The sequence below is a fragment of the Sus scrofa genome, chromosome 4 (assembly GCF_000003025.6).
Source record: "Sus scrofa isolate TJ Tabasco breed Duroc chromosome 4, Sscrofa11.1, whole genome shotgun sequence".
NCBI lineage: Eukaryota > Metazoa > Chordata > Mammalia > Artiodactyla > Suidae > Sus > Sus scrofa.
The window spans coordinates 110090855-110162943 of NC_010446.5; the positions used below are offsets into that span (position 1 = coordinate 110090855).

The 72089-nt window shown below is 43.1% G+C and overlaps 1 protein-coding gene across 3 annotated transcripts; it reads right to left on the reverse strand.

Annotated features, from left to right (window-relative positions):
* Positions 2122-41972, reverse strand: AHCYL1 (adenosylhomocysteinase like 1). Of its 3 annotated transcripts, none has more exons than XM_021088652.1 (17): positions 21647-21940; positions 16272-16383; positions 13722-13865; positions 12620-12720; positions 12085-12187; positions 10858-10952; positions 10168-10274; positions 9213-9329; positions 8895-8958; positions 8022-8110; positions 7582-7652; positions 7123-7217; positions 6935-7033; positions 6464-6532; positions 5946-6024; positions 4712-4832; positions 2122-4205 (listed from the first exon to the last, which is right to left on the reverse strand). In XM_021088652.1, exons 2-17 carry the CDS (start codon positions 16360-16362, stop codon positions 4199-4201), a joined length of 1452 nt encoding a protein of 483 aa, XP_020944311.1. In that variant the 5' UTR covers positions 16363-16383; positions 21647-21940; the 3' UTR covers positions 2122-4198.

Sequence of the window (72089 nt, forward strand, 5' to 3'; positions counted from 1 at the left end):
CTAACAGAGATTGAAAAAACTTTCCAAGCTGGTAAAGCCAGCCATCTGATTGTTTTTTTGACCTTGGAGAGGTCATTAAAACAAAAAAAATAACAACTTTGCAATTGGGGGTTCTTTTGTGGCACAGTGGGTTAAGGATCTGGTGTTGTCACTGCCGTGGTTTGGGTCACAACCTAGAACTGCCACTTGCCCAGGGCACGGCCAGAACAAACCCCACAGACTTTGCAATAATCAAACTTACAAAAACATAGCAAACACATTATAAATAATCTCCTGACCCATCTGAGAATGAGTCCGTTGACCTGATGACCCATCAATCTCTAATACTTTTACCTTTTTCCTATAAACAAACTTTTTTTTTTCTTCTTTAATGGCTGCATGTGCAGTATATGTAAGTTTCTTGGCCAGGGCTTGAATCAGAGCCACAGTGGAGACCTATGCTACAGCCGTGCCAACGTCAGATCCTTAACCCACTGTTTGGGGCTGGGGATCGAAACTATGTCCCAGTGTTCCAGAGACACCACCAATCTCGTTAAGCCACAGCATTTGGATTCTTAACCCAATGCACCACAGTAGAAACTTTTTTTAAAAAAAGCACATCTTATATAACTGTGTTTAGCCATTAACATCAGAAAATTAACACTGAAGTTACCACCACCTAGTCCTCAGACCCACTTCACCAACTGTTCTAATTATGTTCTTGACAGCAAAATGATTCAGTTCCGTTCATTTAGTTACTGTATTAGTTTCTTCAGTTCTTTGGCCATTCTTTGACACTGGCAACCTTGGTACTTTTGAAGACTCTAGGCTGGTTATTTTGTAAAATGTCTTTGGATTTATCTTATGCCTTATAATCACATTCAGGTTTTGCATCTTTGGCAGAAACACTGCAGAAGGGATGTTTTGTTCTTCTCAATACAGCCTACCAAGTAATGGGAGAGTAAGATTTCTCCCATTTTATTTTTTATTTTTTTTTAGGGCCACACTTGAGGGAAATTTAAGTTCCCAGGCTAGGGATCAAATAGGAGCTACATCACAAGCCATAGCAATGCGGGATCCAAGCCGTGTCTGCGAATACACAGCTCATGGTGACGCCAGATCCCGATCCACTGAGGGAGCCCAGGGATCGAACCCGCATCCTCATGGACACTAGTCAGATCAAAGTCTGCTGCGCCACAATGGGAACTCCCCCTCCCATTACTGATGTTTATTTTGAAATCACCTGGTTAAGGTGAGCTCTGCCAGGCTTTTCCACTTCAAAATGACTTGTTTTCCCATTACTTAAGAAAAACCTCATGGAGAGGTACTTTGAAATTACTTACATAGCCCATTCTTCATTAAACCATTCATCATTCATTATCAGTATAGACTCAAGAGATTCCTATTTAATTCAATGATTTATAAGCCATTATTTTGATGCTCAGATTATTCCAGATTTGCCCAGTGTAAATCTCTTAAATTTACCTTCTGTGTCCTTTGGACCGTAATCATTTTTTGAGTACTTCCTTGTTTTCTTGCTCACCTTGTGTTTTTCCTGCCGAGTCATGGAATCAGCCATTTCTCCAAAGAGTCCTGGCTCCTTTAAGTGACGAGTTTAGTGGATAAAACCTCACAGAATTCAAAACACTCATTTTACCAGTCTGCACTGAAAACATCAACATTGTTTTGGACCATTTTAATAGAAGAGAAAAGGTCTTACTTTTGAACAATATTAACAGATACATTTTAAAATCTGAAAATGTGGAGACAACTTCAGAGATGGATACAGGTGTGGGAAGGGGCTGAAGCTTACATAACTTTGGAGGCATTTTTTTAAGGAAAAAAATTAGGCAGAGGGTCTTATAAGGGGCCTGTGTAAGTGAGGAGCCCCGAATTTTAGGCAGCAAGTTTGCTCTTCAACTTGAAGGAAGTTAGAGTGAAACTGCCGAGGCCCAATGCTCGGCACAGAGCAGGCCTGCAAAATTTAAGATAATACTGAAGAACGCTGCAGCCAGCCTGTTCCCCTCCATACTAGGTACTGAGCAAATCTCTGCTATGTACTGCTGAATGTCCCATGACTTGTCTGTCTTAGAAAACAGGTTCTAATGAAAGTTTTGCTGTTCAACCAAGAATGACACAGGCTTCCAGGAAGGTCTTATCATTTTAATTGACTTTAATGATTATTGCTCATCTGCAAGGATTAATATTGCATTCATTAAAAATCATTCAATACAAAATAAACTTGTTCCTCCCAAGTTGCTCTCCACACGCTCCCTCTGATGCCAGACATTTTCCCACAATGTCCTTCATTACATGGCTGACAGAGACGGAGCCCTTACCTAGTATTCCTACGGACACAGTAATAGATATGGGAGCAGGGAGCAGGCCAAGGGCAGCAGGACCTGGGCCCCTTCCCTCCAGCAGAACTGACGTGATGGATACCACTCTCAGCCAGGTTACCTCTCCTAAAGGATGTGCTGTTGTGATTGGCTGGTTAAATGCCCTGGGAAAGGGGGCTTGAACCGTTAGCATCTACAGAGAAGAAAAGCATGGTCACACTGGCAAGGAGTGGGAAGGGGCTGGGTGGAGAGAAATGGGAGAGGGAAGGGGAAAAAGTTTTGGCAAGATCACTGTCCCCAGTTAGGAAGTCACAGGGTGAAAGCTTTCCTTTTCATATTTCTGGTTTTTAATTATTTGTCTCTGATCAATGGCGATAGGGAAATGAACATTTCTAGTACCTAGAACTAACGCCTGATCCAACTCTGAAGGATCACAAGCTAGAACAAGTTGAGGGTTTACAATCCTGGGTAATTATACAGTTAAAGCTCATGAGCATAAAGCTCGTCTGACCATGCAGAAATGCTGGTGAGCAGGGTGCATGGCTTGGGAACACACCTTTCTGATCTCTGAGAGAACCTCTCTGCAGATTCTTTCCGAGCATGAGCCAGGACACTGATTACTTTCTCTATGTACAAACTGCCCTTAAGACTCAGTTCATAAACTCTCTGTGACGTCTGTCAATTAAAAGTGGTACCGCTTCTGTAAAACTAATGTTGTATGGGGCCTGAAGTCCCAGACAAGTTACACGGAATTAATTTCTCTCACCCTGGCCCAACTACCCATCCTCCTTCCATCCACATCTACCTCCCTTTAAATATTTTAAATTGCAGAAGCACAGCTAACCAGAAATTTGCTCTTAAAGGATAAATCCTAAAGAGAGAGCTCAGTGCCTTATACTGAGTAATGGCTCAAGAAATTTGCTTTCAGCACAAGCTGATGGGGCAGAGCTGATAAAATTTGCTGTTACGGCCCCAGTTCATTGATGCTATAAACTATGGGCTAAAACAGAGGGATTATCAGAGTTTGAGATCAGCATTTCTCTAGATTCAACTCTGCACTTTTAGCTCCAAAGGTTCAAAAGATAAACTGATAACAACTAACCACTCAAGCAGCTCCTCTGTATTAAGACTAAACATTTTTCTTACTTATATATATATATATAAAAAAAACCCCAAAACAAAAAACAAAACAAAAGAAATAAATGCTAGGGGACAAAACAGAGTAAAGTCTGGTTAAAAACCTGAAAAATGAGAGGGTCTGGTGGGAGTGGAGGAAGAGCTGTACTAAATCCAAGTGGGCCTAGTGGATCTTAACAAGCAACATTCACTAGTACGTATCTCTGAGCCAAACATACCACCTTTCCATCGGAAACAGGGCTTGGAACACCTAGGGGAAATTAACATGCACCACCTACAACTCACCTACCTGCCTGGTAGGTACCATCCCTGCTCCTCTGAAGAAGTGAAAGAGCACTGATTTCAGCAGCTAAGAAATGGGCTCTTTTAAGGCAATTTAGACATTGCAGATTGTTCCACATAGAAGGTACCTTAGCATTTCCTGTTAATAAGGTACCCAATTAAGACTATAAAGTCCCCAGAAACGGTAAAGAAAGAATCACCTTTCTGGGCTGGGAGAGTAAAATCTTTCTTTAGTCACTAGGGTGAGAAACCTTGAATCTCAGTTTCATCTAAAGAGTCATGAAGCAAGTTCCTGTGTGGTCTGCAAGAACTTGGACAATGAGATGAAAAAACAAGAAAGAAATTACAGGAAAAAAAAAAAATCAAGAGGAAAAGATTAAGGAGAAAATAAAAGTTATCTTAAAAATATTTCTTTTAGAGTCGTGTGGTTCAGGTGGACTGGTCCTTGGTAATCTGGTCCGTTAGTATCTGTAAAGAAGAGATTGGTTAGCGCTTGTGGCTTCCACCTGAGAATTCCAAGAGAAGACTCAGAAGCAGAGAACACCCTCCAGGGTCCTCCCTGCCTGGGCTGGGATTCCTGCAGTCGTTCCCCAGGGAATACTCCTCCCTGTGCTTCCACAGTTGCCAACAATGGCATCTCTAGTTTTATCTCCTGCTCCCAAATAAGGTTATCAGGTCATGGTTTTCAACCCTGACAACACATCAGAATAATTTGGGGAAGTTTTACAAGATAGACCTGGGCCCCGTTCTAGACTATCTCTATCAGGATCTCTAGGAGTGAGGCTCAAGCTCCAAAATCTTAGAAAATGCTTACCTCTTTACGTCTATTACTAGATATACAACTTCTCTGTCTACCTCGTAGTTTGGGACAGACTTCTCTGCAAAACCAGCTACAACCCTATTTAAGAAAGCTGGCTAGTCTGCTTGGCTTAACACTGGAGAAAAGAGTTTTCATTTGCTTTCCCCCATGTTACCTGTAATAATTGGGTTTGAATGGCCCATTTTTGTTGAGTCCCAGATACTTTGCTTGGTCATCTGTCAGCTCGGTCAGGTGGGCATCAAATGATGGCAGGTGCAAGCTGGCCACGTACTCATCTAGAACAAAGCAGCAGGGAAGCAGGCTCCATTTCAAATATGGCTCTCAGGGCATAACCCGCCCCTGTTTTCACTGGAAGCTTTTTGAGAGAGAGGACAAGGGCTGCGATAACTTTTAAAGAAGCTACAATTCAGAACAACAGTGTAATTTAAAAGACCCTCAAAGCCGCCTTTGACGTACTTCTCTCAGTATAGCCAGAGTGCACTCAGAAAGCCATTTGCTGAGGTAACAAGATGGGGTGACTTATACCTCCCCATTCTTCTCTGGCAAGGCTTCTGGGTTCATCTCAATGGCCAACATACCAGGTACTACTTCTCACCTTCCTGCAGCAACTTCCTTTGCTGGATCAGAGTCAAATGATGGATCGAAGTGGACATCAGTTAGCTCAGAAGAGCTGTCACCAACATTTACTTAAGACCTGTAAAGGCCTCAAATCTTAGCATCATGGATTTCTAAGACACCTGGCACAACTGTATTACTTTTCTGTAGATAAGCTTTCTGGGTTTTTATCCTTATGATACAAATTAACAAATAACCGCCACCCCCCTCCCCCCAAACCAAAAAACAATCTGAGGTAAGCCGCTTGAGGGGACAAGAGCAAGATGTTTTTCAGCTTTAAGAGCCAGGGATTTGGGCTGAGGAGGTTGGCACTACTCAGAAAGGCAAATAACTAAAAATTATGCATTATGTCACATAAACACAACACAGCTGACCCCGGAAATGACAGGAGACTGTGTATCTCACAGAAGATGGGCAGTAAAACCTATATTTGTTCCTGTTTCTCTCATTTTGGTCTCAGGCTGTAATCAGTGGTTTACTAAACTTTATAAAGCTACTCAGATAAAGAGCATCTACCCTAAACCACTGTGCTAAACCACCTTTACTCATTAGCTGCACTTCTTACTATAATTCTGCAATGTACGTAGTATTGTTCTCACTTTACTGAGAGAGGAACTGAGGCTCATGGAGATTAGAACTTGTGTTGAGGTCCAGAAAGTGCTAGAACAGGGATTAGAACTCCGACTCTAAATTCACTGCTTTTCATGATATTCATTTTACCAAACAATGTAACAGTCTGAGGATTAATGCATGTTTCTCCTGTATCCACTCACCCATTTTCTTAGGAAGCAAGTACACGTCTTGTTTGTATCGTCCCTCAGGCGCATTATAGAGCTCTATCAGTGCCAAAGCCTACGGTGGGGAAAGAGGGTCAGAAACCACAAAAACACTTTTCAGGGCCATTTAAAAATCAAACTAGATTTAACAGGGTCTTGGGGTAATCAGTGATCTGCCACAGCGACAGCACTCAGGACGTGGATTGTAATAAATGCCAGCACACATCCTAAGAGGATTTGTTGGTGCTGTTGATTGGTTGCTAATGAAAGGATAGACTAACTACAACTAAGCTGGAACACCTCATTTTCAGTTAAAACAGCCACCTCGAAGGGACACAAACACTGACTCTACCTGGTGATTGTTCTATCCTTGAGGAGGCATTAACTCCTGACAATCTGTGACCTGAAGAAAACAGGCTGCTAAGAACAGAGGAGGGCACACTCTCGCTGGAACTCTAATCTAGGCCCAGCTCCAGTCACCTCAGGGCAGGCTGAGCCGGCATTTGGTCACATACCTGTGTCGTAGCTGTGATGGACAGAACAAAGGTGGGAACTGTGGAGCAGCTCAGATTGAGCAGACGACCCTGAGAAGTAGAAACAGAGTCCAGGGATGAGCTATGTGATCCCTCTGTCACATCACGCGAATCAGGCAAATGTAGGAAAGGCTTAATGCCCCTCTAGACTAAGTTGGCAGAAGAAGAATTAAGACTTTCAAACCAGGACTCTAGGTTTTATCGTACTTTCCACAAGTCCACCTGAGTCTCGACAAGCTGAAGAATCACTTGTGGTCAGGAAGTAGTACGTTACATAGCAAAGAGATTTTCTGAGGGATTCTACTTTGGGAACCAGACTATGTGAGAAACATTCCTCTGTCCACAGACAAAATTCAGGGACGCACAGGTGGAGTATTCTTCCCCGCCGCCCCTCTCCCGACAGTGCTAACCACACTGTTTGGCTGCACTGCCCGAACCCTTCTGCGTGTGCACCTCTGCCAGAAGGACGACGCGCTTGCCGTCTGGCCAGATGACATGATCCACCTGAGAACGAACTCGCTCCCACGTCAGCTCCGGAGTTCGAAGGCTGGTCTGAAAGGAAGATCGCACAGAAAGGAAGAGGCTATGATAGAAGGAAGAGAAAAAAAGGCCCAGCAACAAAGCAATGAGAGAAGGCTCACCACATCAATTTCCGTGTTTGAGTGGCCCATATTGCACACGATACAACTGTTTTTCATGCGATCCAAATGCTCCCGTGTCACCACATTCTTATTTCCTGAAAGTCAAAGAGAGCGACTGAGGAAAGAGATCCCAGGGGTCAAAGGCACTGACTGGCTCTTAGTTAGAACAGGGGAGAGAGGTGGTCTGCTGGCACAAAAGAGCACGTACACACTGTGAGGGAAGACGTGTGAGCTCTTAGGTTCAGGCATTTGGTTTTAAGATCAAGCACGATAAAAAGTCAAGGAGGCAAAAGGCACTTTGTTCTGGCAAATATGTTCAACTTCTGATAGCTTAGTGTAGTTCTCAGCCTGGGACCCAGAACACAGGTCTTACCTACTTTGTAGGACAGTCGATTAGACCACTTTCAAGATTTAACCCCAGAATTAACACTCCTCCATGTACACCAAAGTACTACTTACCCGTGCAAGTTATTACGACATCAACTTGCCGGATAACTTCATTTAGCTTTACCACTCTGAAACCATCCATGCTGGAAGAGAAGGAAGGAACGCTATAAGCAAAGGCAAGAAGGCAGTGGGACAGAAGCTGGTCACAAAACGAGGCAGGCAAAGTCCTTTGTAAAGTTAGATCCAGGGCTATCTCACTGGAATAATAAGTGACAAGCTGGGCTAAACTCTACACACTGGCCTCTTCAGGCTCCCCAAGATTCTATCCAGGAAGAGAAAATACCAAGAAGCTGTAGGAGTGCCTGTCCTACGATTACGTGGAAGGAACAGTGCAATCCTAGGCTTCTCCGCTGAGAGATTTCTGCAAGGAATAGTTCATACAATCAATCACAAACTCTCAGAAACATAAAGTACCTGGAGTGAATCTAATGGTATTTCTGCTCTGTTCTTACCAGGCCTGCAGAGCACAGATGGGGTCAATTTCTGTGATATAGACAATTGCTCCAAGGGCCTTGAGAGCAGCACAGCAGCCCTTTCCCACCTGCAGGGAGTAAGAAAGAAGTCAGGTCCGTTAAGGCATGGGTATTTGGGCAGGCAGGCTCTCTGGGAGACAGGAATTAGCCTTCCTGAAACCACCCATCATCTAGCAAGTGACTGGATGCTCCAATCCAAGCAAAAGAGAAACAGATCGTAATTATGTCGTGATCCTTAGTCAGAAGTGATTTAGCAGACATTTCGTAGCAAGGGCTGGAGTTTGGGAAAGTAGAAGAGATAAAGGAAATAAAAGTATCACATTAGGGAAACAAGACCAAGGAAGAACAACTGGAACCTCTAGTTTCTCATTTGAGGAAAACCTGCTGTCACTTGAGAAGCATCTAACTAACTCAAGGACAGCCTAGCAGCTTAGGGACTTCTGTGGGTCATTGTTTATGACAATAAATAAAATCCCTGTCACCTATTTTAAAGATAATTGACTGTCCATCACTTCAGGTGCTACCCTTCACTCTACTTGAAGTCATCTGTGGGGCCAAAATGCTACATATTCACTTAAATTAAGTCTCATAAAAGGTTACTATTGTAACTGGAGGGAAATTATGCCAACTTTCCATTCCATAAGACAAAGTGGTAAAATCTGAAGACAATTCGTTCTGTACGTCTCTATTCAGAAATCTGAAGAAAGGACTTTTGCTATTATTTTGAGATACTTTATCTATGAGCGTTTTTAAACTCTGCAGCAGGGACTCTACACTGACAGCACGAGTCTCCTTCACTCGACATTTGCACCAAGTCTGGGGAGAGGCAGACACCCAGGCCCAGCTACTTACCTCGCCGTAGCCACACACCACCACTTGTTTCCCACCAAACATCACATCTGTGGTCCTCTTCAGGCTGCGGAAACAGACAAGAGCTCAACTCAAACACCACGGGCTCAAACACAGTCCCTCTGAAAAGTAAGAGCGTGGGACAAGGCTCCAGAAGAACTCCAGCTGGAAGTTGGCTGGGCTCAGTATGAGACGGAACCCCTCAAACTTCTAAAGCCAAAGGAAGACCAGGGGACAAAACTGGACTGAGATCAGACCAACATTACGACCCAAACCTAATTTACTCCCTACAAATTTGAATAACTATATGTTGCAACCTACCCATCCAAAATGGATTCTCGGCAGCAGTACAAGTTATCAAACTTCTGTTTGGTAACAGAATCGTTGACGTTCATGGCTGGAACACAGAGCTTCCCAGCTTTGGAGAGCTGATACAGCCTAAAAGGAGAAGAAGCCAAAAAAACAAACAAAAACCAAATTAGCTGGTAAGACAAAGGAGCTGGCAAAGGCTGCCTAATTCTCTTCAAGCTCCATGTTGCCCTCCCCAGTCTTACTTATAGTCCATGAGTATTAGTAAATAAGATGCTTCTGCGTTATCCCTCCTCACTTCCTTTCATTTTCTCCTCCCCACCCCCCTTTTTATGGAAGGGAAAAAAAAAAAAACAAACAACCCTTTCAACTGAAGAAATTTACTTCTCTTCCATAAAGGGGGATACAGTTGATTAGACCAGCATTTTCTCAATTGTTAAAAAATACTCATGTCTATTTCTGATAAACGAATATTATCAATGTTTCTGATATGGTTTCATGTGGCATGTGCCGGGGTGTATGTGTTTTTGTTTGCTTAAGCGTGTGCAAGGTGCCCCAAACGAGAAACACTCTCTCAGCTATCTTTTAGGTATTCCAACAATACTTTACCCAGTTCTATAATGTGTATATAACATATGGTTTTACAATAGATTTTTTTCATATTCAAATATAAAATTAAAATACATAATTGAATACAGTTTTTCAAGATATACTCACTCCCTACCTCCCAACACTGATTGAGACTCACAGTGGAATAAATGGGAGAGAAAAATGGGTGAACGAGAATTTGAAATAATTTCCCTTTAGGGTTTCCTTGATTTTTGCAAAGGTAATAACTCAGAAGTTTTATCTAATGACAACACTCCCATTTAGTTACAAATCTGAAACACAGCCCTACAGCCTAGGAGAGACCAGAGGAATCTGCTGCGGCAAGGACACGAGGGGCAGCTACTCCAGAATCTGTTACCTGTGAACACCAGTCACGCTCTCTTCCACAATGCCTCGGATCTTCTTAAACACGTTTGGATACTTCTTATAAACCCAGTGGGTTAAGTCTCCCCCATCATCCAGGATCTACAGAACAGCCAGAAGACTTCTATGGGCATTCAGGCTGCTAGAGCTGGGGGGAACTTTGAACCCACTTTCTGCACTAGTAAGAGAGCCCTGTTATGTTTTGGAAGAGCAATTCTCAGTGCTCCTTAGAGCAGGTTCGGACAGCGGAAACACAGTCAAATTTGTTGGTGTAAATGGTTAAAAGGGTTCCTAAGTTTGTTCTAGGCTAAAAGTGAAGAGTAGTAGGCTAATCACAGACTCATTTTTTAGTCTAGAGGACTGAAATACAGGCCCTTTGAATGCAAAAGGAGAGCTGGGGCAGGAAGGAAAGAAACCAGAATTTGATTCCAGAGAGGTACCATATCATTTTCTTCAATTGCATTCTGCTGTGTTTGAGCCACATGTGTTCAGTTGGTCTGACCCTTCCCCCGCCTCTCCATTCTGTACTCAGACCCATTCTGAAGAGCTATCAAGGTAAACATTACGGCAACAAAGTGAGTGCATAAGACCAAATATCCAAAACATATTTAGGGAACCATGCTTTGAGGGAAAAAAAAATGAAAGAAATCCATCGTCAAAGTGTAGGATGAATATGCATTATTACCATGTTGGCTTGCCACCCATCCATGTTCACACAGCGGTCAATACACCACCAGAAGTCATCTTCCGACTCGCCCTTCCAAGCAAACACGGCAACTCCTGTGGTACAGATGGAAAGAGATCAGCTGATTCCTCCTTTGAAGAGTGTCCTATACCAATATCACTGTCTGAGATCAGACGAAGAGAAAAAGGCTGTAGAAATTACCCTGGAAAGGAAACAACTGATGAAGGGCAAAAAGTTAAAAGAGCATCTTTAGTTCAGAAATTAGTTAAGAATTTTAGGGATTTTTGTTTTTTAAAGTAGTTTAGAACCTTAAAATGTTATTCTCTTTGGCCAATTTTATGCCTGAAACTCTATCTTAAGGAGATAAAGTGGGAATCACCACAAAGTTGTTCATTACAACATTACTTATATTAGCAAGTACCCTACAGTTTCAACAGTAGGACAACAGTGAAGTGGAATCACACGGCCATAAATGATGTTGTCGAGGTCTGCAGTGACATGGAAACTACTTCTGAAAATGTTCTATTAGGTTATACAACTACATATATTACTGAGATTTGTTTCATCTCTGTAAAAAGTAAATAGAAGAAAGGAAAAATATGTCAAATATTATCTCTGTGTAGCAGGATTATGGGGTTTTTTGGGGATCCTCTTACATTTTCTGCAATAAACATCAGAAAAGAGTAAATAAGAAAAACAAAAGTATTATAGAGTTGCTTTCTGAGGATCATAGGAAAAGGGGAGAACCTTCCTAGTGATTTTCCTTTGAACATTTGAATAATAAAAACTGTTTTATGTTTAATTGAACTCGTAAGTAGTTCATATATTTTTAATGCAGTACTGAATACCAAATTTTATAATGAATGAGGAAACAGAAGATACTTCTTGGGTTCTCTCAAAAGTGATGAGATTTTTGTGAAAAGACACCAACTGAGCGCACACTTACATAACTCACTCAGCTTAAAGTTCTTTCTCATTCATTTAACATTAGAATTGGGCATTTTCCTATGTATCAGATTCTTTTCAAAGATCATTTTAAATGACTATATAATCTTTCACTATGGATATAGACCTTTATTATCCATTTCCTTCCTGCTGACATTTTTATTATCCTCCACATTTTATAGCCCCTAGACATATATGACACTGTGAAGATAATCTTGATATGTAAAAATTATGTTTAGATAATAATTCTGAGGCAAAATTGGTGAAATAAACTGAACTTACCAGCCTCAGCCAGTGCTGCAGCCACTTCATTCTGAGTGGAGTAGATGTTGCAAGCAGACCAGCGGCACTGAGCCCCCAGGGCACAGAGTGTCTCAATCAACACCTATGTAGTGGTATAGGAGGACAGGGTGAGAAAGAGAAGGGCCAGAGAAGAGTCGTAATTGAGAGACTAATACCCAGCAACTCGGCAGCAACACAAGTTGCTACACTGGAAGTTACAAAAGGGTATAACCCACTAGTTAGCACAGTGGAATCTAACTTTACCCAAAAGATGTGACCCCCAAAGTCTTAATAACATTTTTATAACAATCATATTTTTGCAAATCTCCCTAAGGTTTGTTAAAAGGTTACACCTATACAAACAAAGTAGGAAACCTCAGTACTGTGTAATTGAGAGGTTCTCTCTAGTAGTTAGCATTTGGAGGTTAGGTAAATAGGGAAGCAAAAACAAGTTAGAAGAAAGAAAAAAGAAAAAAGAAAAGGTCCCTCTTCCTTGCCAATCAGAAGTCCATCACTTTTCTCCCAAAAAACTCACCGCTGTCTGGGCTGTGATGTGTGTACAGCCCACTATTTTAGCACCAGCCAAGGGCTTCTCCCCCTGAGCACGTTTCCTGAGTGAAATCAGAGCAGACATGTCTGTGAAAGAACAGAGGATTTGAGCTAGGTCTGCACTAGCAATATCATTAATTCCTGCCCCAGCAACATCTAGGGCTGGTCTGGATCTGTTGAGATACGGAGGAAAAACTCTAAGCATATTTATTTGATGCCTGGTAGCTTCAACTGCCGAACAGTGGGGAGTTGTCATCTAAGCACTTGAAATTTCTCTCATCCTCACTATTCTAGCCTTATATGTAGAGGGCTTATATGGAGTCAAATTCTCAGGTGATCACAATGGAGGGTGAGAGTTACTCTTCATTTGGGAGAAGAGGGAAGTAGTTATTGGCTAATGGACTCCCACGTATTACAATCTTCAGAGCAGGAGCAGAGACTTTACTTCAGCAGAAACCACTTGCTTCTGTTTTTCCATGCTCTCTAATCCTATTCTGTCAGTCTGTCTGATTTCTACACATCCTGCCAGTAGAGAAGGTGCCTTCAGTGTGAAAGCGACAAAAGAGTAAAGAGACCTTATTGGGACGGGGGCTGGGTAAAGAAATCAAGATTTAACTGTCAGTCATTTTCACTCTTGCTCCAGCAGAGGGTGCTCAGGATCAAAGACCAAATAAGACCCTAGGTCACCACTTCCTTAGCTGAAAACCCTCCCCAGTTTGCTGCTTCTGGGAAATCTGGGTCTCTACCATTGGCAGCTATGGCAAGATCCTGCAGAACTAACCACCATGTGGCATCTAGGACTTGCTGACTCCGCACGTAGATCTGTGAATATGGAGTCGGGGGAAAGGAAAAGAGAAACTACTCTGTAATTATTACACGCCGAGAACGGGAAGCAGGGAGAACAAGAATAAGAACAGGAACAAGAATCCTGAGGCTCAAGCTCCATACAGGGAGAGCTGTTTATATAAAAGCCCAGGATACTTTCAAACTCAAAAGTTCCCCAGGAGACTTTCAAGCCTTAAGTTTTCATGGATCCTGATGACCAGCAAGTGGGTTGCTTCTGGTCCCTACCCAGTCCCTTTCTTTACCTTGTTCTGCAATCTCAATCTCCCGGCGTCCAAATTCTGCCTGCTTGATGTTCTTCACACAGAAATTGCTGCTGCCCTTGGAGTTGGTTTGCTGCTTTTCTCGGGGGGAAACCTCATCATCAGAGCTATCTGTGTAGGATGCAGCTAGAGCCAGGAAAGAAAGAAATGAGGAAAGAAAAACTTGAATGGCCCCAACTCCACAGGGTGCAGTCCCTAAGGGACTGTCATTTAAGTTAGGTGACACTCAGTTGGAGCCACCTTTTAAGTCACGCTCCATTCTACTCCTCCAGGGTCTTCTAAGAGATGGTATGAATGAAACTATTGTAGATCTTTCAGTGTTGTGGCCCTTTTATCCACCCTGATGACACCTTGCCATGAGTGCCTGTGATAGGGAGCTACTGATTCCAAACCTGCATCAGCTCAAGTGAATCCCTCAAAATAGGGACACTTAGTCTCAACCTGGGTTGGAACCAGACATGGCAAAAATGGAAGAGTAATTTAGGGCATATAAGGAATGCTATTTATATCAATGGTTCTCAAACTTAAAATTCTAAAGCATTCATGAGAATCACATGGAAGGTGTGTCGAACCATAGATGGCTAGGCCCCACTGCCAGAAAGTCCCATTCGGCAGGGCTCAGGTAGGACCCAAGATTGAGCATTTCTAACAAGTTCCTACGTGTTGCCGACGCTGCTGTTGAGAGGACCGTACTTTGAGAACATTAATAGAAAAGGATAAAAGCAATGAAATAATCTCATAAAATCTTATAAAGGGATTTTATACTGGTTGTGCTAAGAAACATAAAGAGAATGACACAAAAAGTGAGCAGTTCTGGTTATACTGCCGACTTTGAGAACACACAAGATATTCAACTTAAAAAAGCAGCTTCACAAAAAGTTAAAAATGTCCTTTCAGATGGATATACAGGAAAATACACAACAATCAGCCCTTACCTCTCAAATAACCTCTTTTCTAGCAGAATATTTTTCTGATTGCCGTCTCTGCCAGTGTGTCAGATCTCTGGCTGACTTCTATGTACACGTCCTCTTTCTTTCCAACTACCACAAATACTCCTGAAGGTTATCGACCCCATGAGGACAATTTAACTTTATTGTCCTTTAACTTTTCAAGCTTTTAAAAATTCTCTGATAGGTCCCCATAAAACATGGTCATGAAAATCTCTGAAGACTTCCTTGGAATATTCTTGTGGTGCAGTGGGTTAAGAATCCAGTATTGTCATGGCAGTGGCTTGGGTCACTGCTGTGGGATGGGTTTGATCCCTGGCCCAGGAACTTCCACATGCCATGGATTCAGCCAAATAGAAAAACAAACAAATAAACAAACAAACAAACAAAACTGAGCAATTCCTTAAAGCTTTCTTCACTCATCCCAACTTTCTCTTATAACTCAATCTTTCAAAATTCTTTCTAATTAGCCTGTTTGTCACCTACCACTTTTTGTATCTGTCTCACTCCAAGACACCTTTTCCCTTATGATAGTGTTATATCTGGAACCTTTTCTTGCACACATGCCCACAGTGAGCCTGCACATTCATTTATTTCAGTACCTAACCCTGTATACCACCATCTGTACTTGTCTGCCTATCTTGTCTATACTGGGTTATCAGTGGCACAGGGCAGAGAATAAGTCTTTGGAAATGTTTATTTACTTTTTAAAAATACAGTCCTTGTACCTCAAAGCCCAGTCCTTAATATTAATAATACAATGCAAACAAGATTCTGGCAGAAGAAAATAAATAGCTTTTGGTACAAATCTCTTTCCTGACACTCACAGCCATCTATGACCTTGGCTAAGCCTTTTAATCTTTTAACAATGTTTCCTCAATTGAACAATGAGGGGGTTGGATTAGATGTCCAGTTTTTTCCAGTCCTCAAACTAGGATTTTATATCCTTTTACATGTTAATTTTCTAATACCCCCTTAAAGTTGAGAAGGGCACAATTCAAAGCAGAAAAAAAGGCTACTTATACAGGGTTAGGGTACGAGAGGAGAACCCTAAGCAAACAGCTGAGCCACACTACTTTGGCTTTTTCCCACTCCAGAGGAGGATATTTCAATGCAAAGTTAACCTAGTAAATAAAAAGAGCCCAAAGCAAAAAAGAAAAATAGGTGACAGGGTCTATCTTAAACAAACAGATCAGAAATTATGATTCCAAAGTACACCCCTTTTCCAAGGCCAGTTCTGTCAGCCAAAATACCACTGACTCTCTCTCTTGGCGATGTGGATGGATAAACGTGGGAATGGGTCCTGGCCCAGCACTACCAACCAGGCACCAGCCACAGTCCGCCCACAGAGACCATCGGGGAGGGAAGTTCCAAGATGACAAAAGCTTCTCCAGCTACAAGCCCGACTGGGAACATTCCCATTGCCCAACCGCTAGTTAGGAGCTTTCAGCACAAATACTTGAGGTAGTCCTGACTTGAGGTATTTTCAGATGCTAGCTGAGTGAAGAGAACTGGGTAGAGAACTAGCTCAAGGCTCTGGAACAAGGAAGAGAGGCCAGAGAGAGAACCTGAAGTTCACACCTACCTGAACTGTAGCTGTCAGTGGAGGACTGAGAGATAGAGCGAGACAAAGATCGTCGGCCAGTCTTCGTGGGGAATTTGGTAAACTCCTGCATGTCATCAGCAAACTGGATTTGCTATAAGAGGAAGACAAAAAGTCGAAACTTATAACAAGAATTCTGTGAAATGTTTCCTTTTTAAAGGCCATACATTGTCTCTCCTAAAAGCTAATGTTATCATGTGGCTCCCACTAAGCCAGCAATTCTTCCACCAGAAACGAGGGCAGCAGAGGCTGTTCTGACTCCTCCCCAAATGCCAATTACCATCTCTTCCCAACAGTTTCAGCAGCATTTTGGGGGGAAAGCAGGGAGGAGAGAGAGAAAGCTTAAGACCCAACTTCGTTTAGCATTTGTCTAGTTTCACAGGCCTTCTTTCCCACATTCCATCAAGTATTCTTTCCTCTCACAACCTTGACACATGAACGTAAACTCTCCATCCTTCCTCCCAACTCCATCAAAAAGAAGGCATAATCTCTGAGTGGTTCTGCTTGTTTTTTCCTTTATTTCGGAATATTCTCTTGTAGCACATTCTTATCCTGAAGTTAGCAATGGTCTTGTTTTTTGAAAGAATTATAAAGAGATGCCTTACATTGTGCTGGGCACTGGGGTGTCAACAGAGTGCAACCATATCCTTCACGAAGCCAATGGGATAGCGCCAGAACTTTCTATACCCAGTAAAACACCAGAATATTCTAATAAAAAATTTAAAAATACACATACCATAGTAAATTCCAACTAACCAGGACTAATTTGAAGGGAAGGAAAAAATAATGACTTGGCTAAACTCTGTATTAAAAATTTTCTTAAATGAAATAAAACAGAATTAGGTAACTGTTGAAAGATACTTAGAAGACTGGCTTTAATAAATAGCAAATAGCTTACAAGTAAAATTATTATTACTTCCTTTTTTGGCTGTGGAGTTCCTTGGCTAGAGATCAGGTCTGAGCCGCAGTTTTCACCTATGCCACAGCTGAGGCAGCACCAGATTCTAACCCACTGTGCCAGGTGGGGATCAAACCTGCATCCCAGCGCTCCAGAGATGCTGCTGACCTGACTGTGCCACAGTAGGAGCTCCTAATTAACATTATGTATAGATAATTAATGCTTCTTTCTAAAGTGGAGGAAAACATTTTTGTCTGTTGAGTGGTTTAAATCTTCTTCCTCAACTCCTGTTTAAACCTGAAAAATCCTTTCTTTGAAATATAAAATAAACCTCAACCTCCCCTGAAAAACAGAGTGGTTTGAGAATCTGAATCGAGCTTCTCCTCACAATCTGACTAAATCTGAGATGGAGAATCCGTTAAGTTTTTAGCAAAATTTCTCTAGAAATATAAGCTAAAACCGATGAAGATCCACTCACTGTGATGGTTACAGGCATTTTGACCCCAGGAACAGTAAACTGTGCATTAGTTACAGCTATAAAGCATTCCTTGCCTCTGTTACATGTACCCTCAAGCTAGGGCAGCATATGCTGGCAGCACAAGCCTCAGGCTTAAATGTGCAGCCTAGGCACAGGTAGCTAATATGAACCAGGCAATTACTGAGTTAACAAGACTCTAAAGGCAGTGACGCAGTAAAGGGAACACACTTGGGGTTTTACACCAACAGTCAGAGCAGAGATACTACTCTTGGGCAGCAGGCCCAAAAGAAACATTTCAGTGTACTTCCTTTTTTATTGTTATTTATTTTTTTTAACGGCTGCTTCTGTGGCATATGGAAGTTCTGGTCAAACTGGAGCTGCTGTGGCAGGCCTATGTTATAGCTACAGCCAGCACCAGATCTGAGCCACAGCAGGAGGCAAGGACCTATCCTTAACCTGCTGAGGGAGGCTAGGGATCGAACCTGCATCCTCACGGAGATTATGTCTGGTTCTTAACGCCTGTACTTCCATTTTAAACCTACCCTGGCTCGATATTCAATTGGGCAGTTTTTCTTTAGTTTACTTTGTGAAACAGAGAGGAGGCAGAGCCCACAGCCAATTTTATTAAGACTAAGGACAAATCCTAAAGGCATGGAAGGGAAAGGGAGTGCCATATCCTGGCATCTAGACCAGGGCCTTGCACATATAAAGGGTTCAATAGTTACCTACAGAATGAATGAACCTTTCAAATGTTTTTCTTCAAGATCAAATTTCAAAAACAAGTAAGCAGATAATAAAGACGCAAGCTAAACCACATATTCAGCACCAGAACTTGATTAACAAGTATCTTCATATGTCTGAAGCAGCTTTTTTAGGTGCTAAAACTCTAACTCTGAGTAGCTTAAATGTCAAAAATACAACTGCTTTTCAAAACCAAACCAAACCAAACCACTTACTGAGGTAGCCACAGGTCAGCATCTGCCCTTCTAGATAGGATTTCCCACTGTTCACATGACTTCTGCAGTCAGCAAAGCTAGTTTTACTGAAAGGATTAATCCAGGACCAAGGTAATGACTTTCAACCTAATATACAGTTATTTTTGTGGCAGAAAAAATACGCAGTTGAGAGACCATCAACACCTTTTTACACTCTCCGGAGGCTGCCCTTCCTCCATCAGCCTCTTTGCTCCTGGCAGAGGCAGCTTATTCTGAAGCTGCTCTCCTTTAATGGCTTTTATGATTCCCTCCCCTGTTCCTCTTTTTCCAAACGGTTCTGAGTATATTCCCAGTCACCACCCACCTGGGGGTGGAAGGATCGGGGAGGGAACTGCAATAACATTTGCACTTTTTAAAATAAAAAATATAGACAGGCTGCTTCATCAAGACAGAAATGTATTTCATGCAACCTAAGAACAATAGTCATAATCCCACCTTGTATTAATACAGCTCATCAGTAGCCTAAAGCTTAGCAAAATCTTTCCCATCTAAAAATATGAGACTGTTGCCAGCAGCTTACTAATCACTGCAGTACCTAATCTCTCAAATAAGGAATATGGTCTATATTTGAAGTGGGCAGAAAGTTAACTCAGGCCGTGACACGAATGGGTTGCTGTCTATTCTTGCAGGATATTGATAATTTCAATGCTTATAAATAAGATGATCTAGTCTTACAAAGATGCATGATAACCTTGTCTTCTCTCCCACTCCAAACTACTGGAGGAGAACCTGTATCAATGACTGCTGCTGAGAAATGTGGCTTCTCTACCGGTCTCCACCAGGCCTGATAGTTCCACTGGCTGTCCTCAGAGCTGGTAGCTCTCTGTCTTGTCCTTGAAGTACCTCCTGGACTGCTGTTCACCTTCACATTGTAAATAAAGTCAGTGTTGCCAAAAGCAATTTATAGATATCACAAATGCTCTCTCTCTAGTGAAACCAGATCTCAGTAATAGCCTTCTAATTGGGTTGTACTCACTACACTTAAGCTAAACATGGTCATTCAGATGAAAACAAAATACAGAGAATGACTACAAAGTTGTTCTGTTTACATTACTTCCTATTTATCATGGTTTCTTCCAGTCATTATTAAGTGTTTTTAGAATTTTTTGGGGGTCTTTTTTTTCATTATGAAATCTTAATTGGTATGCTTTCATGTTTCTTCAAGTCTAGATCTCTAAGGAATGGCAGGTCTAAATATGACGTAGGATGGGAATGAGGGGGACAGAAAAGATGATAAGATAGCTGAGATCCTAAATGGATCAGAAAATCAAAAAGTCCTAGGTTAAAGAACTATTCTGTGTTTGGATACTCACCACTCCATAAACAGCCTTACCCACAACAAGTACACCAGTGTTCTATTCTTGAACAACTATCAATCACATCTGAGAAAGGCTAGAAGGTCAGATTGACCCATTCTCCAAATAGCACAACCAAATTCAGAAGTCAGTACTTGCTTTGCCTTAATAACTAAAAACATCAGGCCAACTTTACATGGTAACTATTTTAGAACACCGTTCTATTTTTTTATTTTATTTCTGGGGCCACCCCGCAGCATATGGAGTTCCCAGTCCAGGGATCAGATCCGAGCCACAGACCTGACCTAAGCCGCAGTTGCAGCAACAGTGGATCCTTAACCCACTGTGCCAAACTGGGGATCAAACCTGTGTCCCAGTGCTCCCAAGACACCACCGATCCTGTTGTGCCACAGCAGGAACTCTTAGAACACCTTTTTAGGCAGCTTAGTGGGCACAAAGTTGACTCTTCTATGTGATACTGAAAATGGTAAAGAAAAGCCCTACTGAAGAAACAATCTGGGGTACAGTAAATCCACCACCTAGTGGTAAGTCTAGTGAAAACTGAAAGAACTGCCCTACAGAACTTTGCAAGAACAAGGAATCACAGGCACTAAAAAACAATTATGACTTCAGAGAAGAAAAATAGTTGTATACTACTTGATCCTAATTGATATTTTTACCATCAGAAGCTGAGAAGTTTACTTCCACAAACACGATCTATTTTCTCAGAAGTTAAATAACTGAGTTGCACTTCCTTCTCAGGTCCCACCCACTTCTGCCTGCTAGCTCCTAAATCAGGGAATTAAAAGGCACCAGAATTCCACTATGACACTGTGGCTAATGGATGGTGATCAGAATATACTCAGAGTGTTTTATTCTCCTACTCAACATATCTGGTTGGCACCAACTAAGTAGTCACTGCTACTCCAGGGAGGATCCATGAAAGGAAATACGGTCCCTTATACTCTGTAGATGTGTTTTTGACTCATGGTGTAATGGCAACACGCATGGCTTTGTCACAGAATTTTACTGCTTCTTTAGGAACATGCTAGATCACTGTAGCCTTCATAGCCTTATCTGGATTTAACTTAGGCCCCCAGAAATCAGAAGTTAGGCTAGACATCTAATTAAACCTGTTATTTCACATGCCTATCTAAAAGCTTTTAATTTCCTCAGAAAGGTTTTCTCCTAAGGGTGAAGAACTAGCTCAAAGGTAAACAGCAATTATTAGGAAAACAAATCATTAAGAAAGCGTAGCTTGGAAGTGAGTGGAGGGATCGGTGTCCCTTACTACTGAGGATTAGCTGAAGGGCCAATATCCCGGTTCTGGTACACTATTGATTTTCTGAGATAGTCTCGAATTTATATAATGCCCCACTGTCTACAGCATATTGTATGTGCAATCTTTTCTTTTTAGAAATTATGGTTAGTACATCTCTTAGATAACACTTAGCAATGGAACAAAAGAGTGACTATTGGAAGTTAGAAATTTTCACAAAGTCTATTATTATTGAGCAGTGTGCTAGAACACCTTCCAGATTCCTACCACATCTTTTCTAATCCCTCCTTCACACATCTTCTGGCTAGTCTTTCTTCTACAGATTCTACTCTCACCTGCTCCTTCTTCGGAGGAAAAGCAGAGAATATGGCTGTCAGTATAAAAAGGTCCAAGACCTTTTCTTGATACTTACCACTGATCAGTCTGATTCCCATTTCGGACGAGTCCAAAGAAAGTTATCAATAAACACCCGCTTCCTGGCACAAGAACTGTATTAGTCTGAACATCTTTCAGACTGTCAATTAGGCAAAAGAAACTTCCCAAAGATGAAGGGCATCCCCTGCCCAACGCGCTGCCCTCAGGCGTCTTCTGCTCACCAGAAAACAATGGATCTCAAAGGACTCAATCTCAGGCAACAAAGTCGAATCCAAGCCACCTCCAGTCACTTCTCCCATTCCCTGGTGCAGAAACCAGGCTTCTGAGACTCAGGTTCTGGCTGCTCCCTGTCCTCCTTCCCTGTCTCAAGTTTCTAAAGTTCTCAGTTTCCCCAGATGGGGCCTGAGTTTCTGGAGGGAGGGGGTGGGCAAGCTGACTAATCACACAGCGCACATCTCCCTCCCCCACTCCAGCCGGCTCTGTGTCTCAGGAGTAATAGGATATAACACACCACACACACACACACACACGCTGCTAGAATCCAATTCCACAGTAGGAAGCAGCATTCCTTTCAAAATGGGACTCAACCTGACCTTTCTTCAATGCTGGTGGGAGCAATGGGTGAGGCAACACCAGGGCCCACACTGAGCCACTTAAATGATAAGGAAGGGTCAGAATGCTTGAAAAACTTCCGCCAAGTCCTCATCAGGTCCTCCCCCTCTTTTCACATCAGACAGCACACTTCACTGGCTTTCTATCGTCTCCTAATATGCTCTAGTGAAAATGAGTGATCTAGGCCTCCAACTGCCAACTAGAGGTAAAATCAAGAGGTTTAAAAAATGGCAACAAGTAGGAGGAAAGGCTTCCTAATCTTTCAAAAACCACAAATTACAACAGAACATAACATGCATCCGGACCATGTTTCAATGCCTATTTAGCTATCTACCTGTCCAACTGCCTGGCCCATCCCTACTTTCCTCATCCTCACAGTCCTTCTACCAATATTATACGAAAATGTGCCACTTATTCTTTTTCTCCTGACACTGAATTTGCATTAACTCTAGGTTAATTTGTGGTTGTTGTTGCACAAGTGGCTGAAGAAATCTAGGTTCCTGGAACATACCCAGTATTTTACTGATATACTGATGTCTCCACCACTGCACCCCCACCCAGCACTGCGGTTGAATTTTCTGCTTATTTTTCCAATTTTGTTGGGATCATAGTCAACATGCAAAAAATTTAAAAGAATGACATAGTGAACATGTGTATACCCTCCACCTAGACTGACGCTTTCCATTTGCCATATTAGGCTTCTTTCTCTCTATACACAGGAATATGCTTTCAAATGGTCCTGCCTCCACCACTAAAAAGGTTGCAACTACAGATTCTTCAGAATGCATCTTTTATATCACCAAATAGCCAGTCTGTATTCAAATTTATTTAATTTTCTCAAGAATATTGTTCATAGTTTTAAACCCAACTCTTTCAACCCAGGATGGAATTAAGTGCATTTGGCTGTTGGGATCCTTTGCTCTCTGCTAATTTAGAACAGTCCTCTTGCTTCTTCTTCCCCCTGTGATACAGACCTTCTCTCCCAGAGTTTGAGCCAGCTGCCTTATAAAATCTCCCATCTTTCAAAATTTTCAGATTGTTTCCTTCCTGTGAACTGGAAACTCAGTTTTGAAGTCTGATTAGAAAGAGGTTAAAATTTAGCAAGAATATTTCATAGCTGATGCTATATACTTTACTCTGGATCATATCAGGAGGCACATAATTTTAGATTGTTCTACTATTAGGGACACTAAACTGAAGCCTTGGTTAAAGTGATAACACCAGTCTTTGAAAGGAATATTTCCTCCTTTGCAAGTAAAGGTTAATTTATGGGGTGATCCCTGTCAGCTGTGAATGTCCTGTCCCCTCGTGACTTTACCATCTGTTCATAATCCTTGCCTGAGCCAATTATATTGGGGAGGGAGGGTTTACAGAATCATGATTCCTATCATTCCTCCACATACATGAGCTGGCATTCTTTTGTAAAGAAAAGCTTTTCTTCTTTCTCTGACTCTGTTTTCTTCTTCACTTGTCATTTCATATTTTAATTTATCCATATGTTATTCAATTACATGAGTGCACTGAATACTCCAATTGCCCCAATCTAGGCCAGTGGGAACTTCCTTCAAGCTGACTGTTTTGTTCTTTTGACATGATTCCATTTAAATGCTTCCTTTCTTTCTGAAATAAGAAAACAGACCAGGCTCATCTTTTTCTGCTTCAGACCTAGAATCAGTCATGTTTCAAGAAGTCCTGATTTCATTCAGTGGGGAAAGGTATTTACAAACAAAAATCTGAGTATAAGGTCTGCCTGTTGCTATAAGAGGTGTCAGTACTTCTAGATTCTTTCAATAGAGAGAGAAATCTTTTTACTTATGAGTTCATATTGATCTTTCTATTTTTTGTTTGTTTGTTTGTTTTTAGGGCTGCACCCACAGCCTGTGGAGGTTCCCAGACTAGGGGTCAAATCAGAGCTGTAGACACTGGCCTACACCACAGTCACAGCAACTCGGGATCCAAGCTGAATCTGTGACCTACACCACAGCTCCCAGCAAGGCCGGATCCTTAACCCACTGAGCAAGGCCAGGGATCGAACCTACGTGCTCAAGGATACGAGTCAGATTCGTTACCACTGAGCCATGACGGGAACCCCTGATATTTCTATTTAACATTCCCATTTTTTTTAACTTTTAATTTTCCTATTTGAATCTCTTTTCTCTTATGGTGACAATCTTGTTCTCTAATAGCAATAATATATTTACTTATTTGCTTTAGTCTATAATACATACAAAATAATTTCAAAATTATAAGACTAATATTACAGGAATCCACACAGTGAAGTGTCACTATTTCATTGAAGTTCTTGTTGTCCTTAGAATATATCTGACAAAGAATGTAGAGTCAAGGTACTGTTTTCTGGGGGGCTGTGTAATCTTCCTGATATGTTGTTAGGTTCATTTATTTCTGTTTACTGCAACTTAAGGTTTCCCTCTTCTTAATTTCATTTTTTGCATATAAAACACCTCTCAAAAGTTTAAAAAGTATACTCAGAGAAGCCTCACTTCCCTTGCTATCCCCCCAACTCTGTTCCACTCTCCCCAATTTTCACTGGTTTCTGGTTTATCCTTATGTTCATTTTGGAGGTAGAAAGCAAGAATATACTATAGCCTTATTTTCCTTCTCTTTCTTCCTCAAAAAGGAGCACGCTAAAATATTCTGCACCTTGTTTTTTTTTTCACTTGGAAATCACTTTGTATTGGTTCACAGAGTACAAGAATCAACAATTCTTCAATGCTGGGAAAGACCAAATTAGGTATTACTGCTCATTTATACGTTTGTAATAAAAAGTCATTAGCTTTAATTTGCAGTCCTCTTTAGAACCCATGTTGATTTTAAGTGATGCTTATAAGATGCTGAACTGGCAAATCTCACTGCAACGTATGCTGGGATGTTAAAATGCTAACTTGTCAACTACTTACAAATTAGGCAAATCTGTATTCTTCAAACAAATTTCTATAAGAAAAGTTAACCCTGGAAGCAAGCAATCAGTGGACAAGCTCTAGAATAAAGATGGAGTCTGAGCATTCTGGAAGGTGGCCACATAGACTGAGTGGCCATCTGTGTAATTCTTTTTTTGTCTTTTGTCTTTTTAGGGCTGTACCCATGGCATATGGGGGTTCCCAGGCTAGGGGTCCAATCGGAGCTATAGCTGCTGGCCTACACGAGAGCCACAGCAATGCCAGATCTGAGCCGCGTCTGCAACCTACACTACAGTTCACAGCAACGCCGGATCCTTAACCAAGTGAGTGAGGCCAGGGATCGAACCTGCAACCTCATGGTTACTAGTCAGGTTCATTAACCACTGAGCCACTAAAGGAACTCCGCCATCTGTGTAATTCTTTACCTATCAGGTTAGAATGAGACTGGAGTTGTTGTAACAACAATTCTTCCTTCCTTGATCAGGAAGTCTAGCTTAAGTAAAGTTGAAAGCCAATTACATCTTAAAAAATTCAAACCCTCTTCACATATTCACTTGAGTGAGTGAATCCCACCTGAAACATGGCAGAAGAAATACAAGTAGCCCCCAATAAGCAGCAGCCGAGTCTATGAGGGTCAGCTTTCAAAACCTGAGACTCAACAAAGGTTAATAAGATATTTTTGAAGTCACTATACACTGTTTCTCATCAAGCCTAGGCTCAAGAAAAAAGCCATCAAAACTCAATATTAAATAACAGAATCTGACTTTAAAGACTTATTGTTAAATAGGAGTTATGTAATAATAGGTATTGTTTCCAAAGGTGAGCAGGTCAACAGGACATTTCAGGATCCATTCTGTAGTTAGACTGGATATTTTCAAGTTCAAAGGACAAGGTGAAATCACTTTAAAGATCAGCTGCAGCAAGCTTTAGTTTCCAAAGCTCTTAAACACAAAACACAAAATATTAAGCTTTTAGAAGGAGAGACTAGAGATATAATACAAGAATCTCACAAAGATAAACAGTCACATCAAAAAATACAATTGTATTTTTCATTCTAAAGAGGCAGTATTTATCATCCTTCTTGACTTTCTAACTTGAGATGTTTAATTTTTTTTTCCTCTCATCTTTAGGGCCACAATCGTGGCACATGGAGGTTGCCAGGCTAGGGGTTGAATCAGAGCTGCAGGTGCCGTCCTACACCACAGCCACAGCAACGCACCGAGACACTACTGCAACCTAAACCACAGTTCACAGCAATGCCAGATCCTTAACCCACTGAGCAAGGCCAGGGATTGAACCCACGTCCTCATGGATCCTTAGTGGGTTTGTTAACCACTGAGCCACGAAGGAAACTCCTATATTTAGTTTTGAACAAAAGTCTCAGTATAAAAATCATGACCTTAGCCTATAAGAAACAAGCCAGTTGACAGAAACTGTAGGCTGCAACTTCCCTAGAGCTACTGAAAAATAAGAAGCTCCCTGCTGCTCCAGAATGAATACAGCATAATCCCCCACTCTCTCTGCCTCCCAGACCAGAATACTAAAGTTTGGGTTTTCCTAACCATTGACTTTAAGATTAGCCATTTTCTAATGAGTAAAGTGGACAGATGCCTGCAGAAGGGTCAGGATCTCTTGCTTTTGGTTGTATAGTAAACCACAATCAGCTTTTGTGTAAGATAAATTAGCAAATTTTACCAATAACACTGCTAGGATATCACTGATCTAAATGTTTTTCAAACTGTTTTTGTTTAAACTTTGGCATGCAAAGAATAAGTGAAACCACCCAGGAGCGTTCAATCAGGATTTTACTAAAACTGATTAGAAACTTGAAATACACACTAGTATGGTGAAAACCAAGGTCCTGAATGCCTAGATGTCTACGACTTTCTACTTTAGGCACTCTGCTTCAGTATTAGTGGCTTGTAGCTAAGATTTTCTTAGAGAGGATTTATATTTTCAAAACATTTTGGAATCCTTTGACCACTGCATCTATCCTTCATAGATGAAAAAACAGAACAGGTGGGGGTCTGTGATGTGCTCAAGGCAATTTGCTCCAATGCTGAGATTTAAAAAGAAAAAAAAAAATCCCCTACAAGAACGGTACTATTATAACTTCTTTTGGAACAGGCTGGGAGAAAGAGCCGCTTCCTCTTTTATTTTCAAGGGTTAGTTTACAGAACAGTCCACTATTGAGCTAAAGCTTTCTGAACTTATAGACTGAACAGTGGTAAGCTTTGGGGAGGGAAAAGAATTCTCAGTTCCCAAATCCAGATGCAAACCATAACTTCTCCCAAAATCAATTTGGGTTTTGAAACTGAGAATTACACACACACACACACACACACACACACACACACACACACTTTTTGGCCATGCCCACAGCATGTGGAAGTTCCCAGGCCAGAGACTGACCCTGTGCCACAGCAGTGACCACAATGGATCCTTTAACTGCTAGACTACCAGGTAACCCAGTAATATTTTAAAGTTGCTAATGAACTGCCATGGAGAGATACTGCTCCTTAGACTTAGAAAAGGGTGAAGAAATTGGCAGAGCCCAAACAGTGCAGAAGCAAAAAGCTGAACTCTGGCATATATTTCCAACTGTCTCTCGTGGATGGAGTGGGGAGGAGAAGAATGTAGAGGCATCCTACACAGGCACCCTAATCCTGACACTTTATTAGGATGAAGGAAATGACCCCAGAGTTTCCTACTGGAATCAAAAGCAATTTTAAAATTCCACCTGTATTTATACAAGGAGGTTTTCAATTTGGTGTGGTTAAAACTGATCTGGGAAGCCTGCTGGCTATTTTCATAAAAAATGACCATGCTTTAAAACATGCAACAGAGAATATATTAAAAGAAAAAAAAAATTTTTTTTTGGTCTCTTTTTTTAGGGCCTCACCCATGGCATATAGAGGGTCCCAGGCTAGGGGTTGAATCGGAGCCGTAGCCACTGGCCTACACCACAGCCACAGCAACACCAGATCCGAGCTGCATCTTCGACCTACCCCACAGCTCAAGGCAACGCTGGATCCTTAACCCACTGAGATTGAACCTGCATCCTTATGGATACTAGTCAGATTCATTTCCGCTAAGCTATGATGGGAATTCCAAATGAGCTTTTTTATGAGAGTTTATTTTTTATCCTGTGCAGAATGGTGATGAGGGAACTTCTTTTCTGTCTATACTAACAGTATAATTAGAACATTCTACAAGGTTCCTCTCCAATGTGTGGTGTATTACCCAGCCAAAACCCTCTTCAAGTTACCTTGCATCTTATGTCTGAAAGATCTAGTGAGGTTGGATTTTCCCAATTCAAAACAAGTTGTAATAAATTTGGGGACACCAAGTTACATTTTTAGATAAAGATACATTTTGTCATTGATGCCTTCCCACTTTCCGGCACTTCTCAGACTCTACTATGACTAAAAAAAGTTCTTGGAAGGTCGTTAATTTTACTGAAGTATTCTTGGATTTAAGTGACGCGGTATGTGATTACTGAATCTTAGTTTCTTTCTTTTTTTTTTTTTTTTTTTTTTTTGTCTTTTTGCCATTTCTTAGGCTGCTCCTGCGGCATATGGGAGGTTCCCAGGCTAGGGGTCGAATCGGAGCTGTAGCCGCCAGCCTACGCCAGAGCCACAGCAACGCGGGATCCGAGCCGCATCTGCATCTGCGACCTACACCACAGCTCACGGCAACGCCGGATGGTTAACCCACTGAGCAAGGGCAGGGACCGAACTCGCAACCTCATGGTTCCTAGTCAGATTCGTTAATCACTGCGCCACGTCGGGAACTCCCTGAATCTTAGTTTCATATCCATGGCAGACATTATTTAAAGTACTCGTTTAATGAATAAAAAAAATTTTTTTGGCTATACTGTTTTTAAAAAATAAAACTTCCCCAAAAACTGACTAGCAGGTTTTAACTATATAGCTTCAAAAGTGGAATAGAACCTCAAAACAAATCTAAACAGTCTCAGGAAGCATGGGCTGAAATTCCTTTGATCATTTTAAAGATAGGAAATAAAGATAATTGGTGGTATGATTCTATTCCCCTAGATTATGTAGCTTGTGCTTTAATGCATCACTGAGCAAACAATGAGATGTCTTTATATTAACAGCAGGTTGTAAGGTTTCACAGCAGAACAGTTTTTCCATTATGCTGGGGAGCAGTTACAACTGGAATCATCTAGAGCCTCCTGACTCCTCTGGAGAGGACTGTGAGCTCTGTTCTCTAATGCGCTTTGAATTTATAGAAGTTTGGCCCAGAAGACCTTGAATACAACCTTGTTCAGCAATCCTTCAGTGTGGCTCTGGAAAGTTCCCCTTAGATCTCAGACAAAGAAACAAGAATATCCCCGTAAAGACCACCTGAAAGAGGTCTTGGCCTGTGGTTACACTCAAGATCAGATTCCAGGCCCCTGTCTTCCTGAGCTCTGTGCTCCTTTTTTTCCTATCATCTTTCTCCAATCTTTACTCTTTGGCTATTTCTTTAGCCCCTCAATTAACTCCTGTGATTTTCTGTGTTTTGAAGCCAGAATTTCACTAAAATGTCCTTTCATGATCTTTATAATTTTACTATCACTCTTAGTCCAGGAATTCACAATATAAAAATTATCACGTTAAGGAAATCCTCATATGACCTGATTTTTAATCTATTGAGTCCAAGAAGCTCAACCAACCAGAAACAAGACATGGGCATGGGGACAGAGAGTCAAAATCATTCTTAGCATCTCAAAGAGAACACAGGCTAGAGAAATGCTCTTGGTTTAGCGGAGGTCTAGCCATTCTTTATATTTACATTTTTTTAGAGACACCCTCCGAGTTCTTTGCAAATCGCCTTGGCTTTAAAGACGAAGAAACTACAACTCAGTCTGGCTAGGAGATAATATCCTCAAACACTCAAATTCATGGCCTTGCTTTATTCTAATCACCACATTCTCAATTCCAGGCAAGTTTTCTAGATTTTTAGCCTGGAGTCCATGGATGGGCTTTAGGCTGCCAACTCCCCTGTACATGCAAAGTGGTGTGTGTGTATGTGATTTTCCTGGAAGATAAGCGCAGCTCTAATAGGGCTCCAAACCCTAGATGGTTGGAACCACTAGACGAGACTTACATGACCCAAATACTAACTTCGCAAGAATGTAAACCTCACAGGATAGATATGGACCTTTGTTTTGTTCACTGATGTATCCTAAGTAGCCAGCACAGGTCTGGGGACCCAGTAGGTGCTCAATCCTGAGCTGATGGGCCTGCATGGTTCTGGTTATTTCTGCATTCCTTGGAAAAGACGAGCAAGTACAGACTATTTTCAGGACCTCTAACATGGGGCACAAGATTCCCCTCACGGCTAAAGTCATCCAAGATAGGTGGTAGCTGCACTTCCATCCCAATATCAGGTTTCACAACAATTTTGGCTAGCCTTGCTAGATAATCTAAAAGAGTGGTTCTAAATCTGGGATCTCTCAAGTTTAGCTGAAGAAGCTGTTCCGAAAGACACATACCATCTCATTCTCCACCTGCCCCTTACTCTTGACCCCTCCCTATTCTGCCACGGTAATATTCTGAAGAAGCTCCCTAGGTGACTTTCATTCCTTTTCCACTCCAGGAGAAGACTGATCTGAGACAATGTAAGCAGGATCTGAAAAAGCAAACACAAGCACATGGAGTTTACCAGGCTGTTAATAAAATGACTCAAGGAACACAGGGAACAAATGAGTTGGACAGTCTTGTTCAGAGATAAATAAGGCCAAGGAAGGAGAAAATCTGCCTTTAATACCAACTCCAGCTGTCAGCTACAAACAATCCATGAGATGGATCCACAAGGGTTCAGACCATGACAAAAAGCCTGCCTAAAGAAGAGAGCCTGGGAGTTCCCGTCGTGGCACAGTGGTTAACGAATCCGACTAGGAACCATGAGGCTACGGGTTCGATCCCTGGCCTTGCTCAGTGAGTTAAGGATCAGGTGTTGCCGTGAGCTGTGGTGTAGGTGGAAGACGTAGCTCAGATCCTGCATTGCTGTGGCCCTGGAGTAGGCTGGCAGCTACAGCTCCAATTAGACCCCTAGCCTGGGAACCTCCATATGCCACGGGAGCGGCCCAAGAAATGGCAAAGACAAAAAAAAAAAAAAAAAGGGAAAAAAAAAGAGAGCCTGTACTTTTACAATGGGTTGGTCCAAATTCAGTAAAAATTGGCAAGGTGCTCTCATTCCAAACATGCCCAGTGCTCAGCTAATCCCCTCCCTGTGGAGTCAGAAAAGAATGTGCAGAATTCTGAACCCTCTACTCCCCAAATAGGAGGGGTTCCTTCTCCTGAAGGTAAGGGTTGACTAATCCCATCAACTCTCCACTCCTAATTACAAACCAGGCAGAGAAATGAGCTGCCTCCCAACACGGTGCTCTCCTTCAAGCCTTTAGGATCTTTGGACGTCCTTTACCTCACCACACTAAAAACCCAGCCTTTGCCAACCTCAGTTCATCCTCAGCTGGCAAATAAGAACAGAAACCGCCCCCGAGTAAGGTTTCCCTCTGAGACTCCTGGGGAAAGGGTGCCATAGGGTCAGTTCGCCTAAAGTACGCACTTTCCTTGGACTCACAATACAGTCTATTACAATTAGAACACCATGTTCCCAACCAGCTTGGTCTCTTTTCTGTTAGAAACCTGAAGTAAACAGATTCTAGAGCAGCTACAAGTCTGTTACCAAGGCCACTGTATTGATCAGTATAATTAACATTCACAATTCATCTAGTCCAGGATGACAAGCCAGCTGGGCTATTCTCCCCAGGAGCTGAACATGGAGAACCTTCATGTCTTGCTTGCAAAGAGGTCTGGTGCTTGGGACACTAAAAACTCAAGTACTGAATGAGAAGCTGGATGCCACCTGGCCATCCATAGGAAAATGAATTCATTACCAGAACAACTGAACACATCTGCCATCTCTACAAAGCCCGATTTCTACTTCTGAAGCTGCAAAATCCTGGAGGTTTCCCATTGTCCTGAATCCTGCCTTAGTTATAGACTTTAGGGAAACAACCCGCACAGAATTCTCAGTGGCAACTAGAGCCTGAGCTCCTGATTAGGGCAAGCACTGGCCCAGTTCCCAGAAGACGGTGACTCTGACAAAGGTGTGTTTCAAAGACAAAGGGCACATACAGCTTTTGAGCACTGCACTGAGCTCAGCCTTTGGTGCGAAAGGGGCAGCCAGAAAAGGCAGAATAAGAATCAGAAGTTTGCTCAGCATTGTGGGGGCAGAGCTGCTGTTTATCACTCTTAGGATTCCAACACAGACTGCAAAATGAAGCTGTTCCACTCATTGCTAGCTAGGAAACCTCTAACACCCTAAGAGAAAGCTTATATCAAGAGTAAACCAGAATACCAGTTTCAACTTTGGGCAGTGTCCCTAATTGCTAAGAGTTTATTTTTTTAAATTTAATTTAAAAAAATTTTTCTTTTTTTTTTTTTTTTTTTTTTTTTTTGCTTTTTAGGGCTGAACCTGAGGCATATGGACGGTCCCAGGCTAGGCATCCAATCAGAGCCTCAGCTGCCACAGCCAGAGCCACATCCAATCAGAGCTGCAGCTGTGACCCACACCACAGCTTACAGCAACGCTGGATCTTAACCCACTGAGCAAGGCCAGGGATTGAACCCCCATCCTCACAGATACTAGTTGGGTTTGTTACTGCTGAGCCACAAGGGGAATTCCCCTAATGCTAAGGGTTTAAAACTTGGTGGGAAGTTCAAATTACCTTCCCCATCACGGCTAAGGACTCCTCTAAGCTTCTAGCCTACTGCCTTATGGTTCTCATGCTATTGGGCTAAGATGCTAGAGGCCATATATTTTCAAGTCTTCTCTCTAACCTCCTAATTCTGGCATTATAAAGGGATCTACTAAGCTGTCAGAAATTTTCATCAATTTCTCACCTGCAGTTCTGGGTACTCCATCATCACCCACCAGGGAGCAGGCTAAGTTAAAAACACAACCCGGGCCAAATGAAGGGGAAAGTGAGCCAAAGCCACTGAGAGAGTCCAAGTTACTTTCTCCTAGGGATAATCATCTCACAATAGTTTACTCAATACATAATTATTGACAGTATTATGTGCTAGGTTCTATGTACTATACATATGTATGAGATATGGTCCTTGCCCTTAATATATTTGGTCTAGAGAAATCAAATGAAAAGATTCAGATATTATCAAGTCAATCCTGAAAAGTCTGAGAAGTACTACACTGAAGTCAAACCTATTTTTGAGAGACACAGAGGCAAATTATCTTGTTTAGTTTTGATACTCAGTCTAGTAGGTGAGCCCCTTATTTGAAACACTCCTATGGAATCAACTCTGGGGCTTTAGGGGCATCAACAGTTCAAATGAAGGGTAGTAGGTCAAGATGGTACAAAACCCCCCAAAAGTTGCTGAAATGCCTGTTTCAGAATGTGTAAGTTTCTGAGCTGAACCCTCAAGGCACTGATAGTGAGTCTCTTGGGAAGCTGAGGAGCAGCCCAAAGAGGAGGGTGACAAAGAACACCAACAACCTCAGCTTTGTTCCAAGGACAGGCTGCAAGCTGGAAACTTAATCTCAGCTGATACTACGGCTTAGAGGCCTGTCCTTCTAAATCAGGGTTTTTAGAGGCCTGTCCTAAATCAGCCAGGACCTATAGACGAGTTTCAGGGAGTTCCAAAAATCCTTTGGAAATGTAGTAAGTTTTTGTGCTCCTAAATTTTGCTAATGCAAGAACTGTGATTTTTATAAGATTTTTAAAGGGATCTGTGACTCAAAAGATTAAGAACCATTGTTCTAGAGTCTCTAACCCAGTCTCTAATCTCAGGAGCACTCCCTCGAACTGGCAAAGGAGGACTCTATTTAAGTTCTTTACCTTCCACACAGATTTGTCTACTTATTCACCTCTTCTCTGAAGTTGGAAACAGACGCAGGAGGGTGCACTTTGAGAATTCAAGGTGAACAGCTCTTTTCTAAATCTCCAAAATAAAGCTGTCATGAGAGCCCAAAAAGATTTTCCTCAAAGCCTTTGAAGAAGGAAACAAGGAAGGGGTGGCCAAAGAGGGCAGAGTAGAATCTGTCCCACTAACTTGCCTGATAGGTCTCTTTTTTGACTTCAGGAATCCTAAAACCATAATGGGAATAGGGCAGAGCCCAAACACTTTGATTTGAAGTCAAGCCAGTCTGGGGTAAAGGATAAAGTAATTCCCATTATGCTCAAGGAAACCTGTGCTCCAAGGTTCACCTTAATACAATTAATAAGTGTCAGAAGAGTTGGAACCATTTATTAAAAACAGAACTTTCAAAATTCTGACATTGCTCAAAATACAGTGATATGAACAGCTTCATTAAGGAGCCAACACGAATGAAACATAGTTACACTCATTTGCTGCAGGCCTTTGGCTTCTCACCAATTCACCATCTAGCTCACAGGGCCACACACACTGTGGATCAGCACGTCAGCATTTTCCTTGGCACCTGAGCACAAAGGCGCAGTGGGATTCCACTGATAACACTGTGCACACGCAGGTTTGAGAAGGAAGAGGAAAATATATAAACAACAGGCCTTGCTCTAGTTGGGCAATTCTTCCGACTGTAAAGAACTAAGCCCCAGGCAGGTCCAAGATGAACAGCACGGAACAGTGAGCAGTCCCCAACCCCTCCTGTTTAAACCTCACTGCTAGCACGCAGTTAAGAACAGGGTGTTCATTTTAAAAGAACTGAACTGGTTTGGGCTGGTAAAGGAGAACACTTTAAGCCCATCAAGCTCTAGAAGTTAAGTACGGAGGCACAAGAGCTGAGGCATTGGGGCTTTCAAGACGAAAGCACGAACATGCTTGGACAGTCCTAAATATATGGTTCTCTCAAAGTCCTTTCCTAATCTCTACGCAGCATTCCAAATACTACCTTTCACTACACTCTGTGCCCTGTTTGGGTAGTAAATAATTAAGCCCCACTGTCTACTGCTAAGCAGACTCATTCAAGATATATACATTCTGAGATTAAGGCACCTGACTGAAGCCTTTAGAAAAACTGAACAGAGATAGGGACAAAGATGAAACCACTGTGTCAACAGTGGCAAGGGGTGCTCCACCTTCGTTCTGTAATTGCTGTGGAGCAAAGGCCACACATTTCTGCAGGAGAAAAATCAGTTACACATAATTAGGAACAAGCTGTTGAGAGCAGAAACAGTACCTGAGGGAGGGAGTTGGAGTGCACAGGGATGGGACCTGAAGGTGACTGTATACAAAGGCAAGGTCACAGCTCAGAAGAGCCTTTGGAATTGTTACATGTGATTCAAGGATTCTAGTTTGGGCAGACACCCAAACTACTGCACGTTGAGGAAATAAACAGGATTCAGCTAGGCCAGTATCTGATAGACACCTGCATTCTATGGTACACTGTATGGTTTGGGGAATGAGGTAGGGGAGTGGTCAGGTGGAGCATACCTCATCTCCATCACAAGCTATAAGCCCTCCCATTGTCTGCGTACCTCCTGGAAATCAACAAATATTCTAGTGTTCAGTAGGTAGAAGCTCTATGTAAAATAATCTTTTTGTCTGGAGAAAATTTATTCCTGTTAAAAAGCTATTTCAATAGAAAAATCTTTGTTTTGAATCTTTAGGAATATTCTGAAATTCCAAATAAAGCAGGGTACTTTTCAGAGTATAAGGAGGCACTCACTGAATAGCATGCTGGGATAACAGGAATAAACCTGAACTTTACCAGCCAAACCAGGACATATGGTCACTCTTGTTCTAAAAGAATAAATACACTAACCAGTATTTACTAAATGTGAATCCCGTTAATGATTCTGTAGTACTATCATTACTCCTCATTTCACAGATGAAGAAAAATAGAGGCACGGACAGGTTAAGTCACACAGATTGTCCAAAGGTCACACAACTCTGAGATGCTAAAGACCGAAGGTAAAGCTCATTTCAAAAATGAAGCGAGGAGTTCCCGTTGTGGCGCAGTGGTTAACGAATCCAACTAGGAACCATGAGGTTGCAGGTTTGATCCCTGCCCTTGCTCAGTGGGTTAACGATCCGGTGTTGCCGTGAGCTGTGGTGTAGGTTGCAGACACGGCTCGGATCCCGCGTTGCTGTGGCTCTGGTGTAGGCTGGCAGCTACAGCTCCGATTCGACCCCTAGCCTGGGAAACTCCATATGCCGCAGGAGCGGCCCAAGAAATAGCAAAAAGACAAAAAAAAAAAAAAAAATGAAGCGCTTAATTTACATTGTATACAGGACTCAGTTTTAAGAATAAAAAGAAGGAAAGTAAAGAGGTCTTATGAACAGTCAATCCACAGTGGGACAGTAAGAGAACTATCTGAAAGAGTCAAAGGGAAATACGGAATCAGAACAGAATTCACCATTCGATGTGAATTTTTCACTGCTTACCATATGCAACATATGCAAGTGTTGACAAGAGCTGGAAGGAAAATTTGTGTAAGAACTCGTCTTTAAATCTGGGTTTTTGGATTTTAGGAAAAAACCCTGGTCTATGCACATGCACTTCTGTTTATGTATAATGGAGATGCTTCTGACCCCCCTCCCCCATGTGATGTATTCTGAATTATTATCCTCAGTATAATAAGAATGGACCTTTACAAAATTTTAACATTCAAATTTCCAAACTTGAGAAACAGATAGGTATATATGATTCTCCTTTACTGGCTAGTTCATTTAAATAACAACCCCAAGAAGGCATTAAAGTGCTTGTTTACAGAGTATAACTACTTGAGGTAGCAGAGTTAAAACTTTTAGGAGTCACAGGCAACTAAAGATCTATATGCTTCATTTGAGCCTATGTATCAAAATATCTTTTATAAACAACTTTACAAGGATATTATATTTGGTAACACACTCACTGGCTCCAAATGATACCCTCCTGATGAAATAAAAGGTACACATCTGTAATCTTGCCAGCAAGGGATCCAGACAACGAACAGAGCCAAATATCTAAAGGAACTTAAAGTAATACAGAAACTAGAGTCTAACTAACTGAATCAAATAAGAAAAACAGAGGTAATCAGTATCTGTAGAGAAATCTAAAAAAGATAGTATCTTCTTACACCTGTGACTCCTGATCAAAGACTGGCACTAAGACAGTAACTGCTCTAAAGAGAAGTAAAAGATACTAATGATGTGGAGAAGATAGGCAACGTCAACCCCTCAAATCACTTCTCAATGAATCTAAGAGGTATAGGTATAAATTCTATAAAACTGCACCAAGAATCATCCACTCTCCTGCTAAGAAGAGGACCACCCTGGATTCTATCCAGCAGGTTACATCCAAGTATTACTCATTGGGATTCTACTTGATATGCTTCCTAAGTCTCAGCTGACCCTTCTGATAAATTCATGCTCTATCTGCTTTATTCAAATACATGCTACAAAGAATACCCTACAAGCTCAAGTAGTTCCTTTGTGTTCTTCTCTCCTCTCCCCTATTGTGCTGGTGGTAAAGGCTGAGTGCTTAGATCCTGGGTCAAATGCCTAACGTATCACTCCCAAATGTTTGGTGCAGACACTCTGACAGGCCTTCCAGAGAAACACATCTGTGTTAGCAGAGTTCATCAAGTCAGAGATTTGGGTTTACTCTGTGAGAAAAAACAAAAAAACAACTGGATACAGTGTCAATTGCCAAAGGCTCAAGGACAAATATCACCACTGCAACACAAAGTAGCAGAAAAAGACAGATAAATGCCCAGTGATGATGGGGAGCTAGTTGACCTATTTGGTTGGACTGATACCTGCCAAGATGACATAAAGACCTCTTCAGCTGTAGTACACTGTCCTTACAACTGAAATACTCCTTTCTCTCCCAGATTTTCTTGGTGACACCACCTGAAATCACCAGTGACAGTCTTGAACAAGTCTTGAACAAGAATCACACTATTCCTATTATTTTTCTTTTTCCTTTTAGGGCTGCACCTTCAGTGCATGTAGGTTCCCAGGCTAGGGGATGAATCAGAGCTACAGCTGCAGGTCTACACATCACAGCCACAGCAACACAGGCTCAGAGCTTCATCTGTGACCTACACCACAGTTCACAGCAACACCAGATCCTTAACACACTGAGTGAGACTAGGGATTGAACCTGCATCCTCATGGATACTAGTCCATAATAGTAACTCCCCTTACTATAGCTATTAATACTGTCCCATGAAAATTTAGAACTCAGTGTTAGTAAAAGTCCCAGTTCCCTGGGGAACTGGTATGTATTATTTCTCATATATGATAATGAGACTATAATTCTGTGATTCCTTTTAGCCTCTGGCTCCTAGGACGCTTAGAGCTGCATGTGATGATCAGCCTCATCAACTGTCTTAGCCTTCAGGATTAACAATATTTTTTCCCCCTTCCTTCTAGTTTCCAATACATGCCTATCTCCATCTGCTCCGAACAAAAAGCACTTGGCAGATGAGGAAATGGAGGCACAGAGGCTCACTTACTAGTGGGTGGTACCCATTTAGCTGCCTTTTGGACACCTGAATCAGGCCTTAAATCAAACCAACAAGCCCTATGATCCACACAGTGCTATGGTAGACCCCCCTGGGGCATACAAAAATGAGTAAGTTATGATTACAACTGAAGAATCCTGGTGCCTACACTTTTAATTGAAGGAGATCCACTCTTCCCCAAAGTGAATGAAACGTCACAAGTTACACTGGAATCTGATCTGACTGGGGACCACGTTCTGAGGTCACCCTGAAGTAACCTATAGCCTCTGGCTGGCACCAGAAATGTCCTCATTCCCTGAGGGGCTTCAGGGATTGGGATGATCCCAGGATTACTTGGCCTAGAGCCCCGCTAGAGACCTCACAGGCGACTGACGGCACCATTTGAAGAGGCCTTGTTCTCACATCATTCAATACGTGGCCAAGATAAATTTTTTTCTCTTACTTTGCTCATGCTTTCTCACATTATCAACACATGGCAGAGATACAAAAGTGACTTATGCCATAATGTCCGATTCAGCTAAAGTTATGAAAAAATGGATCAATCAGGACTTGCTGTGTGACCTTGACTAGTCCTCGACCAACTCATTAACTAAATCAATGCCTCTTATCACTAAGGGAAGGGTAATTAGTCATCATAAAGCACTTTAATACAAAGTGCTGTATAAACACTAAACTAACAAAGCTCAGAAAGAACAAGGTTAATAAGAAACATGGGGGGGGTACATTTACCAGCAAGTGGAAACTTACAACAGGGTCTTCCCATGTTCCTGCTCCTTTTAGCTAATGGAATAGGAATCTCTAAAATCATTAGCACTTGGCCTGACAATAATACACAGGAGCAGTATTCCAACTGGGAAGAAAAGGAACATTTATTCTTGACAGGCAGCCATACAGATATCTCAGTTACTAGTTAGCCAGGTGGGCAATTACTATTTGAGTACCTACAATATGCTGGGTACAGAGCTAGCTAGGCACTATGAATACAATCATGAACATGAATCCCTGCCTTTACAGAGTTTGTAATCTACAACACAATTTTTTTTTTTTTTTTTTTTTGGTCTTTTTGCCTTTTCTAGGGCCATTCCCAAGGCATATGGAGGTTCTGAGGCTAGGGGTCTAATCGGAGCTGTAGCCGCCGGCCTACACCAGAGCCACAGCAACGTGGGATCCGAGCCATGTCTGCAACCTACACCACAGCTCACGGCAACACCGGATCCTTAACCTACTGAGCAAGGCCAGGGATCAAACCCGCAACCTCATGGTTCCTAGTTGGATTCGTTAACCACTGTGCCATGACGGGAACTCCTACAATACAAACTTTGTATTATTAATAGTGGCATTTGAAAGAATAGAGCCTTACCAAAATAAAGACAAGTGAGAATAAAGACATTTAATCCCTGGAGCAACTAAACAAAAGACAATGGACTAAAGGAGAGAGACAGAGTTTAGGGAATCAGGGTACAAAAGCTTTCCCATTCTCTACCCTAACTCATCACAGGTATTATCCTTAAGCATTCTGCTTTTAAAGACTGTGACTTTGTCTCCAAATAGTGCAGATTACCAAGAGGTACTGCCCCAACAAAGCAGTCAGCTGAACTGAAAGCACTACAAATCGGGTTAATCAGACTAGAATCAAGGGACCTTGCACAACACTTTTGAAGGCATTCTATTGGTAAAATCTAAATTTTATGGGAAGACAGAGCTAAACCACACAATGGTACCCTGTCTTTTCAATCTTGCATTTGATTTCTGGAATAGTAGATTAATTTCTTTTAAAAAAAAATCATCTCTCCCACTTATGACAGCTTAACTCGTTCATCCTGAAGGACTGTAACTATTCCTGTGAACCCTGCTTTGTGCAGCTTATACAAACAGTGCTTCCCATCAGACACTGTAGGCAGAGATAGCCTTGAAACTCTGTCTTTATACAGGAGGGAAATGTCTATTCAGGTTTTTGCTGGTTTCAGAAAGGTCACCTCTCTGCAAAGGTTCTCTGGTCTAGGGTTAACTGCGTGCCAGGTATGCAGAAGGTCAAGGACTATTCGGCAGCAATGCTCAGAAAGTACTAGGGATCCTAATTCAGCCGCTCAGAGAGTTGGTTAGATTCAAACCTCCAAAGGTTGCCATTTAATCTTCCACGAAAAGAGAATGCGAAAGACGTCCTTAGAGCTCAACCCACAGCACAAGAGACTAAACTTGTTCTGCCTCCTAAGTGCAGTTAAGAATGAGCAATCGTTCCTTACCTCCCACCCCTCCAACCCACCCAGGCTCCTTTCTTTAGGGATGTCTCAGTGATCTATGGGCATGACTCTACGATCAACCTGTATCCATGACAGTGTCTATCACCAACCTCCAAATGTTAATTTCTTACATACGTCGAAGCAACTCGATGACCACAGAAGATGAAAATCAAAGTTTTCTTTTCAATTTCAATTTGCCCTCACAGTTTTCACCTGCATACAAGAGCTAGCTCCACGCATTTTTTCATCTTGCCTCCAAGATCACACGTAGTTGTTGGATAAACCGACCACAGCTCCCAAAGATGTGCCCAAAGAAACACTATCAGATTTACCCACTCACTTGACGGGAGATTTCCCGTACACTCTCATCCCCTGGGGCTGGTCACCGGGGTCAACTGAATTGGTTCACCCCCTCCCAGTCCCGTCTCCGAGGCCCTTCAGCCAAGAAAAGTCAGCCGCAAATTTAAGGCCCGGCCCTGCCGGGTTTCGAAAAGATCCCGAAGGATTAGGGCCGAGGGACAAAGGAAAGTGAGGTCAGGGGCGGCCTTTCCAGCTGGGGATAGGCCTGGGGCCGCTCACCCGCCACCCCTTACACGACCTCCGCCGTCCCGGGTCCCTCAAACCTCGCCCCTGAAGTCCCGAACTTGCTGGAGCCCGGACTCGGGGCTCGCTCGCGCCCCTTCCGCGAGGCCCCCGCCCGTACCCCCGCCGCCACCCAGAGCCCCCGCACCTTCTTGGGCGCCTTGGTGACGGTGGCCATGAAGGAGTACTTCTCGGCGTCCTCGATCTCCTTGGCCTGCTTCAGCTCCTCCCCGACACCGGGCAGCGGCATCGCGTCAGGCATCGACATCCCCCGGCCGGCCCGGCCCGCGGCTGCCCCACCACCCCCGCCTCTTTCCCTCACGGGCGCCCGCCCGCCCGCCCGCGCGGCGCCCTCGGACACGCGCTCGCCCACCCTCCCGCCGGGCCCCGCGCCGAGCTGCGGCCGGTGCCGAGGTGCTGGAGCCGGCGCCTCGTCGGCTCGGCGGTCCAAGGCAGCGGGACTGCTACGGCGGCCACAGGAGCGCCAGAATCAGCAACCCGGAGCTCCGACCAGCCCGCGCCGCCACCTCCGCCGCACGCAAATACGCACGCAAAGTAAGGGTAGAGGGCGGTGACGCCACGTCGGGTACTGGCAGCTCCAGGCGGGCGGGGGAGAGGCGTGGAGAAACGGCGCTCTGTCATGACGTCACCACTTTGGACTGGGCCGCCAGAAGCCAGCCCTTTCCTCCTAGCTCGCGGGTGATGAAGCTTCTGCGGGGAGCTGGACCCTTCGCGTCGCCAGGTGGCGCCATCCGCCCTGTGAGTGGCGCGTGGTTCCTGCAAGGATGCCGAGGAACAGGCGGCGGGGTGTGTGAGGCGGGGTCTTTGGAGGGCGCGGGATCCCAGGCAAGGCCTCAGAAGGGTGAGGGATGCTTGGGAGCAAGGACCAGAGCCTTGCAGTACACAGCCTAGAGCCAGTCCTAGGAAACTTCTGGGGCCCGAGCTGTAGCCCACTCACTCACTGCTCCCACCCAGGCCCTTTGAACCACAAGCCCCTTTTCAAGGGGCTGCTACTTTGAGACTTTAAGGGTGGCCAGAAGGGTCCCCAGAGCAGTGTGGTGTCTTCACCGCCCTTTGTGACCTCGCCTGCCCCGGTCTCTCCTGGGCCTTGCTTGTTTACAAGACCTTGTCGACTTAAAAAAAATGCTCAGCCTGAAAGTTGAGAGTTAAGTTTTATTTGGGGCAAAATTCAGACGTAAGCCCCGGGGACAGCATCTCAGGTAGCCCTGAGAAACCGCTCTAAGGAGGTGAGGGGGGAGCTAGGTGAGATATATAGGCGTTTTTGCTACAAAGAGCAGATTGCAGGAACAAAAGTAGTCTGGGCTCACTGAAATCATGCCCTTGATATGCACCTCAGCTTTAGGGGCCCAGTATCCTGAGTTTTCATAGCCCTTGGGGGCTCACCAGCTCACCCTTGGAGGTGACTACTAGAGGTGGCTGCATTCTTCACAGGTCACTGTGACATCTCTTCTTCTGTCCACTGAAGTACAGCCTGGTGGGGCGTGGGGTGGGTGGTATTTCAGAAGGGGAAAGGGAGAATAGCAGGATATATGCAATTAAGGTGAAGGGGGAGGTGCATACGGCCATGCACACACATTTACACAAGTTTCTTGCTGGCCTCTTGAAGGTCACTACTAGTCCCAAGGAGCAGACACCACCCTGAAGGATTTTAGAGTTTTTCCAGATACGAGGAGGTGCAAGAATTAGGCACATAAAATCTTCTCCTAAAAATAATGTATCTGAAGACCTGTTCTTCCAGTTTTCCCAGAGTGCCTCACTCCTGATCTCCACCCTGAGCTCCGCTCAGAGGGTGCTTCGGGTCAGCAGCTGTAATCCATGTAGAGGATGACGGCAAGCGCCAAACCTCAGTTCACTACCTTCATATGGCAGAGCTGATGGAATAGGGCTATGGGTCAGGGGCTGGAGAGCAGGAGAGGTGGGGGTGGGAAAGAGACATCATTGGCCACCCCCCTGCTTCTCCTCAGCCCCAAACATTACACTTCACCAGCTTCCAGTGCACCACCAGGGCATTCATGAACTATTCACATGCTTTTCCTGGGCTCAACTATGTGCCACCCCTGTGCTACGGCCCTGGACAGTACTGTTGTGTGTAATGCGTTTTATGTTTTGTAAGACTTAGTTCAGCTGGTGAGGCAATGTCAGCTGAGGTAGCTTGTCCTTTGACATTCAGATGACATTGGCTCAAACTCCCACGTCCTGTGGAAAGTCCAGTGCGCCCCCTTTGCCCCCGGATTTCTGTGGATTATTGGGGGGACTTAGATTTTCAAGGCTACCTCTGGCTTTAGTTTCTGCCTCATCTGAAGTTTTAGTCACTCTTCTGGTCTTGTGGCTGTTTCTTTAGTTCCTGCCGTCAATTCAGACGTGGAACACAGTTCTTTCTCCTTTTCACACCCCGCCCCCGCCCCGTCTATTCCAAAACAAGCACAAAAATAATGCCGTAACATGTAGCAGAACTTTTAATGAAGGTTTGTGGGCCACAGGGGAAAGATGACATCACACCACAAACAATTTGAAGTCACATTTCTGAAATGTTCTGAAAAGTTATTTTGGCTGTCTTGTCACCTGGGACTTCTCATTAGTCAACCCACCCCCACCCCCACCCCACTCCCTCGCCCGTGGCTAACTCGTCTTGCTCCCTCCTGTTCCTCCCTTCCCATCCCGCCTTCCCCTCCTTAACTGACTCCGGGAAGCCAGCTTCCTCTCTGCCCAGCCGAATGAGTATTCAAATCTTCCCAGGGTGTTTTTCCTCTATTCTCCCATCCAACCTTCTTATATCCAGAAACCTACCCACCAGGTCAACTCTTTCAAGAAAGAAGGTGTGATTTGTAGCAACGTTTCCCCCCACTGGTTTATATTCAAGGTTAGGAAGAGTGTGAAATCCTTGCTTCTGGGGCCCCAGAAGTCGTAGTCAGAGAAACCCATGTTCCAACCCCACAAGGCTGTCTGTTTGAAGTAGGCTGTGCAAGTGCCTGGAAGGATGCATTTCTGTGGATCTTCATCTCACACTGTTAGGGTCCTCTCATCTGCTCACTCTTTCAAGCCCCTCAACTTCCCTCTCAGAGGTATTCCTGTAGCAGGAAGGATGAACAGATGGGGGGACAGAACACCAGATTTATCTGTAAGGGTGCCAGATTCCCACTTTTCTTCTTCTCTCCTGGCTGGGCCAAGAGCTACACCTGCCCACCCAGGACTCTTTGGACCCACGGCCTGAAGTAGCTTTCCTCCTGTGGGTTTGCCCAAACTGTTGTCAGAGTCCAGGGATCAGAGCTGCCTGCTTAGAGAACAGAGGCAGAGCCAGTTGGAACAGAGGTGAAAATTCCACATCCCCTGAATAGGAAAACATGTGACTTAGGTTAGCGTATTTGAAAAAAAGAGAGAGAAGGAGTTCCCGCTGTGGCACAGCGGGTTAAGAATCCGACTAGTGTCTGTGAGGATGTGGGTTTGATCCCTGACATGGCTCAGATCTGGTATGGCTGTGGCTGTGGCTGTGGCCAGCAGCTGCAGCTCCCGTTCAACCCTTACCTAGCCTGGGAACTTCCATATGCCGCAGGTGTGGTCCAAATAAAAAAAAGGTGGGGTGGGGTGTGTGGGGGGGAAGCACAGGTATTTCTGGCTTTGGCTTTGGCTTTGAATTTTAAAACTCCCGTTGTCTGAGAACTTTTTCTCAGCCCCCTGGCTCTGCCGTGAGACTGCTAGGGACTGGAGTTCAGCCTCTCTTTTATTCCCCCCAAACCAGAGTGACAGGTTTTCCCTAACACTAGGCTCACGGAATTGCCTGCTGCTGCCGCCACGCCACCGAGGACAGTGACCACAGGGCCAGGCCTAGAGGAAGCAGAACCCCTGAGGACTGAGCCGAAAGGAGATCAGCAGGTATGACTTCACTTACCTGAGTAAGTAAGGTACTTACTTGGCCAGATTGGAGGCTGGGGAGCCTGACCTGGGGAGGGAGGCACTCCCCGTCCTGGTGGAAGGTGTCCTGGTGGCAGCAGGCCTAGACGGTTAAGGTCAGGCCGGAGCCCAGGGCATTCCTGGAATCCAGCCTGCTGCCCTGCCGAGGACATGGGTGACTGCCATCGTACCCGCCTTGTGTGGCTGGAGATCAAAGCGCTCAGCCACTCAGAGAGGGGGACAACATACCGTGGGTGAGAACCACTGCACAGTCCCCCCGCCCCCACTCCTAGATGGCCCCACACGGCCCAGCTACAGGCGTGACCTCTCACGGATGAAAGAAATGACCTTCCCACCCACGCCAGGTCTGGCTGGCCCAGGTCTGGCTCCTGCCCCCACCCCACCCCCACCTATCTGAGCTGAGCCTCTTCGCTAAGTCAGGTGGTGAGTCAGGACTCGCTCCCCTGCAGGGCGCCATACGTACGCAGATGGGAGACGCAACCCAGAGCCCAGGTTAGAGACGAGTGGGGACCCAAGGACAGGTGAACCTCTTGTGTGTGCTGGGGGGAGGTCTCCAAAGGGCTTCGAGACCAGAGGGGACCTCATTCTAGAGAGGAGTAGCTGAGAAGGGAGAGGAGATGCTGTCAGCAGGAATGTAGTAGCACCAAGGTACCATATGTGGGCTGGGGCTGGTCAAATTCACCCTTTTGTCCACCCCAAACTTACCCTCCATGTGCATTCATTTTTTAAAAAATTCCTGAAGTATACAGCAAATGATGATGATGTGCTTGGAACAGCACTAGGTGTTGGCACTACAGGGTCAAGTGAAGATCCTGGCCTGGGAGTGAAGCTGGGGCGGAGCTAGGGGTGCGCAGGAAAGGCTTCCCCAGAGAAGATGCTGCTGTAGCTGACTCTCCACAGATAAGCAACTGGCCGAAGCAGGGACGGGATCCCGGGCAGAAGGAATAGCCTGAGAAAAGGCAGGGCAGTGCAACAGCCTGGCACATTACGGGAACAGATTTCAGTGTGGGTGGGGCATGGGTGCAAAGCTGGGTGGAGTGAGAGCCGCAGCCGGAGCCAGATCCCATGGAGCCTGGTGAGCCCTGGGTGAGGGGTGGTGATGCCCCTGGGGATGGTGAGCACGAGGAGGAGAAGTAGGTTGGGTGGAGGGTCTGCCGAGATAAGGAGTGAACTTGACACAGGTTGTGTTTGATGTGTCGCTGTAGCGCACTGTCCCAGAGGTTCAGGGGAGCCTAGGAAGGAGCCTTTCACCCTTTCAGAGCAAGGCTGTGCTCTCTCCAGAGCCCCTTCACCTCCATGGTCCAGGCTCCGCTTTCGCATCTTCTTTCCGTCCCAGAGCTACCATGTTGCACAACCTTGGGAGGCACCATTGACAAAGTAATTGATGCGAAAAAGGCTGCCCCGAAACAGGACACCAGATGGCTAACCTGCTCTGCTGGCCCCGAGGGACTCCCAGCAGCACCTCTGTGGCTCTGGGCATTGTCACCCCAGGCTCACGGCTCCTGCTTCCCACACCTCCCGACTCCCCACTCCCAGCCTCTTTCCCTCCCCTCTCTGTAGTCCCAGCCCGGTCTGGAAGAGTCTCCCAACGGCCAAGAGCCCAGAAAGACTCCTCTTTCTCTGCTTATTATGATCATGTTTATTTTGTTACTATTTATTATTACCTTGAACATAATCTTTAGAGGCAGGAAAAACTCGTGAAGCTCTCTTTCGTCTCTTTAAGTTCCCTTGCAGTTCTTCTCCGTGTGCAGAAGCTCACTTTTGCATACCTGTCATCGGTATGTACATGTCTTTTTGTGACATGCTTTGGTCCAATTGCTTATTTCAAAAACACATTACCACATACAGAGATGGTTTACATACTTGTCATTGTCAGCACTTCCCAAGGGTTCTCTTGTGTTGCCATAGGAGTTTGCTTAACCATTTCCCTATTGTTCTTTGAGCTGTTTCCAACTCAGTGCAGTGTAAACAGTGTGTGTCCTGGTAGGAATTAGAGTGGGAATGGCTTTCAAGCAAAACGGACAAGCTTGGATCACAGCACCCGGTCCTGCTGGAAAGAAGGAGCAAAAATGTTAAGCCGTGGGGTCACTTGTCCTGGCTGGAAACAGAGCCCTGGGAAGGCACATTTTGGCCGTAAGGGCATGTGAGGTCTGGTGCCTGGAACTCACGATGGCTGACTCATGGGGAGGCTGCATGGTGGGCAGGGGAGCTGGGCATCTGGACGGAGGGAAATGTGGCCTCACGTCTAGGCTCTACTACCACCTTGGCTGCTGGGATCCTGGGTTTTGCTGGACCTCTGTTTCCTCATGCAAAACAGAGTGATAGCTCTCTATCTGGGGCTGTGACGATCCAGTCCAACAAAATAATAAATATAAAAGAGCTTTGAACAAGTTGCAAGTATTGTGCAAATGTGAATTGCTAAGATGCGGATCCAGGCTAAAAATCTGGAGGCGAAAGGAGTTATTGTTGAAAATTTGGAACTGGCCCCGTGCCCTGCTTCCCAGAAGGACAAGAATAAGCAGAAACCTGCTTGCTACAGAAAGGGATGGTCATTGCTGGTCCCGAGTACTTGTTTACCCTGGGACTGTACTTCCTTGCAAAGGGGGACTGGACCTGCCCCAGCCCTGAGCAGCTGCCACTTCCCTGGCCCTGCCTGGCCCGGGGTCTGGCTACTGTGTGTCTAGCAGCCCCTCAAAATGTCCTCAAATGCTTTTTTCTGAGTTGGACCAGAGAGCCTGATATATCTTTCTTCCATTTCCAAAGCTGCGGCCCGTAAAATTAAGGCCGAGGAGCCGTCCAGAAAGCATAAACAATGTTCAAGGAATCTGTTCTGATGATTCTTGTGCTACTTTGTGTACTTTTCTGCATCTGTGTTTGTGTGTATGTTTGTTGTGAAGAGTTTACCGAAAAAGCAGGCCCCAGAAATTGTGAAACCAGCTTTGGCTTTCAGCCTGTGCCCATCCCTCTGCTAGTTAGTTATTTATTGAGCATTGGCTCTGCTAGGTGCCAGAGACCCAAAGGCAACGAGGCAGATACAGTTCCTGTCCTCATGGAACTTACAGTCAATAGCAGGCCTTTGTCACAAAGGCCAATACCTTCTCAGAGAGGGACCCTCCTTACTCTCTCCATGTACCCCACCCTGGCAGAGTCCTTCCTAGAGGTAAAGTCATACGCTCCCTACCCGGAGACAGTGCTAGACCCCAGGGAGGGGACAAGGACAGCCATCCATCCCAGAATTCAGACTGACTTACCAACCCTTGGAGTTGCTCTGAGTCTCTTAAAAATTTTTTTAAAATTAAAGTAGAGTTGATTTACAGTGTTCCTTCAATTTCGCTGTACAGCAAAGTGACCCAATCATGCAGAGGTATATATATATTCTTTTTTTTTCATACTATCTTCCGTCTATGTCCCGAGAGAATGGATACAGTTCCCTGTGCTGTACAGCAGGACCCCATTGCCCATCCATTCTAGATGTAATAGTTTGCATCCACCAACCCCAAACTCCCCGTCCACCCCACTCCCTCCCCCCTCCCTGCCCAAAGTCTTTTAGAAGCTTCTGGAATACAGTCTCCCTGGCAGATATCCTGTCCCAGGTATAATGGAGAGTGGGCTGGTGAGGTGGAGGTGCCAGTTTGCCGAGGTCAGGTGCTGCATTGCCTATCTGTGCCTCTTACAGGTATAGCCTCTCCACCCCCTGCCTGCCACCTGCACCTAGGACTAGAAACTGTCCTGGAATTGGCAAAGACAGATTGGTCAGCCCAGTTAGATACCCTGGTGGGGGCTAGTAGAGGCATTTGCCTTGATTGGAAAGGCACTCAGGCTGAATGGAGCGGGACAGGCGGAAGCTGCAATTTCTCAAACCTCAGGTGGCCAGGGTCTTGCCCCCTTCACCCCAAAGGCCCTGACCTGTGGCTGGTTTGTTAGCACTGGAGGAGAGAGTGGTCAGCTGTTGGTTGTGTGGAGGCTGCTGCTGGGTGGGAACCCGCCTTCCTCACCCTCTCTGGTGTGCAGGGCGGGCCCCATTGCATCACCCTTGGAGCCTCTGCTCCTGGCTTTGCAGCCAGCTGGGCCCCTGGAGGAGAGACTCTCCCTGTTTTTCAGCAAACCATTAACCATTTCATCCTCCTAGGCCTCCCTACAGAAGACCTGGGTTCCTAAGGCCACCCCTCGTGCCCATCTGTCTGGACCTTAAAAACCTCCTTCTGTGTCACGACACATAGGTGTTCTGCCTGGGCAGCGTTCTGAGGGTTGCACCTTCCACCTTGGGCTGTGCAAGCCTGGCCTCTTTCCCAGGAAAAGAGTTAAGCTCCCTCCTCCCCACCCTCAGCATTTGTCCCATTCTGTAGCGGTGAGGAAAGACTTCTCAGCCTATCATGAGCTCATGCCACCTCCACACTCCAAACAGAGTCAGACAAAGGGTCAACACAACATTTAGACCTCGAGCAAGAGTGGGGTCCAAGCCAGGATCCAGGAGCTTGGACACTGGCCTCACTCCACAGGCCCTCTGACCATTTCCTACAGACGTGCTCGGGCCCCGCCCTCTTGACGGGCCCAGGGAAGGCGTGGGGGGGAGCGGGGGGTCCTCAGCTACCCCTCGGGTCTGATGGAGGAGGGTCCCAAGTGCACAGTGTTTCCTTGCTCCTGTAGGGGCCGGGCTGAGCGAGGAGGCTGGGGTGGGGGTGGGGACAGGAGGAGTGAAGAAAGGCCCTTCCATGAAGGCCCAGGCCGCATTCCTGCTCAGGACTTTTATCTCCTGGCCCCAGCATTCCCTTCATTGCCCCACCCATTCCAGGGCCTGAAATAGCCTGAAACTCCATCCAAGCCTAGGCCCAAATCCCAATTTTAGTCCCTTAAACATTTGGCTACACCATAACTTGCAGCCTCCTGGGCTGGGTCCTGTAGGGGATGTGGAGATGAATGAGGTCCAGCCTCTGCCTCCAAGAAGCTTGTAAAACACACCCCGTGGCTGTAGTTGAAGGCACAGGATGTCTGTGGAGGAAGAAAGCAAGGTGGCTTCCTGTGGAAGGAGTGGGAGCAGCCTTGCAGAGGAGAGGTAGTTGTTGTCATTAAATCTCAAAGGACGAGTAGGATTTCAGTAGGCAGAAACGAAGAGCACTCATTCTCGAGGGAAGGAGCAGTGAGAATGAAACTATGGAGGTGTGCACCTTAGAGTATGTTCGTGGACATGGCCCGATGTCTGGTTTGACTGGAGCACGTGGGAGAATATTGAGTTGCTTATGGCTTCCACGTGTGCGTCATTTAATTTGCCAGTGAGTGTGTCTAGCCTTCCCAAGAGGCAAAGACCTATTGGTTCATAGAACTGTATAGGCCAGAAAATAAAGAGTGAAGACATTTGCTCGGAGCTATACAGCGCATTAGTGGTGGAGAAAGGACTAGAACCAGTTTCCCCCATCCTCATCTGTCTTGGCTCAATTCAGGTCCCGTCCAAGGAGCTTAATCCATGAGCTGACTGACCCAGCAAGCTTGCCACTCGTTAGGGGCTCAAGAAGCCATTTGAAATGAACAGCCACCAATCAAGGGTGAACATAGAGATTTAGCTACATGTGTGTTCCTCGCGGTGTTGCATGTAAGTGAGGAATGAATAGCCCCTTGACACTTGATGGGAACGCAAAGCTAATTTTCTTTATTTTATTTTTTTAAGGGTTGATAATTTTATTGGCATCGATTTGCCACTAACAGTAACTTTAGCATGTTTGGAAGCATTTTCAACATCCATAGGGCATCTCATGAACATTTCTAGTTGTAATTCAAAACTCTGCATTCGCTCCCCAAATTCTCTTTTACATAGTACTTATCAAATAAGCAGGAGTTTCGTTTGTTCAGGTTCTCTGTTTAGCACATGATATTAGGTATCCCTTACTTGAAAAAACTTGAAAAAATTCTTTTCATTCTAAAATGCAACTGAATGAATTCGTCTGGATTCGCCCAACACCACAGCACTTCCCTGACAGATGCTTTTGTGGCCCAGGCCACACACATGCCCCTTTCTGCCCCAGATGAGCAGGAAAGGCGGCAGTGTCCCCGCCACATTCTGCTCCAGGACTTTAGCGTCGGCATCTCTCCAGGCCATAATCTCTGGGCCTTGCTCTTGTTTTGCACCTTCTTGAAACTTCCTAATCCCGTAATGTCTGTGGAAAGCACTGCATTATCCTCATCAATCCATAGGGATTTTCCAGGTCTTCCTATTATTATTTTCATCTCTCTCACATCTGTTCTCCCACTGTACTGCTGAATGGCTGGTTTTGGAGGGTCTCCTGGAGAGGTGGGCAGGGGGATGGGGGCAGGGGGTACGGACTGTGGCTCACTCTGGGGACATAAAAGCTGGTGGCAGACACATCAGGGATATTCATCCACACAAACTCTCAAAAGGCCCATGCTCTTTATTTTTCCAAGTTTATGTAATCTGGTCCCAAGCCCCATTGACAGTGGGAGAGAAGTTTGGTATTATTAGGGCTTCCTCTCTTGGCTCATTGGGTTTTACATAAAAACAAAACAGGAGTTCCTGTTGTGGCTCAGCAGGTTACGAACCCCATTAGTATCCATCAGGATTCGGGTTCAATCCCTGGCCTCGCTCAATGGGTTAAGGATCCGGCGTTGCTGTGAGCTGTGGTGTAGCTCGCAGATGCGGGTGTGGCATATGCCAGCAGCTGCAGCTAAGATTCGACCCCTAGCCTGGGAACCTCCGTAAGTTGTGGTTGTGGTCCTAAAAAAAAATTAAAAAACAAAAAAACAGAACAAAAATCCATAGACAAGCAAACAAAGGGCCTTATCTTAAGGAGTTGGTGCAGCTGGTCCTTGTTCAGTGGAGATGGCCACAGCGCCAGCGGCGCCTTGTGCCACATGTTTAATGCTGGTCCCTCTGCCCATGTGCACTGCTCCTCCAGGCAGGCTGCTGAGCTGCCTACTCACAGCGGCCTCTCCCAACAGCCGGCCAGCTGACCACTTAGTGGTCTTTCTTCCTGCCTCCTCTTCACACCAGCTTTTGCCATCCCTAGAGGGGGGAGGATGGCTGTGTTCCAGTTGGATCTCAATGTGTGCCACTTTTGGACACTCCTGATCCCCCACCCTTTTCTCAGGTACTCAAAGTCACCACCCCGCAGGTAAGGCTACGCCCCTTCCCCAGCTGGAAAACCAACCCAGTCCTTTGTGACCTCCAGGACTGGAAGCCCTGGCCACCCTTGGGGAGGATGTGGGAAAAATACTTCACATTCTTTTCCGAAGAGTCCACAACCAAGAAAACCAGTTATGACTGATTTCTCAATCAGGCTGTGCTGCCATATTAAATGTTCAATTAATCGCTCTCTCCCGCCACCAACAGCAAAAGAAAAGTTCAGCAGTGGGTGACCAAAAATAAGGTAAAGGCCATACTCCACGACCAGGTGGAGGACGGTTTAATGACATGGAAGGATGTTCACGATAGAATTGCCCACTGAAAAAAGCAGCTTTTAAAGTAGCTTACAGGCGTTCCCACTGTGGTGCAGCGGGATTGTTGGCATCTTGGGAGTTCTGGGACACAGGTTCGATCCCTGGCCCGGCACAGTGGTTAAGGAAGGATCTGGTATTGCCACAGCTATGACTTCGGTCATGTCTGTGGTATGGATCTTATCCCTGGCCCAGGAACTCCATATGCTGCAGGCTGGCCAAAAAAAAAAAAAAAAAAAAAAAAAAGCAGTACAGTATGAACCAATTTTTTGATAAACCTAATATTGTGTTTATACAGAAAAAAAAAAACAAACTGAAAAGGTAAACACCAAAATGCTTATTTCCTCTGTGTTGTGAGACTACAGGTCATTTTTATTTTCTCATTTTAGTTTGTTTTCATTTTCTGAAGATTCTACAGTGAGTGTATGTATTTCCTTTTTGGGGTTGAGTAATTTGAAGAAAAATTAATTTTAAGTGGTAAAAGTCATGCACACTCATTAAAAAAAAAATCTAGGCAAACAGATATATGTGTGACACAAATGAAAGTCCTTTTTCTCTGTTCGCTTCCACCCTCCAGGCTTAGCGTGAGGGACCTCACCTCCATATGTTATTTTTTGTATTTTTATACGTACATTAAAAAAATCACACCAATAGACTCTCCATATTATTCTGCAGTGGTTTCCTAGTAAAACTGAGATAACAATGATACCTATCTCATTGGGGCTTTTGTCACAGTTAAGTGAGTTAATATATGTAAAGTGCTTAGAGCAATGCCTGACATATAAAAAGTGCTACATGAATTTTAAGTATTTTAACATAGTTACTATTTAATTTCCCATTCTACTTCCTTTTACATTAGGACTATATCAGTTTAAGACTTAGGAAAACATTTTTTTAATTTTTTGAAAATTAAACAAAATAAATAAATAGCTGACTTCTCATCTCTTCCTCCCATCACTAGGAGAGGGGCTGCCTGGTGGAGAGTTCCCTCTTTGTCTGCCTTCATGTTGACAACCTGGGCTGGCCTTTACCTGAATGATCATGGGCCTCAAATGGGCCATCTGTTCAGCCAAATGCCATGCTTACCCTGGAGGCCTAGGCTCATGTGAATATTTACACTTTTCTGGAGGTGAAGGAAGCAGAAATGCCCTGAGCCCCCTGGAAATCGACATCCTTTTGAACTACACAGTGACCTTGGCTCACCTGGTTGGTAAATCTTGTCTCATTCTAGGCAAGGCCACAAAACAGAGGAAGGAAAAAAGAGATCAGGTTGATAGTGCAGCTGTAGGAAAATGTAAACATTTGTTGCCTCAATGACTGAAAACGTGTCAGCAGGGAAGCCTTAGTTTTAATAATTGGCAATAAGATAATGAGATGACAAAAGTCAGTTACACTGCATCCATCATGACTACCATCTGTACTTTGGATTCAGGAGCAAAACAGAAGAAATTACATCCAACTCACAGCTCAGCAAATGCCACTGTCTCAGAATCCAGGAAGTATCTTCTATGGGATGTTTGCAGAATCCTTGTCATTTCTTAGGTTCTATTCTTTTTAAAATAAAGAGTTGGCTTATTAATAGGATATTATACTCAAGCCAGAAAACACACACACACACACACACACACACACACACACACACACAAAGAAAGTTATAAACAAATATCACTCCTGAACCTAGACACAAAAATTCTCAACAGAATATTAGAAAATAAAATTCAACAGTGTAATAACAAAGAATAATATACTAGCCCAAGTGGGGTTTATCCAGGGAATGCAGGGCTTGTTTAATATCTAAAAATTAATCAGTATAATTCTCTATTCGCCATTTAAAGAAAAACACAATATAATTATAGCATTGTTGCATATGAAGCATTTGACAAAATTCAACATCCGTTTATGGTTTTAAAAAAGAAGTAAAAGGAATATGTATTTCAAAAGAAGAAATATAACTGTCCCTATTAACAAAGAAGTCCAAAGAATTCACACACACACACACACACACACACAGAGAGAGAAAATCACCTAGAACTAATAAGTGAATTTACCAAGATTGCAGAATGTAAAGTCAACACATAAAAATGAAATCATATTTCTGTATACTGGCAATACAAATTAGAAATCAAAAAATTTAAAACCAATACCATTGACAATGGCTAAAAATGAAATATGTATAAATTTCCTAAGACATATGGGATCTATGTAACACTGATGAAATAAATAAAACTATAAAACACTGATGAAATAAACCAAAGAGGACCTAAGTAGTGGAAAGACATACCATATTCAGGGATTAGAAGACTCAGTATAGAGTATAGATTTAATGCTCTCCAAATTGATAAATAAATTTAACTCAATTCTCATCAAACTTTCAGCAGATTTTTGGTAGATAGATACAAGCTGATTCTAAAATTTATACAGAAAGGCAAAGGAACTAGAATAGCTAAAAGAACTTTGAAAAAGAAAAACAGGTTTGGTGGAATCGCACTGGCTAATTTTAAGACTTACTTCACAGCTACAGTAATCAAAACAGTGTAGTGCTGGCAACAGGACAGACACATGGATCAGTGAAACAGAAAAGATAATATAAGAGGTAAACACACAAATATAGTCAACTGATATTTTATGGAAGTGCAAAGGCAATTCATTGCAGAAAGGAGAGTTTTTTCCCCAACAAATTGTTGGACATCCATATAAGGAAAAACAAGCCTCACACCTTATATAAAAATTAACTCAGAATGCTATCGTGGATTTAATATAAATATAAAACTATAAAACTTTTATAAAAGAAAAATAGAAAATCTTCATGACCTGGATTTAGGCAAATAGCCCTAAGACTTGACAAAAAAGAATGACCCATAAAAGAAAAATGTGGATACACTGGACTTCATCAAAGTTAAAAACTTTTGCTATAAAAGAAGTAATTAAGAAAAATGAAAAGAGAAGTTACAGACTGGAAGAAAATATTTGCAAATAATATGTCCAGGAGTTCCCATTCTAGCTTAGCAGGTTAAGGAGCCGATATAGTCTCTGTAAGGATGCGAGTTTGATCCCTGGCCCCGCTGAGTGGGTTAAGGATCTGGTGTTGTCATGGCTGTGGCATAGGCCTGCAGCTGCAGCTCCAATTCAGCCACTTGCCTGGAAGCTTCCATATCCTGCAGGTGCGGCCGTAAAAAAGGAAAATAAAAGTCCAACAAAGGATGCGTAGAATATCTAAAGAACTCTCCAAGCTTCCTATTTGAGCACAAGAAGGCAAATGATCCAGTAAAAAACAAGTAAAAGACTTAAACATTTTATTAAAGAGGATAAATAAGGCAAATAAGCACATGAGATGATGTTCCACATCATTAATCATTCGGAAAATACGTATTAAAATCTCAGTGAGATAACATGACACGTGTTAGAATGGCTAAAATAAGAATACCGGAGTTCCCGTCATGGCGCAGTGGTTAACGAACCCGACTAGGAACCATGAGGTTGCGTGAGGTTTCGGGTTCGGTCCCTGCCCTTGCTCAGTGGGTTAACGATCCGGCGTTGCCGTGAGCTGTGGTGTAGGTCGTAGACACGGCTCAGATCCCGAGTTGCTGTGGCTCTGGCGTAGGCTCGCGTCAACAGCTCAGATTAGACCCCTAGCCTGGGAACCTCCATATGCCGCGGGAGCGGCCCAAAGAAATAGCAAAAAGACAAAAAAAAAAAAGACTCTAGAGGGGAAAACTGCTCAAGAAAGTATTGGGAAGTTCTAAAAAAAAAAAAAAAAAAAAAAAAAAAAAAAAAGAATACTGATGATACCAAGGGCTGATGAGGGTGCTATCATGCAGTGGAACATTGTTCCAATAAATTGTCGGTAGGAGTGCAAAAGGGTGCAGCCATGCTGGAAGACAATGGGACAAAATCTTTTTTTTTTTTTTTTTTTTTTGCCTTTTTTTGCTGCACCTGTGGCATATGAAATTCCCAGGCTAGAAGTTGAATTGGAGCTGCAGATGCCGGCCTACACCACAGCCAAAGTAATATGGGATCCCAGCCACATCTACAGCCTACACCATAGCTCATGGCAATGCCAGATCCTTAATTCACTGAGTGAGTCCAGGGATCGAACCTGCATCCTCATGGGTGCTAGTTGGGTTTGTAACCCGCTGAGCCACAATGGGAACTCCCAATTGGACAAATTCTTATAAAATGAAACACAAACTGCCATATGACCCAGTGATTGCACTCATAGGTGCTTACCCTAGAGAAATGTAAATTTATATTCACACAAAAATCTATACAGGAATATTTATAGAAGCTCTATTCACAATTGCCAAAAAGGAAACAGTCCACATGTCCTTCACTAAGTAAGTGGATTTTTAAAACTGTGGTTCATCCATACAATGGATTAAAAAGAAAGAAACAACTGATACGTGAAACAATCTTGATGAATCTCAGAGGCATTTTTATTTATTTAAAAAAATTTTTGGTCATGCCTGCAACATGCAGAAGTTCCCAGGCTAGGGACTGAACCCATGTCACAGAGGTAACCAGTGCCACCGCAGTGACAGCACCAGATCCTTAACCCACTGAGCCACGAGGGTACTCCTCAGAAGCAATATAATGACTAAGAGTTATTCCTGCTCTCTTTTGATTGTTGTTAGCATGGTACATCTTTCCCCTTCCCTTTACTTTTAATCATATTTGTATATAATTGATATTATATATAAAGCATATTCTTTTTTTTTTTTTTTTGTCTGTGCCCGTGGCATGTATAAGTTACTGGACTAGGGGTTGAACCTGCACCACAATAGTAACCAAAGCCACAGCAGTGACAATGCCATATCCTTAACCCACTATGCCATGAGGGAACTCCTTAAAGCGCATTTCTTGTAAAGAACATACAATTTGGTCTTGGCTTTTGATCCACTCTGAAAATCTCTCTTTTAATTGGTGTAGTAGATCACTGACATTTAAAGTGAATATTGATATAGGTGGACTAATATCTACCATGTTTGTTACCATTTTCTATTCATTACACTTGTTCTTTTTCCTGTTTCTGTCTTTCACTCTTTTTCTGTTCTTATAGTTTACATGAGTAGAATTAGAAGCCCATTTTTCTCTTTTCTTAGCATATTAATTACACCTCTTTTTTAAAACTTTTTTTAGTGTGCCCTAGAGTTTGCAATATACATTTACAATGGGTCCAAGTCCACTTTCAAATAACACTATATCCCTGCAGGATATACTGCAAATATCTTACACTAATGAAATATTCCCAATTCCTGCCTCTGAACAAATTATCTGTTAGACCAATTAAGAATAGCAAAAATGTGTTTTAATTTTACCTGCATTTATTCATTCTTTGGTACTCTTCCTTTCTTTCTGTAGATCCGAGTTTCTGATGTGTATCATTTCCTTCTCTCTGAAGAACTTAAACATTTCTTGCAAGTCAGATCTACTAGCAACAGATTTCCTCAATTTCTCTTTATCTGAGAAAGCCTTTATTTATCCTTCATTTTTGAAGGATAACTTCACAAGGGTCAGAATTCTAGGTTGATTGTTTTTTTTCGCTGAACACTTTAAATATTTCGCTTTACTGTCTTCTTACTTGTATGCTTTCTGAAAAGTCAAATTAATTATCTTTGTTCCCCTGTAGGTATAGTGTTTTTTTCCCCCTCTGGCTTCTTTCAAGATATTTTTCCTTCATCTTTGATTTTATATAATTTGAATATGTTATGCTTCATTGTAGTTTTCTTGGTATTTATGCTGCCCTGTGTTCCATGAGCTTCCCGAATCTCTGGTTTGGTGTCTGACATTAATTCGAGGGACATTCTCCGCCATGATTGCTTCAAGTATCTTTTCTCTTCTCTTTTTCTTCTCCTGGGATTCCCATTATACAAATGTTACCCTTCCCCTCTTTTTTCTGGCCACACCCACAGCCCATGGCCAGGGATCAAATCCAAGCTGCAGCTGCAACATATGCCACAGCTGAGAGTAAGGCCAGATTCTTAACCAGCTGTGCCATAGCAGGAGCTCCCAAATGTTACCTCTTTTGTGGTTGTCTAATCCATTTTCCCCAGTCTTTTTTTTTTTTTTTTTTGATTTTCAGTTGCTATTGTTATGTCCTCAAGCTCAGATATTCTTTCCTTAGCCATATCCAGTCTACTCACAAACCCATCAAAGGAATTCTTTATTTCTGTTACTGTATTTTTTATTTTTTTATTTTTTCCACTGTACAACATGGGGACCAAGTTACACATACATGTATACATACTTATTCCTCCAATTGTTGTGTTGCGATGTTGTTACTGTATCTTTGATCTCTAGCATTTCTTTTTGATTCTTTCTTAGAATTTTCATCTCTCTGCTTGTTTACATTACCCGTCTGTTATTCCATGCTGTCTCCTTTTCCCATTAGCATCCTTTGCGTATTAATCATAGTTGTTTTAAAGTTACGGCTTGATAATTCCAACTTTTCTGCCGTACTGAGTTTGGTTTTGATGCTTGCTCTAATGAGCAGTTTTGATTATGCCCTTCTCTTGCTCAGACTTTTTCTGTGACTCCTTCCTGACTGTTGGAATAAGCCCAAACTCCTTCGCTAAACATTCAAAGCTTCCCTTGATCGGTTCCTTCCTGCTTTTCAGATTTTATCGCCTGAATTTCTCTGCTTACTGGATCCCATACATACCCCTGGTTTCCCCTCCTCTTTAGCTTTGTTCAAACTGTTCCCTCTTCCTGGAATGCCCTTCCTCCTCCCATTTTGCTCAGCAAATATTTACTGAGTAAATAGATGGTATCCTTTGGAGAAGCTCCCCCAGAGAAGCCAGTTCTTATCCGTGCCTTATGCCCCTCCCATGGTGGAGACACACAGGGCAGATTGTGTTTATTTTCAGCAGGACTCTCTGTGGGTGAGACACATATACAAACAGAGAGGTTTTAAAGAAGTCATCCCTGCTCCACAACTCCCTCCCCCCTCCCCGTTTCTGATGCCACATAATACTGATGCCATGAGGTGATACTGTGCACCTCCTCTTGTTCGGTGAACCTCGCTGGTCAGAGCTGTTTTTGGAATGCCCATCAAGTGCTCTGCAACTTATCAGGAACTGTGGGGGTCAGAGATATTTAAGACCATCTGCTTGTTGGAGAGGCTTGTGCAACAATGGCAAACAGTGCACAGGAATTGAGACTCAGGATCTAAGTTCTGTGATGCCGCAGAGAAGTACCTGACCAGGATGAGCCTTTGCACTAGAGAAGGGGTCAGATAGGCTGCAGCATGTGACAACCATGCCTGGGGTGAATCTCCCTGTCCTGTATGCTTTGAGAATGTATGGTATGCTAAGGCAAACATCTGGTGCGTGCTGGGGAAATGCGAACCAATGAACTTCTCTCTTCACATGATGAGCCAGGCCCAAATCACACTGCTGACTTTCTGCTGCTGAAGTGCAGGTGGGATCATCTTCCCACACCTAATGCAATCCATTTCATCCAAAGCAAGTGCACAAGCTCAGTTATTGAAAATGCTAATGCATCTTTCACAACAGTGAGTATACTAAGCTTCAGGTTAATGAAAAAATGAGCATGTGTAGCCTTGTAACTTTACTCAAGACCTTAGTCCAGCTTAACTCAATATTTAGGTTCTTAAGGACTCTAATCTAGGATTTATTCCCAGAATATTCTCAACTCCTGGATTATTCAGAATAGGATAAAAATGAAGCCTAGAGCACAAGCTTTGGAATCAGACAGCTCAGTCACTTACTAGCTCTGTGACTTTGAAACTCAGAGAAATGCTTTGTGGTTCAGTTTCCTCATTTTGACAACTGGGATGATCCCACTGGTGTTAAGATTCATTGTGAGGATTTAATAAAATGACATGTGTGCAATACCTGACAGAGTAGGTGCACAGTATGTGATGGTTACCGGAGGCCCCTCGGCCCTGCTCCATTCTGTGACCAAACTCTCCTCCAAAGCTACCCAGACTCTAAATTTAACAGCTTTCCCTGTATTTCCCTTACACTTCTTGGTAACAATAATAATAAATATTAATAACAATGCAATGGCCTGGCGGTTATAGAGGGCCAACTGCATGCCATGTCCCGTGGTGGGACTTAAACTTTATCTCCAATCCTAATTATTTCCAGTTTACGGTGCAGGAAACTGAACCTCAGGGAAAAGAAGTGACTCATCCAAAGTGGCAGAGTTAGAGTCAGAACGCAACTCTTCTCTCTCTCAAGCATATGCTCTTTCTACTCAACTGTATTTTTTCTTCTGGGAGGACATCGCTTTTCTAAACATGAAGACCAGGGACATTAGCCACCCCTTAATAACTTTCCTTTGTTCATTCTCTTCACAGACATTCAGTGAGTGTTCACCAGGTGCTAGGGATGTAAAATTGAGTAAGACATTGAGTCCATGTCTTGAAAGAGTTCACACTCCAGCAACATGGATGGACCTAGAGGTTGTCACACTAAGTGAAGTAAATTAGATATCATATGCTATCACTTATATGGACTATAAAAAATGATACAGATAAACTTATTTACAAAACAGAGGCAGACTCAAGACATAGAAAACAAACTTATAGTTGCCAAAAGAGAGGTGGGGGGGGGTAAATTAGGAGTTTGGGTTTGACAGGTACACACTATTATATATAAAATAAACAACAAGGACTGACTGTATAGCATGGGGAAATACATTCAATATCTTGTAATAAACATGGAAAAGAATCTAAAAGGAATATATGTATATTGTTTTATATATATATATATAACTGAATCATTTTGCTACATAGCTGAAACAAACACAATATTGTAAATCAACTACACTTCAGTTTAAAACAGAAAATAGTGCACATTCTCATGGAGAAGATGGACACATAAATGAATAAGTGGGGAAATCAGTGATAAATAAAAGGGTGCAGTGGGACCCCAGAATCCAGGTAGGGTTGAAGGGAGCAATGAAAAACTTTCAGAGGAAGTAATTTGAGTTGATTCATTATTTCATTCACTCTCAAAACGTGTTCTAAGCAACTTCTGTGTTTCAGGCTTTAGGCTAAGCCCTGGGATTAAACACAGGCAGACCTCCATCCAGTCTATGCCACTAAGAAACCCACTGTCTAGCCTGGAGGGATAGATTGTAAATAACTCAATGTCATTAAAATTGTGTTGGGGTGCACGAGGAAGTGGTTGATGCTGTACACAAAGGGTTGTTTCAGAGGCCCAGTTTCTTTTAAATGTGTTTATTTCTCTGTCCTGGTCATCCCGTCTTTGGGCACTTTAAACACCTTGGGGGATATTCCACAGACCATGTCAAGTTCAAATAGCCGTCTAAAATACATTTATTTTTACAACATTCTCCGGGGAAAGAACCTTTGATTTAAACCACAATGCATCAGGATAGAGCGGTGTCTCCAGAACCAGCAACATCTTGGCAAAGTGAAGGAGCTGAAACTTTGACCACCGCATTACAAAATGCAGTGTTAATTATGTTTAACTGCCTGTTATTTGTCCATCGTTGCCCTCTCAAGAGTGGATAACAGTGCAGGACAAAGTCTAGCTGTCCAAATATATGACTCTTGTTTGGGAATCATTTCTTAGACCCATTGAACCCCAGAACTTGTAGGTGAAAGCAGATTCAACAATATGTTTTCAAAAATAGGGAAATTTAGGAGTTCCCATCATGGCACAGTGGAAATGAATTCAACTATGAGGCTGTGGGTTTGATCTCTGGCCTTGCCCAGTGGGTTAAGGATCCGGCATTGCTGTGAGCTGTGGCGTAGGTCGCAGACGTGACTCAGATCCTGTGTTGCTGTGGCTGCGGTGTAGACCGGCAGCTGTAGCTCTGATTAGACCCCTAGCCTGGGGACCTCCATGTGTGGCCCTAAAAAGACAAAAGACAATAATAATAATAATGATAATAATAATAATAGTAATAATAAGGAAATTTAGTATGTGATAAAGTTGTTCTTTTATATTAAGGACAACTGTGTGGTCATGTGGAAAAAAATTAATTTAATCCATGCTCTATTCCTTTACACCAAAATAAAATCAAAATGAATCGGAAGTATTTAATCTTTGAAGAAGCATCAGAAGAAAACATGAGAGGTTTTTTTTTTCCTTTTCATAATCCCAGGGTAGGAAAGGGCTAAAGCCGTAAAAGAAAGTGTTGATAAATTCAGTCATGCAGAAATCAAACATTTCTGCAGGGCCAAAAAAAAAAAATCACCATAAATAGTCAAAGTGAAATAAACTGGGAAGAGTGGATATCTGAAACTTGATAATAGCAAAAAAGATATATATAATATCTTCTTAATATAGTAATATATAATTATATGTTAATATATAATGCACATATAATTATGTATAATTATTTTTGAATATCTCAGGTAGATCTAAGCAATTCTGGAGAGACTTTTATTATACACACACACATATACACATACACTTATACATATATAAAATGATAAACCATGTATGTATATACATACATTCATTTGTGTGTGTGTGTATGTGTGTATATATATATATATATATATATATATATTTTTTTTTTTTTTCCCCCTCCAGTTCCCTCCAGAATTTCTCAGATCTACCTGCCCCTCCAGGACCTCAGTTCCTTGCTCAGTGGAGTGTCTGGACACTGCCTTTATTGCTTTGTCCCCAGCACACTGCCTAGCTTGTCCTCCACCAGGGTGGAGCCTGGGCTAGAACCACGGTTGCCTTGGTGCCCAGATCTGGAAGCTATGCTTCTCCCCTCTTCTGGACTCAGATTCAACATTATGCCATGGGACGTGAGACCTGGCTTCCTCACCAGCTGTTCTAGGTGATGCCACCCAGAAGTGCAGGGCCACTGATGCCCCGTGGGGTGAATATTGCCTTATGAGAGACTGCGGATGGAGGTGGGGAACTGACAGCTAAAGTCCTCCTCCCCATTCCCACCATCCCTGCACCTCCCGTGTAACTGGGAGGTAGTCTCTGTTTCCTTGTGAAGCTGTGCCAGCTTCAGACGGTCCCCACTTGTATTTGCTTCCCCTCCCTTTGGCCTTGCTTGCATTTCCCCCTTCACTCTGGCCGTCCTGGGTTTGCACTCCCTCAGTAAGGCACGAGCATGTGCACTTCATCTCAGCCCCTGTTTCCTAGGGAATCTGAGGCAAGACCACATATAAAGAACTACTAGAAGCCTATGAAAAAGACCAGCAACCCTGTAGAAAAGTAGGCAGAGATGAAAAAATAGTTCACAAAAAAGTAACTATAAAATCAACTGTAGATAACTTTTTTAAACGTGAAAAGATGATTAATCTCTCATAATAAGAGAAATAGAAAATAAAGTTATAATGACGTATGTTTTTCTTTTCTTTTCTTTCTTTTTTTTTTTTTTTGTCTTTTGAGGGCTGTACCTGTGGCATATGGAGGTTCCCAGACTAGGAGTCAAATCGGAGCTGCAGTTGCTGGCCTGCACCACAGCCACAGCAACTCGGGATCCGAGCCGCGTCTACAACCTACGCCGCAGCTCACAACGTGCGATCCTTAACCCACTGAGTGAGGCCAGGGACCGAACCCACAACCTCATGGTTCCTAGTTGGATTCGTTTCCACTGAGCCATGATGGGAACTCCAATGTATGTTTTTCACCTGTCGTATTGAACAGTCTGATAACGCACTGTGTCAGCAAGTGTGGAGAAAATAGGCACTCTCATTGCTGGTGGAGATATAGAACTGTACAACTTCTAAGGAAGATCATTTGGCAATATTTTTAAAAATAAAAAATTTGCATACTCTTTTTTTTCATTTTAACACTCAATGAATTTTATTACTTTTATAGTTATACAATGATCATCACAACCCAATTTTACAGCATTTCCATCCCAAACCCTCAGCCCATCCCCCCACTCCCCATAATTTGCATACTCTTTAGCCCAGCAATTTAATCTCATTGCTATTTTCTTAATAGAAAGATTGGAAATAATGTCCATCAGTTAGAAACTAGTTTGGTAAATTATGGTACAGGCTTCAAGCGACAATTATGCAGCTATTTTTAAAAAAAAGAAAGAAGAGGGTTTTTTAAAAAAATGTCCTGATATAAGGATCTTCAGTTTATATTAAGTAAAAATATCACAGGTAACTGGAAACATGTTGCCTCTGGGGCGAGCAGTCTTACTTTACATCTTTCGTACCTTTTGCATTTTTATTCACATGGATCTATTTTTTCCTTATCAACTTTATTGAGCAATAATTTATGTACAGTTAGACTATATCCATTTAAAATGCACAATGCAATGAGAAAATTGTATGCGCTTGTGAAACCACCACCGCAATCGAGATACAGAATGCTGACATCATCCTCAAAGGTTCCCCATGGCCCTTTGTTGTCTGTCTCTCTCCCTCTCCTCTGGTCCCTCACAACCACTGAATGGCCTTCTGTCATTAGAGGTTAACCTGTATTTGACATGAATGGAACGTACAATATGCACTCTTGTATCTGACTTTTGCACACTCATGATGATTCTGAGATTCATTCATATTGTTATGTGTATTGATAACTCATTCCTGAATAGGATCCTATCCTATGGTTGCACCACATTGTGTGAACTTTGGGGTTCAAGTCTTTGAGTGGAAATATGTTTTCATTTCTTTTAAGCAAATACCTAGATGTGGAAAGGCTGGATTGTGCAGTATGTGTATGTTAACTTCTTAGAAAATGCTAATTTTGCAAAGTGGTTGGACCGTTTTCCATTCCTTCCAGCAGTGTGTGGGAATTCCAGTTGCTCTACATCCTTGGTGTTGGTCTTTCAAATTTTACAATGAGTGTATAATGGTGTATTACCTATTTTAAGATACACTTAAGATTCAAAATAAATAAATGGATAATTACTCATAGCCTTCCCCTCACAAGTCTGTAAGTAATGTGATAATAGGAAAGTTGGGTGTTGAAATTTTTAGAAGGGAGTTGTATTAGTTTTCTATTGCTGTGTAGTAGAATACCACAAACTTAGAAGCTTAAAACAACCTGCATTTCTTATCTCGCAGTTTCCATGAGTCAGGAGTCCAGGTGTGGCTTTGCTGGGTCTTCTGTTCAGGGTCCCACAAGGCTTGAGCCCAGACCACATTCTTGTATGGAGCTCAGAGTCCTCTTTTAGCTCACATGGCTATTTGCAGATTTCAGTTCCCGTGATTGGTTAGGACTGAGGGCCCCGTTTTCCTGCTGCTGTCATCTGGGCCTGTTCTTAGCGTCTAGCGGTCACCAATGTTTCCTCTCACAATGCGAGCACTTACCTCTTTAAGCAGGAAGTCCCTTGAGGCCTCCGGGACAGTTTTATACAATGTTATCACAGGAGAGCCTGTCCCATCACCTTTGCCATTTTCTATTAGATGCACGTCACATATTCCGCCCACATCCAAGGGAGAAGTTTATATGGGGACATGAGTCATTGGGGGACAGCCTAGTGCGTTCAACACAGGCAGCGTACTGTGCCAAACTCGGAGGAGGTTCTCAAATTTGTGTGTGCCTAAATGTCACCTAGAGGAGCACGTTAAGATTAATTCGGATGCCTGGGACCCAAGTACAGCACTTCTGATTCCATAAGTCTGGGATAGGACCTAGGAGTTTGTTTTGCTGGCAAACAGTTAATTTTTCAGATGTGTCTGAGGTGGGGTCCCGAGGCCACACCTACAGAAACAGTCAAAGGGGTTACTTCATGAGTTTGCCGGAGGGCACACTTGGATCTGAGCTTCCCCTTTACCAAATGACTGACCAATTCCAGCTGCTCTTTTTGAAGAGCAAAGGAGAGTCTGGGTGCTGTTTATCAGTAGGGCCCCAGAGAGGGGAAGAAATCTACAGCCAGGGACAAAGAAATCTACGGAGCAGAAAAACCCTCAGGACAAAGTCATCCACTAGGACCCTGCTGAAAGCCATGCTTATGAATCAAAGTAAAACCAACTGGTAATAAAGTATTTTGTGCTATTTAAATTATGGTTCTAACCACTTACTAGATGTAAAACATCAAGTCACTTAGCATCCCTGAGGCTCAAAATTTGCAAAGTAAGGATAATATTTATTTCCCAGATTCGTTACCATGTGTCAATAAGACACTGTCCACAAATACATTCATATATATATATATATATATATACACACACACACATTCAAATATCTGTCAAATCCTACCTAAAAAACTAGAACCTCAAGGATTCTAGACTGTCAAAATATTACCACAAAAGTTGGTGCTTCTGTTTATCCACAGGGAGAAGTTAAAAAAACAAGAAAGTAAAAAATGATTCAGTGCAAATAAATCCAAGGGGCAATGAAAGATCATACAAGTATGTAATTTAGATCCCATGCCAAGGAGATAGACTTTACTGTGAAGAGAAAAGAAATTAAAGACTGAGCTATAAAATACATATAGCTCTTTATTACCCAAAGAAAAATAATTAAAGCCAAAAGATATATTAAAAAAGACTAAAATGATGGGGGTATTCCAGGTTCTTATGAATGTGTAAAAAATGTGATGTCAAATAAGATTTAGATTTTAGGAGTTCCCATCGTGCCTTAGCGGAGACGAATCTGACCAGCAGCATCCATGAGGACAAGGGTTCGATCCCTGGCCTCTCTCAGTGGGTTAAGGATCCAGTATTACTGTTGCTCAGAACTATGGTGTAGTTCGCAGACGCAGCTTGGATCTGGCATTGCTGTGGCTGTGGTGTAGACCGGCGACTACAGCTCTAATTCGACCTCTAGCCTGGGAACCTCCATATGCCGTGGGTATGGGCCTAAAAAAACAAAAAGACCAAAAAAAATTAAAACATATGTTTTTAATAGTTGTTGAAAAGGCAGTCAGTAAAGTTTAATATTTATTCCTTTTTGAAGCTTTGAAATAAAGTGCGGTAGTTTTTATTCTTCAATGAGAAGAATTATGTATTTCTTCTGAAAAGCCAGTGCCACACTTCCTGGAGATGCAAGAGTTCCTCACCCAGTGCCACTCTGGTCCACATGGTTTAGAAATGCTGGTAATAGCTACTGGGGAAGGACATAAACATTTAGGAATTAAAAAAAATACTGCTTTTTATAGTTGATATGATTATATACCTGAAAGTTCCAAGAAAAGCAAGCCCTAAATTACTAGAAATAATAAATGAATTCAGCAAATATGCAGCCAAAAGAAACCCACATACAACAATTGCATGTCTATCTAGCAGTGAAATCCAGCTGTATATTAATAAAAACATAAAATAAAAAAGAGAAATATTCCATTTATTACCACAAACCAAAAATAAATTTGAGGATTTTCTCCAAGCCACAAGATCTATTCTACGGAAATTATTAGACCATAACAGGAAAAGAACAGGAGGATGTGAGCAAAAGGAAAGATATTCCAAATGGTCACTGAAAGCACAAAATCTAGCAGATGCAATAGTGTTAATAGATTTAATGCAATTGTAGTTAAGTGTCTTATAAAATACTTACAGAAGCTGAATAATTGATAGCAACCTTAGAGAATAATGGGGAAAAAAAATAAGGATTCTCTCACAGGATTTAAAATACATTGCAAAAAAATTTTTAAATCAAAACTGTAGATCCCCAAACAGGAAAAATAAATAAGTGGCAGCATCTTAAAACAAGATCAATTCCTACGTCCAAACTATTACTGCAAATTCCAAACTGAGTCTACTCCTCAGTAAATGGCAACACCGCTCTTCTGATGGTCTGGCCAAAATGTGTGGAATCATTCTTGCCCTTTTTTTTCATGGCCTCCCTGCATCTAAGAGGTCAAAAATAGATCCAGAACTGACCACTTTCACCACCTCACCTCCACTGGCCTGACCATGACCTCTTTCTTGCCTGTACCACTGTCAGGGGCCTCCTAACACATCCGCCATCTCCTCTGCTCTCCTGCAGGCTGTCTCAGCACCACAGCCAGAGTTCATTGGGTACCTTCCTCCTCAAGGAACTTGACATTCCTTTACCACTGCTGTTCTCGCAGCTGGCTCTCCCCCAGCCGTGTGTTCCCTTCCTTTCTTCAGGTCTTTGTTCAAATGTTATCTTCTCGGTGAGGTCTTTAGGATCCCCTTTGAAAAGTTCCACTTTTCACCCCCCATCCCAGCCTCTATCATTCTTTCCTACCTTACTTGTTATTTATTTATCCGTCTATCATCTGTTGTAGAAGTTTGTCTTGGTCACTCCATTCCTCCACTGGAGTGTTAGCTCCATGAGGGCAGGGATGTTTGGTTTGTTCACAGCTGTATCCTCAGCACCTAGAAGAGTGCCAGTAACATAGCAGGTGCTTGATAAATATTTGTTGAGTGCATGAAACTAAAACAGAAATTCCCGTAGCAGAGATGTCCTACTTTAGAAACTTAATTTACAACAGAGGAGAAACAATAAAATGATGCAAAAAGATTTCACTGCTTACTAATAGTTTGGGCAATGGCATAATAGAAAGGAAGTTAATTATGTTAGAGTAATACATTACATCATATAATATTGAATAATAAATTTCAGGTGGGTTAGAGTAAAACATACACTAGTATTTTTAAGACTAGGGGAAAAAATGGCGGTCTCATGTTTAAAGAGGTGGTAAATGCCTGACTACTGAAGAAGTGAAAAAGACAAGACAGAGAAATATGAGCATATAAAGCTAATTCTAAAATTTTTGGTAGATACATATAAAACAAGGCTATAGAAAGAAAAGATATGTGAAAAAATATAATTATTAGCAGCTTATTCCAAAACAGGAAAGAACTGATAAAAAATGTATCATTTGTATCTGGATTCCACTCCGTAAGTTGCCAAAGAAGATGAACAGTGTATTTCCAAATAAAAAGGAAAAACAAATATCACATAGAAAAACAAACAGCCTTGAAAGCAGTAAAAAATGATATCTAGGGGAGTTCCCGTCGTGGCGCAGTGGTTAACGAATCCGACTAGGAACCATGAGGTTGCGGGTTCGGTCCCTGCCCTTGCTCAGTGGGTTAACGATCTGGCGTTGCCGTGAGCTGTGGTGTAGGTTGCAGACGCGGCTCGGATCCCGCGTTGCTGTGGCTCTGGCGTAGGCCGGTGGCTACAGCTCCGATTCAACCCTAGCCTGGGAACCTCCATATGCTGCGGGAGCGGCCCAAGAAATAGCAACAGCAACAACAACAAAAAAAGACAAAAGACCAAAAAAAAAAAAAAAAAAAAAAAAAAAAAAAAAAAAAAAAAAAAAAAAAAAAATGATATCTAAACAACCTAAAGATATAATTTTAAAAATATTAAACTACTAAAAGCAAATAAAAATGATAAACCTCTTATTAAAAGAATTGGGGGAAAATAGGTACTGTTATGTTGCTGCGACCACAGGAGTGTGTGTCATTCCTTAAGGCAAACAATCAAATGAGCAGTATCAAAAGCTATAAAAATGTCCCTGTCTTCCGGACTATTCCATTTTAGGAGACCTATCTACGAGGAAGTAAGTAAACCAAAAATTAAACAAACAAAAAAGTAATCTGTTTTATTCTGTGTAGAAAAGTGAAAGGCTGGAAGTGACCCAAGTCCCAAACAGTAGAGGAGTTTCTAAGCACACTGTCTTATAACAGCACAGGGGACCATTAAAATGGACAAGGGGGGATCTTTTTTAACACTTGGGACTGTGAACATCAACACAGCATAATAACCACGTTGAACTTAAGGCATGATCTTTCTGTAAGCAAGCCGAGGTTACCTTTGGATCAGAATTTTTCTTCTTTTTTTTAATGATTTTTATTTTTTTCCATTATAGTTGGATCCTTAACCCACTGAGCAGGGTCAGGGATTGAACCGGTGTCCTCATGGATACTTGTCAGGTTCGTTACCACTGAGCCACGATGGGAGCTCCTGAATTTAAATTTAGATTTCATTGGAATGTTGTACTGTGATGGTCCTTAAGATGAAGTTTTCTACTGCACAGCAAGGTGACCAGTCACACATACACAGATACATTTTTTTCTCACATTATCCTCCATCGTGCTCCATCATAAGAGACTAAATATAGTTCCTGGTACTATGCAGCAGGATCTCATTGCTTATCCATTCCAAAGGCAATCATTTGCATCTATTAACCCCAGATTCCCAGTCCATCCCACTCCCTCCTCCTCCCCCTTGGCAACCACAAGTCTGTTCTCCAAGTCCATGAATTTCTTTTCTGTGGAAATGTGCATTTGTGCCGTATATTAGAGTCCAGATATAAGTGGGATCAGAATTCTAATCTTTGGAGCCATGAACCATCCAGGACTGGTTGTACCAGATGTAGGACCACCTCATGCAGCTTTATGCCAACTCTCTAGACTGAAAGGTCTAAGAAACTCCTTGGTGAGGTTTGAGCCTGGAAGTTAGGATTTAAACTTAGCCTCTCAGGTGCTATTAACTCGGCTAGATGGACACACTTGTCCTGCAGTGAATGGAAGGGAGAGGAGTGGCCTGAGAGGCAGGACTAAACAGTTGAGAGGCTGAGCCCAGCCTCATCAGAGACTGGCCACCCACTGAGGAGGAGGCAGTAAAGCATCCAGAGGCCCAAGCTCCAGGACACTAGAGGACTTCAAGGGAGCCCTGGGCCTGGGAGCTGCCCTCTGAGGCGGTTGCTGAAATCGCAGCTGCCTCTGTACACCGATGCTGAACAGAAATGCGGAGACAGAGTTGGAGGAAACAGAAGAAGTAGCTTCAGTTGCCAGGCAAGGAGGGGGACACAGCAGGCTAGTGCCTCAAAGACTGTGCCCCCCTTAGAGGAGGTAGTGAGGAGTCTTACAATGTTTGAGGAGCAGGGTGAGATCACTCAAGGACATTTTCCTGACTGGTGGGTGGTGACATCATTAGGAGTCAGGGTCATCAACCTTCTGGTTCCAACCCGTCTGGGGTCTACATGCTAGGGGGCAGCCTGCAGTGACTTCTTCCACCAGTGGGGGCTTCAGCACCTGCAAAACAGCCTCCAGGACATGGCTCAGAATATTATCTATAGTCTTTGAAGAGCTGAAGGTCCTTGACTTTGTCGAATGGCTGGGTTATGATTATTGTTTTCTTTTTTCTCTGTATTTTTTCACTTCTCTGATTAAATTGGTTCTTTGACTAAAGTTTTTCTATAGATAAAAGAGCAGGTGGAGGGCAGGAGTGCGGGGCGGGAGGCCCACTCTGGGAAGGCCTCCCAGGGTCCTGCTCGGTTACAAGGCTAAGGAGGGGCAGGCCTTAGGGTGGGAAAATGCCAGAGAAAGGGTCCAGTGTTAGGAAATTGGACCCAGAGCCCTTTGTGTATGAGGCAGGATCCCTGAAAATGGTAGATGGAAGACACGGCAAGATGAAGAGCAGCTGCAGTTTATTTGTCCAG

What these genes read in the sequence shown, in the direction of transcription:
- AHCYL1 (XM_021088651.1), bottom strand. Translation starts at nt 41,694, where the DNA reads ATGTCGATGCCTGACGCGATGCCGCTGCCCGGTGTCGGGGAGGAGCTG. An exon ending in TCACCAAGGCGCCCAAGAAG is followed by an intron (nt 16,384 to 41,574) that starts GTGCGGGGGCTC and finishes TTCCTCTTATAG; the next exon opens with CAAATCCAGTTTGCTGATGA. An exon ending in TGGTGTGTGGCTACGGCGAG is followed by an intron (nt 8,111 to 8,894) that starts GTAAGTAGCTGG and finishes TACTCCCTGCAG; the next exon opens with GTGGGAAAGGGCTGCTGTGC.